This window comes from Hibiscus syriacus, unplaced genomic scaffold, assembly GCF_006381635.1.
Source record: "Hibiscus syriacus cultivar Baekdansim isolate YM2019G1 unplaced genomic scaffold, ASM638163v2 tig00110430_pilon, whole genome shotgun sequence".
Lineage (NCBI taxonomy): Eukaryota > Viridiplantae > Streptophyta > Magnoliopsida > Malvales > Malvaceae > Hibiscus > Hibiscus syriacus.
In genome coordinates, this window is record NW_024062734.1 from 1,249,281 (window position 1) to 1,310,101 (window position 60,821).

A 60,821-nucleotide genomic window follows, 5' to 3' on the forward strand; every position below is an offset into this window, starting at 1 on the left:
ATAAGGTGTTATTGAGTTCTGGAGAACTCTGTTTGCGGAGATTAGCGGATGGACAGGTATATAAGGCTTACTAGCATATCATGCATTTCATATGATGTTAAGCGACTGCTTACTATATTGGCATGCTCTGTGGTTACTTGTATGCACTTAGAAACCACATTAGGCTTTATAGATTATTCCTTGTTTTCTTCCTCTTTCATATTGACGTTGATGACTAGTTTCGGACTCGACATAAAATGGATATTTTCGTGCTTATTTTACATATGTTTTTAAGAAGTGTAACATATTTCTAATTTGTGGCTTTGTAATCGTTTTTATAGGACTTTGAACTATGTTTTGGATTTTATACTTTTATTTTTGAAAATAAACTTCTTCCTAAACTTTGTGACATTCTGGATTCGGTTGTAATGTCAGGTCTAGGGTGTTACAAAGGAAGTCACCGAGAGATCCCTACAGTTTTGTACGAGGGTTATTTTTATTAATTATATGAGAGATTTTATAAATATTGCAAGATACATTTAGTTCACAAAAAAGATCATTATCAAGAGAACGATCTTTTTCAAAATTGTACCTCAACATTTAGTTCACGAAAAATATCATTATCAAGTAATAATTTATTACCAACATTAGCATTTTTTGATTAAAAAAATGGAAATGTCATCCTGTAAATTCTTAGGTAGTACACAATTCTTATCATTTTAGACAAAAATATTCTTGAAATAATGAGTTTTTTTCTTCATATGAATCATTCTCAATTCTTTTACTTCGTGTTGTATTCAAAATTATAAACATAATAAAAAAAATAAAATGAGTTTGATTTAGTAAAATATTAATAAATTTGAGTAATTAAAATTATTTTATATTTTTTTATATTTAATATATTAATCATTTATAATCGAATTGAACAAAGTTTGATTAGTTTGGTCGATGACTGAATTAAACAAAATTTTTGAAAATATTTTTAGTTATATATTTTTTTTGAAGGAGTAGTTATATTAATTTGAATTTAATAGAGATATTTTTTATTTGAGTTAAAATTTGACTGGATCTTAAAAGTTTAATAGGTATAGTGTGACTAAAAAAAGAGTTGGACCTTCATTTTTAATTAGTTTAAACTTAAAGTATATATAATATATTAAATATTTAATAATTTTAATTAGTTCGTTTAATTAAATGATTTCAAATTGAATTAAACCGTTAACCAAACTTTGAAAATTTTCTTAACCGTTAATCGATCTAACATAAAATTAATCAAACTAAATTTTGATTCGATCGATTAATTTAATTAAAATCGAAAACCAAAAAGTGAGCAGCCCATATCTTTATTGATTTTAAAATTGAAAACAGGGCCGTGTTAGACAAATGGCTCTGGAGAAATGGAGTTGAGCAATCAAGCCCGAGGAGAGTATCAAATTTAATATCTCTATGCTAAAATAAGTTAAAAAAGAAATGAAGAATATAGAGTATAATAGTCAGAGCATATTATATTGACTGTATGGCTGTATTACATTGGCAGTGAGACTATCAAGAATCAGTATACTGATGAAGATGAATCTGTTCGAGGAGCTTACCTCTAAATTTATTAATGGCATTGAAGCAAAGGCATATATGCTCCTCAAGTTCTTTGAGCTGGTCAAAAATTTTGCCATGGTTATTGCGGAGATGTTTCACAACTTCATGTATGGGGTATATGTCCCTACCCCTCTCGAGTCCAAACCGTATAAGCTCCTTGTCTCGCTCGACCGAATCATGTAACCAGGCAACAAGGCAGACGATGGTGTCAAGGTCTTTGATATGGAAAAAAGACCCACTGGCGGCAGCGTCCAGTTGAGCAATGTGTTTCTTCTGGACACGACTCGGAACATAAATGGGACAAAGGGGGGTAGCAAAAAGGCCTACAATAGCAGCAAGTGCATGAGTGGAGATAACCACGGCTGTAACAGCGACCCCGAGGACAGTGCCGATGAGACAAATGGCAGATCGGGTCATTGCGCGGTCCAAGATACGACCTCTGGAACGGGATTTGTGGAGGCGCTGATCAAGCTGTTCCTTGAGCTGGGAGAAACTGCGGCGCATTTCGTTGAAGTTATGAGAATCAGGGGAAGGAAAAGGATTGTCGAGGCTATTGAATTTGAGGAAAATATCGAAAGCCCAGTCACACTGCGAGTGATTGATGGAACTTAGTTCATTGGGGAACACTTGAAGAAGCTCGGTAACGGGACCATAAAGGAAACGGGCATTAGATATGCATTTGTAGAGCTCGAGGCAGAGAGTGCTGATGCTTTCGCTGTGATCGAAATAGGTAGAAACCAAGCGAGTGAGAGTAGCCTTGGGGTCGGTGTGGCGAAGAGCTTGGTGGACGGATTCTCTGTTGGGGTGCAGTACCTGCGACAAACTCAGCTGATAGCTGTCTTCCATACCGTCGGTTTCGATCGAGTTCTCGACGTGCACTTGATCTTCAATTCTGGAGCGAATCTCATTGTAAGAATTGGTCTGCAACGCGCGAGTGTATTCGTCAGTGAGATTGAAGGAGGGTGATAGCTGAGTTGTGCTGGATCTGGGTGTTTCGTCAGTTGAATTCCCTGAAATAGATAAAGCAATTCTCATTGAGGCATTTACACAAACACTTCCCGTGTTATGTGAGTAAAACATCGAGTGAACCCGTAAAAGCGTTACCTTGCGAATTTGGTGGGGGGCAAGAATTTAGACCGTTCGGATGAGTTTGAGATTGATGTTGCGACTGAGGCGAGCTGGGAAATGATTGGGCCGATGAATTGAGATTGAAGGAGAGGCACTGCATCTTCTTCTCCAATGGCCGAAACCCCGCACATATATAAGAGAAAGGAAAAATGAAAACAGGAGGTTTGTTTCACTTTTAAGAAGATCGCTGTGATTACCTTTTTTTTCAGAATATTTTATTGAAAAATAAGAGGAGAAGAAGCAGAGAGAGAGAGAGAGAGAGAGAGAGAGAGAGAGGGGGGGGGGTTAAAATAAATATAAATTTATTTTCTATTTAATTAAATGGATAAAATATACAAAGGGTCCCCTACTATAGGTTGCTTATTTTTTGAGTCTCTTAACTATTAAAAATAACAAAATAGTCTCTCGACTATATCATGTTATTTTATTGAGTCATTGACTATTAAAAGTTACGATATGGTCACTTTCCAAACCCATCATTTTTCGTTAAAAAAATTATATTCATGTGAGCTGGACGTTAACCTATTAATTAAGATATAATAAAATAATATTTTTGATGATGTATATTGGCACCGTTGTTGCTTTTAAACACTACTTTGTCAAAATAATATTTCAAACACTATCTCGACGACATAATATAAACGAAGAATCTATCTATAAAATATAACTTAAGTGGTTATAGGATAAGATTTTATCATATCTCAATCAACAAATTAATGTTCAACTTAGATGACCATCATTTTTAACAAAAAAAATGATAATTTTGGAGCATGTGGATAGTTAAGTGATCATTTTATAACTCTTTAATAGTATGGGAACTCATCAAAATAACGCTCTATAGTTAAATAATTATTTTATAACTTTTACTTGTTAAGGGACTTAAAAAAGTAATATCGTATAGTCAAGGGACTATTTTTATATTTTACCCTAATTTAATTTTGTATAAGAATCACATTAGGCATCAGATTTCAAACATTGACAACTAAACAGATGTCTAAGAAAAGTCAATGACGGGATTTATTAGTACTTATTCGGCCTTGGTCATTTTTTTTTTTGAAAAACGGGTTGGTCACTTGGTTGTAGGTCTGTAATTTATTATATATTATTAAAATAAAAATATAATATCTTATATTATTATAATATAATTGATTATTTTATTATAATATTAAAAATATAATATTATATTATTAGAAATATTAATAAATATATTTTAAATATTTTAATAATTAATATTTTGATTAAAATGATATTAAAATATTTTATTAATATTAAATTCGTAAAATAAAATTATTTTGAGTATTTATTCTTTAAAGTGAAAAGTTCGGAAAATGGCTTACGGAAAATCAGATCGTAAGTTATTTTCCAGAAAACACAAAGGAAATTATGTTGATCAGGAAAATGTTTTACGTTGACCAACCAGTTTTCCTCCAACCAAACACTGGAAAATATTTTTCGAAAAACGAATTACGTGAAACAAACAAGGGAAAACATTTTCCGAAAAATGAATTACATAAAAAAAAGACGGGCAAACAAACAGACCCTAAATCTCATTTTTTTTAGTTTTTTTAATAAAAATGTAAATTGAATTAATGATTATCACGATTAAAAAATTAACTTTTAATTTTTTTATTAAATCATTGTCCTTTTTATAGTAGTTTTTGTCTTTATTAAATGATTTTTTATTGGATTCATATTCATCGAAAAAATATTCTAATGTCTACAAATCTCAATTAAAATTAAAATTTAAAATCTTTTGATTTTCAATGTTAATTATCGAATTAGATTGAAAATAGACTATATTAATATTCTGAACAAACGAATTCTTCTCATCATTGAGATTGATTCATGCTTGCTCCGTTTATAAAAAAAACCTTAACAGTAGTTGAAAATTCGAATCCTTAAAATTCTTTTTTGAAAGAAGGCTTCGTGCCACGTCAATATATTTTAATTGCGACAATAAGAGTGATTTAAAAGTTTAATGACTTTAATCCGAGATTTAAAAACTCAGTGATTAAAATGAAATCACCATAAAATTATAGTCACCATAAGTGTAGTTTATCCATTTGTTTATTATGCCATAAAATTATAAAATAAATTACTGTTCGGGCGAGGAAAGCCGCCCGCCCTACTTGATGTGGCCATTGGCGTCCCAATTCTTGCCGCTCAGAAGACAATCCAGGCCTTTCGAAATCCCTTTATTTGGTACGCGCCTTTCTTCTTTTATCATTTCGTTTTCTGTATTAATAAGGTCCCCCTTTTGTTTAAATTCGGAACGGAAAGTAAATTACATCTGGGTAGCCTTGTTTTGCATAATCATGTCCGCATAATCCACCCATAACTTATTTGATTTATTTTTCCCATCTGGAAACTATTGATTTTGATGTTAATTGCTCATTAAATACTACTTAACAGTTATATACTAACTATAAGAAAGTATTGCTGAAGATTGAAGGAGGAAACAAGATTATGAGCAATGGCTGCTTAACCATATTTAGTTAAAATATGAGTTGTTTAGTTGTTACCCTATTTCCCTTGTTGTTCTTATACTACTCATGATAAGAGAATTAAGGGTTTAAATGAAGTTTTATTCTTAGGTCAGAGCTAAAGGGGAATGTTAGCTCATCTACACTTTGTTTTCTCTTATCCAAGTGGATTCTGTTGCCTCTTTAATTCACCTTTGGCTATTGGCAATGATATCAAGCTGCTATTATATATCTTTGTTTGGTTTTTCATTTGATTGTCTTGTATAAATCAATTCTTTTATAATCAGATTTCGTGTGTAATTGCCATTTCAAAATGTCTTTGATCTCCCCCCCCCCTTTTTCCTGATGAAAACATTTCTTTGTTTTTTTAAGAATCCATATATCTGCTCTTCGAAAAACAGCTGACTGCATTCTTCTTTTACTTCAGACCTTGTTTCATGATTCATGGAGAATGGAAATGGGAATGATCCGTGCAAAAGTTCGGCCTTACAGGAAGATGTTTATCAAGGGATTGGTAACTATACACCACTTTTGACTTGTTAAATATTTTCCTGTTGATTCTCACTGTATATCTTGTTCCTTGGCTATCTTATTTTGCTTCATTTCTGCACCTTAAGAGGTCGTTCTGATTGTTGCCCTTTTTAATGTTTTTTGTTTCCAGTTATTGAAACTGAAAATATGTTTGGTTGTAATGTTTTCGTTGCAATAACATAAAAAGAAATAGCGCATAAGCGATTGGGACTGGAATTAGGATAATTGTAAGGTTCAGTTCTTTGTGCTTACAGTGTTGAATTACAAGAGTTGTAAGGATTTGATTCATTGTGCTTACCATTTTCATTTGGTTAGCATTTATTAGCAATTTTCTTACTATAGCCACCTTGGTACTGTTTGTTCTTGTGGTAACAGTACTGAAAATGATACCAAAATTTGAAAGAAAACAAGTTATGCTTACAACATTCAAAATTTTGACTTTTTTTTAAAGAAAACTTGGCCTCTGAACACAAAACACAAACACTGCAAAATGTGCCCGAAGCCATCCATTATTATTATTTTATCATGGTTCTTTGTTTTTCTTGTGTGTGTGTGTGTATTACCTGTTCCATTTTTTGTTCTGTTTGTGAACAATTAGTTTTGCATGTTGAGTGACCGTTTTCATTATAAGAATTAATTGGTTACATACCTTTCATGACACTTTGTTTTTCTTCCTTTTCTGGTTTGCATCTTGGAAACTTAAGCTCAAACTTACCTATTTACCACATTGAATTTTCCACCTATTTTGCAGATGATGGTGTTAAAGTGAACTCTAAAGATCAGAGAGATGCTCTGGTGGGAGAACCTAAATGTGTTATTTGCGGCCGGTATGGTGAATATATATGTGATGAGACAGATGATGATATTTGCAGCTTGGAATGTAAACAAGCTCGACTCTTCAGGATTTCTAACTCCTTGTTGCCAGTTTGCTCGTCATCTACTCAAAAATTACTTGCTACTGATGAATGCTTTTATGTTAGAGATTCTGTTGATAGATCAGGCCCTCCATCTTTAACTTGTGATCAAACTGAATTGCTTAGAAACAAACTTGAAATCAATGTAAAAGGAGATGCAGTTCCTGCTCCAGTATTGGCATTTTCTTCCTGTGGGCTTCCTGAGAAGCTCCTACAAAATATGGAAACTGCAGGGTATGTCATGCCAACACCGGTCCAGATGCAAGCGATCCCAGCTGCTTTAGATGGTCAAAGCCTACTTGTTTCAGCTGACACAGGATCTGGGAAAACTGCTTCCTTCCTTATTCCTATTATTTCTCTTTGTGCAAAATTTCGACAGAACTTCTCAAATCCCAGAAAGCCGTTAGCAGTGGTTCTAGCACCAACTAGGGAACTAGGTATCCAAGTTGAGGACCAAGCTAAGTTGCTTGGAAAAGGTTTGCCATTCAAAACTGCACTTGTGGTTGGTGGAGATCCCATTGCTAGACAACTATATCGTGTTCAGCAAGGAGTGGAACTAATTATTGGAACACCAGGCAGACTTATTGATCTTTTAATCAAGCAGGATATCAAACTAGATGACGTGAAGATATTTGGTCTGGATGAAGTGGACTGCATGCTTCAAAGGGGCTTCCGAGACCAGGTGATGCAGATTTTTACGGCTCTATCGCAACCCCAGTTGCTGATGTATTCTGCAACAATTTCACAAGATGTGGAGAAAATAGCAAGTTGTATGGCATCAGATATTATTACTGTTTCTATTGGCAAGCCTAACAGGCCAAGTAAGGCCGTGAAGCAACTAGCTATCTGGGTTGAGTCAAAACAAAAAAAGCAAAAGCTTTTCGATATATTAAGGAGCAAACATTTCATGCCTCCTGCTGTGGTCTATGTGGGTTCCAGAACAGGGGCAGATCTACTGTCTGATGCAATTACCATCACCACTGGAATTAAAGCTTTGTCAATACATGGTGCTAAGTCTATGAAGGAAAGGAGGAAAACGATGAGGTCGTTTTTAGTTGGCGAAGTTTCAGTAGTTGTGTCCACAGGAATTTTGGGTCGCGGAATGGACCTTTTAGGAGTGAGACAGGTAATAGTGTTTGATATGCCCAATTCCATTAAGGAGTACGTCCATCAGATTGGTAGGGCCTCTAGATTAGGCGAGGAGGGTATTGCAATTGTTTTTGTGAACGAGGAGGATAAGAAATTGATTCCCAACTTGGTTGATAGTTTAAAATCTTCTGGAGCAGTTATTCCTCGAGAACTCGGTAATTCACGGTATAATGTTGCTCCCATGCCATCAGGAAAGCACCCTAAGAAAAGAAAGTACGGTGGCTGAAGTCATGTGCCTCTTTATTTGTTGGCCTAATTTTCAGTGCATAGCATCGCAGTTGGTCGATGAAGCCAAAAATGCAAAAGCTTCTGTTCGCAACTGATTGTGTATCATCCCACAAACTCCGAATTAAGTAGGTTTGTTAGTTTGAAATAGTTTATAAAATACGCTCTTCAAGTGAGGACGTGTGCCTGACTGCATATTGTAAACAAGGATGAATGGTGTTTGATCTTGCACACTGCCCTTAAATTCAATTTCAATGATTGTATATATATATATATTTGTTGGTAGTTATGTTTTGTTCTATTTCAATGAAACAGCATATGCATATTCATTCAGGTAAGGGTAGGGGTGTGCAAAATCTCCTTGAACATGAATGAAAAAAGTAAGAATTTATTGCATAAACATGTTTGAGGATGTATGTACCTACATTACATTACAGCCTTGACAAAAGGAGAAATTTTAGATACCAAAAGAATAAATGAGGTGAGCCTGCAAAAATCAACCATCGGTCTATATAATAGCTTTGAAATCATTTCCAGTTATTGGCAACAATGTCGGCCAAATCGACAACCCTTTGGGAGTAGCCCCACTCGTTGTCGTGACAAGCAATCACCTTAACCATGTCATCTCCCATGACCATGGTGAGTGATGCATCAATGGTGGAGGACACATCAGAGCACCTGAAGTCGACTGAAACAAGGGGTTCCTCACATACTGAAAGAATACCCTTCAGCTCTTTCTCTGCACTCTCTTTGAAAGCAGCGTTCACCTCCTCAGCAAAGGTCTTCTTCAAAACCTGGACAACAAGGTCGACCACCAACACATTCGGTGTTGGTACACGCAATGTGATGCCATTGAGTTTGCCTTTGAGAGTAGGGAGTACGAGGGCTACAGCCTTTGCTGCACCAGTTGAAGTTGGGACGATGTTGAGAGCTGCAGCTCGTGCACGCCTGAGGTCACGGTGGCTAGCATCGAGCAGCCTCTGGTCACCGGTGTATGAGTTGTAGTCATGGTACCTTTGATGATACCTGTCATACATATTACTTTGTATTGCATGTCGAAAAACGTTAGTAGTTCTCGTAGTAGGCATATAGTAAAAGGAATTACCGAACTTTTGGCCCAGAACCTTGACGAAAGGAGCAAGACAGTTGGTGGTGCAAGAAGCATTGCTGACAATGGGCTCATCTGGGTTGTAGGTATCAGCATTAACTCCAACAACATATGTAGGAATGTCACCCTTGCCTGGCGCAGTGATCAGCACTTTATTGGCTCCTGCTTGAATGTGCTTACCTGCACCTTCTCTATCGACGAACACACCAGTTCCTTCGATCACGATGTCAATTCCCAATTCCCTACAATATCAACATGATCAGATCGAATGAAAGCAAACAATAGCTACTTTACATGAAAATACGAAAACAGAAGCTCTTACCCCCATGGGAGGTTGACAGGGTTACGGTCGGAAACAACCTTGATAACCTTGCCATCAACACTAACAGAGATGCCATCAGTGCCAACAGGCTGGACATCGGCATCGAAGATGCCAAGGGTGGAGTCATATTTGAGAAGATGAGAAGCCTGCTTAACACCACCAGTGTCATTGATGGCAATGACATCAATTGGGGAGTCCTTAGCCGTGCCAGCACCTCAAGAAGTTCCTTCCAATCCTACCGAACCCGTTTATCGCCACTTTTAGCTTCGCCTCTACCACCCCTTTCCTGTATCCGTTATTATTGTTTCCCAACTACAAAACGCATTTGAAATCAGAAAAATTAACCAGAGAGGCCTTAATTCATATACAGTTATGAACTCACGTGCATCATATATATATATATAAGTTGGAAAAGAGAGAAATGAACTCACAGCAGATGTCTGAAAAGCAACGAGTGAAACGAAATCATCGGAGTCTTTCCTGGCAAAGGGAAGGCTACCTGCGGAGTTGTGTAGGCCGGAGAATTCTGCAAAAGCAATACCCTTTCCTTTTTCCTGAAAGACACAAAGAAACTGTGGTTTAGGCAACATGCAAATGCATCAGTCGAGTAGTAAGTGCAATGATCCTGAACCTGAACAAGTGGTTTGGCTACAGAAACAGTAGCGGAAGCCATGGTGGTGAAGGAAGCTGCTTGTGGTGTGTAAGAAAGACAGAGAGACGATGACAGAGGCTTTAGTATGAACAAGTAGAAGAGACTAGAGAGAGAGTAATTGATGGTGGAGGGAACGAGAGGATGAGATTACGGATAGGATAGCGAAGGATAGCCTCTTCTTCAATGTATGGTTGTTTTGAGTGTTCTCATTTGTGTCTCTCCATGCTACATACATATCTTTCCGGAAGGATGCAACATGCAAGTAACATTTTTATGTTAGGAAAGAATAATTTTTAAAATTTTAGAAGAAATAAATTAATAAAATTTTAAAGATAAAAATAAATTATTAATAAAAAATATATTATAATTTGAAACTTTTAGAAGACAACTATTCCAACCCACAATCATGCTTTCAATCCATTATTATATTTTTCCATTCAGCCCATACCAGCCATCCATGATATTATATTACTCCCCCATTTATGGTTTGAGCTTCCTTTCGTGGTACAAAAAATCTGTTTTTTTTAATCGATATTCTTTATTCATTAAAAATATATCTATTGAAAATTAATTTTCATTTTTTCTCGAAAAGTTCATGTATGACAAGATTTGATCCATGGTTGGTGTAGGTTAAAGAAAACATTAATGAGAAAAAATCTACACTTTTTTCTTTTCTTTTCTTCTCTCTGTATTGTATATTTGCTATGACTCTGTCACTAAAGATCTTGTGTATCATAATTCATTAATGAACTTCCCAATTAAGCTTACGTCTTTCAATTTTTCTATGTAATGTTGGTAAGTCGAGATTACGTTCATTGATTTTAACTTTATATATTAATAAATCGCACCATGCTCTGTTCCAATTTTTCGATAATATGATCAAGAAGACTAATCCTAAATACCCTTCTATAGTATCATTATGATCAAATCTTCATAAGTGCTCTAACAGCAATTTAAATCACAAGGCTAATCCCGAGTACTTTTCAATATTAAACTAATCCATAATATTTATAATGACTATAACAATATTTATTATATCTATAATCACAATAAAATTAAGGGTAAACTACAGCGGTGACCACTCAACTATGGTCAAAAATAATTTTGACTACAGATATATTGATTTGATCAATCAGACCATCCAACTATTTTAAAAGCTTTAATCAAGTCACCTGTCGTTAACATTTAACGGACTAGGTGACGTGGCAGTTAAAATATTTTGGTATAATTATACAATTGATCTATGTTACTTATATATTCTTTCAATTTGGTTTTAATTGTAATAAATTAAAATAAATTTAATTCTCAAATCAGGAAGTGACATGTGTTATTGATGACACATGTCATGACATGTGTCATCATTCTATTGGAGGATTAAATTTAGTTTAATCTAACCTAGAACCTTTAGCTGAAATAAGAGGAGCCAAACCATTGAACCAAGACAACCATTTGGTATACTTTGGACAACAAATGATACACATATTGTATCTTTGTACGCGAATGTTTTGCTCAAAATTAATAATATTTTATATATCTTAATTTTTAAAATTATATTTTATTTTTTTAAATTATTTAATATATTTTATTTTAATGTAATATATTTTATCTTTATCACCACTTAAAAATATATTTTTTAAAACATCTTAATTTAAAATATATTTAGATATTTTATTATTAATATATATATATATATATATTATCTTCACTTAAAAATATATTTTATTCTTATTTCAAATTAAAATATATTTTATTATTATCTTAACTTTTAAAAATATATTTTGAAGTTAAGATATTTTAATATATTTTTAAAAGTTAAGATAATAATAAAATATATTTTTAATTTGAAATAAGAATAAAATATATTTTTAAGTGAAGATAATAGTCAAATATATATATTTATATTAAATTAATAATAAAATATTTAAATATATTTAAGTTAAGATATTTTTAAAAATATATTTTTAAGTGATGATAAAGATAAAATATATATTTTTGCATTAAAATAAAAAATATATTTAATAAATTAAAAAAATAAAAGATACTTTTTAAATTTAAGATATATAAAATATTATTAATTTTGAGCAAAATATTTATATACTAAGATACAATATACATATCATTTTTTGTTCAAAACATTCCAAATGGTTGTTTTGGCTCAATAGCTTGGCTTCTCTTATTTTACCAAATGTTTGATTTACCTTGCCCCTCTTATTGCTAAGATTTATTTTCTTTCAAATAGAGGGTGACACGTGTCACCTTCCGATTGGTGGAAAATAAATATATTGAATTAAAATAAATTAGAATAAATTTAGTATTCCAATTGAATGACGACATGTATAATGACAGGTGTCACCAATAACACATGGTACCTCTTGATTCAAAGATTAAATTTATTTTAATTTATTATAATTATGATCAAATTAAAAGATATACAAGTAACATAAACCAATTATAAAATTATATCAAAATATTTTAACTACCACGTCATCTACCTTGTTAAATGTTAACGACAGATGATTTGATTGAAGCTTTTAAATAGTTGAATAATCTAATTAATTAAATTAAAAATTGATAGTTAAAATAATTTTTACCATAATTGAGTAATCCTCCATGTAAGTTACCCTAAAATTAACTAAATAAAAATCGTTATCTAACAGCAATTTAAATCATGCCGTCTATTTAATTCAAAAAAGAATAAAAATCATGCCGTCTATTATTATAGCAAAGATTAGCGGCATTTTGAGGCAGAACAACACTTTGAAGTTTGACCACCCTCTTTTGTCTCCTTGTCGTAGACTGCAGTTTACTTCGTTCAGCTTGTTGCATTAGCTTCGTCTCCTATGCTTCTTCTCTGCATCGGCATTCATCATCAACCCGCCACTCCTAATTTCACCACATCGGGTCGAGCTGAGCATGTTCCGCTCTTTTTCTCGTGTCAACACGAAACACAAGTTTCTTTTTCAACCCAAACCCAGGCCTGGTGGCGCCGCCGCAACCATTTCCCTCTTATCTTCCGCCGTTGCTCGTGATCAAATCTCAGTCACTACCATTACCACTACACTCCTCCAAAAATGCAGCTCTCTTTCCCAAGCCAAACTCATCCATCAACAGCTCCTCGTCCAAGGCCTCTACCGAGATTTCACTACCCGCCTCGTTTGCGCTTACCTCAATCACGACGCCCCTTCTTATTCCACCTCCATTCTCGAACGCTTGCCCTCTTCTACCTCTGTTGTCTTCTTCTGGAACACTCTTATCCGACGCTCCCTTCACCTCGGGTTTTACTGTGACGTCCTTTCTCTCTTCCGTAGGATGCTGAGGCTCCGATTCGCTCCTGACCATTACACCTTCCCTTTTGTCCTCAAGGCCTGTGGCGTGCTTCCGTCCTTCCGAAGTGGATCATCTGTTCATGGGGTTATCTCTACCATTGGGTTGGATTCGAATGTCTTTGTGTGTAATGCGCTGGTTGCAATGTACGCTCGTTGTGGTGAGTTGGACGATGCGCGGCAGGTGTTCGAGGAAATGTGTGATAGAGGGATATGTGATATTGTCTCCTGGAATTCTATTGTGGCTGCTTATATGCAAAGCAGGGATGCGAAGAGTGCGGTGGAGTTGTTCCGAAGAATGACTTATGATTTGGAAATTCGCCCTGATGTCGTTAGCCTTGTCAATGCTCTACCTGCTTGTGGATCTTTGTGCACGTCTTTACATGGTATGCAACTGCATGGTTTTGCAGTGAGGAGAGGTTTATTCGAGGATGTTTTTGTTGGTAATGCTTTGATGGATATGTATGCAAAATGTGGGATGATTGATCAGGCAAATAAGGTTTTCGAAAGGATGAAGGTGAAGGATGTTGTTTCTTGGAATGCAATGGTTACTGGGTATTCTCAGGCTGGCAGGTTTGAGGAGGCTCTGGGTTTGTTTGAGAAGATGAGAGAGGAGAAAATTGAGTTGGATGTTGTGACTTGGAGTGCTGTGATTGCTGGCTATGCTCAAAAGGATCACGGTTATGAAGCATTGAGTGTATTCAGGGAAATGCAACTTTGTGGTTCCAAACCTAACGTTGTCACACTTGTGTCCGTTCTTTCAGGCTGTTCTTCTATTGCAGCATTAATTCAGGGGAAGGAAATTCACAGTTATGCCATCAAAAGTGTTTTTAACTATGATTGGAATGATCCAGGAGAAGACCTCATGGTGATTAATGGTCTAATTGACATGTACGCCAAGTGCAAAAGTACAAATGTCGCTCGTTTCATGTTTGATTCGGTTGCAACAAGTAATAGAAATGTCGTTACTTGGACTGTCATGATCGGTGGATATGCACAGCATGGAGAAGAGAATGATGCACTGAAGCTTTTCTCTGAAATGCTCCGAGATGGTAAGTCTATGAAGCCAAATACTTTTACCATATGTTGTGCCCTGATGGCTTGTGCACATTTGGCTGCCTTAAGGTTTGGTAAACAGATCCATGCTTACATATTACGCAATCGAAACGAATCTGTAATGTTGTTTATGGAAAATTGTCTCATAGACATGTATTCCAAATCTGGTGACATACATGCTGCTAGAGTTGTGTTTGACAATATGCAGCACAGAAATTCAGTTTCTTGGACGTCATTACTAACTGGTTATGGCATGCATGGCTATGGGGAAGAAGCTATCAAGGTTTTGGATGATATGAGAGCAGCAGGTTTTGTTCCTGATGGTATTACCTTTCTTGTTTTACTCTATGTCTGCAGCCATTCAGGAATGGTTGATCAGGGAATCAGATTCTTTGAAAGCATGCATAGTGAGTACGATGTTATCCCTGGATTGGAACATTATGCTTGTATGGTTGATCTCTTAGGCCGTGCTGGTCGGTTTGATCAAGCTCTGAAACTTATACATAACATGCCCATGGAGCCAACCACAATTATATGGATTGCATTACTTAGTGGTTGTAGGATCCATGGAAATGTGGAACTTGGGGAATATGCTGCAGCTAAGCTTAGTGAACTTGGTTCAGAGAATGATGGGTCATATACATTGCTTTCAAACATATATGCTAATGCTAGGCGTTGGAGAGATGTAGCCAGGGTGCGATATTTGATGAAATATTCAGGGGTTAAAAAGAGACCGGGTTGCAGCTGGGTTCAAGGAAAGAAAGTCACTGCTACATTCTATGTGGGTGACAGGACACATCCACAATTTGAACAAATATATGAGCTTCTTGTGGACTTAATTCAACGCATTAAGGCAATTGGGTATGTTCCTGAGACTAACTGTGCACTTCATGACGTGGACGAAGAAGAGAAAGGTGATCTTCTTTCTGAACATAGTGAGAAGTTAGCTCTAGCTTATGGCATTTTAGTCTCTACTCCTGGGGCGCCTATCCATATCACCAAGAACTTGCGTGTCTGTGGCGATTGCCATAATGCCATTACGTACATATCCATGATCATTGATAATGAAATTATATTAAGGGACTCAAGTCGCTTCCATCATTTCAAGAATGGATCCTGCTCATGCAGAGGCTACTGGTGATACAAAATTACCGATGGTGAAGCGAGTTATGCAATTTTGGCACTTGAAGAGGTACATCTGATAGGATGGTCGCCCGATGATGGAGTAAATCTGCTCTTGATATCGAGTGCAAAGGGTAGCCTATTATGTTTAGATTCAACTAACATAACATTAACACATATAAGGCCTCTGATGTAGAACTTGTTCTCAAATGGCTTCGACGAAGAAATACATGGAAACGATATTTGTATAGCAACACAAGCTTGACCGGCTAAGAGGTACAATTCGTTTTGTGTAGAGAAATACAGGAAAAAACAATCTCTGATTCGTTCTATATCGAAAAGAATGAGTTAATTCATTCAATAACAAAAAGAATGAGTTAGTAGAGTCATGGGATTGACCATTGGAATGGTATTAGGAACAGTTTCTTTTCAATAAGCTGCTAGCTATTTTATGTATGCTTCCCGTTCTCCATGTTTGAGGCCAGCTTAACAAATCCAATTGATAATGTATCATACTCTTGTAGATGCGGATTTGGATGATTGCGGATATTCGATTTATTTTTTATATATAATCAGATATTACAGATTTAGCTAATATTTAGATTATATGCTATTATTTTCTGCAATGGATTTGGAATATGTGTGGATATTAAATTTTCAAATATCAATCATCCGAATTCATTTTACTTTTTTGGATGACAGGATTACATGAGAGTAAAGCTTCTCTCACTTTAGAGACCAGCATTAATTCATTGTAATGCATGTAAAATGTACAACCATCTTGCAGGTACGAAAGATTTTGAAGAGAAAAAACCGAACCATGTAACAAAAATGTTGCCATATTAGCAGTCAAGGATTGTCTGAGTTAGCTATACAACAATCTCTGATGTTGGATTATTCAAAACATTATTCCAGTACCATGCCTTAAACCTACTACAAAACAATATCATAATAGGATGGCTGCCTGATTTCGCAACCCTCATCTCATGGCATTACAAGAACCCCCCTAGTTCCACCTCTTTCCCTCCTCAAACCGTGTAGTGCTGTCGGATGGTGTCGATATCCAGTCCTTTGAGCTTAACTTCGGATTCGACATGTCCTTTGAGTGTATGAAGTTCCCTCAACTTGGTAAGACACACGAGGTTTTGGATAAGATCATTGGTTTCTGATGTCAAAGGATTTTATGTATCACCTTGCAACTTCGGCACGCTTTCTGGCTTGTTCTGCAATCTCTGATAGTTCTTTGTGGTTGTTCTCCTTGTTTGTGATGTCGGGCGGTGTCGAGCCATGAAGGGTGCGTTGAGCTAAAGCCCACTGTGCTTCCCTCTCTCCTTTTCCATAATCATTCTTTGTTGTGAAGGCAGTCTATGAATTGAATGTACAAACAACACTCGCACATCAATGTCATTTGGTGGCATTGCGTTTATCGCAATTACTTACGTAACAAATTAATACCGAAAGAAGTGATTATATACCTTATTTTCAAGCAAAATGTTCCAAATTGTTCCAAGCCTTTCCAAAATAGCGAATTCCGAACTTGAGTACATCGAGTGGGAAGTAGAAGACTAGACTGTAGAGCCATAAAACGCCAGCCCAACCCCAGCCAATGCCTTTGATTCTTGCAAATCCCTAGTTTGCGTAAACAGCAAGTAGTGTATCTACCTAAAATTTTGAATCCAAAAAAGAAAACTTTATAACAACTCGAGAACAATACATTATACTCTAGCCAACTGAAGCTAATTTTTTTTATATTTTAACTTACGAGTTGTGCCAAAACGAAGGCAACCACGAGCAGGAGACCTGGACGTTCAATGAAAGACCAACTCCGAGAACGAGTGAGAAAAATGAGTGCTTGACTCACTGTACTGACTTGAAGGTATACAGCAGCAGTAAGTTCATCTTGATTGTGCCTAATGGTTCTTACCCCAAACTTATCCTGCAATTAGTACCAACCTTTAGAAGTCTCATATGTTATGGTTTTAAGAACATAAAAAGTGTTTAATATTTTTCTTACTGAAAAGAAGTTGGTATCGTTGGCAGCCCAGAAGAAAATGACAGTCATGACAGCAAGATAGGTACCAAGGACATGCCGGTGGCAAAAATCTCCTTGAGCTTCCATGAGTCAGGCAACCATGAAAGGAGAGAAATTGAACTTCCAAATAAGTGCGAGCAGCATGAAACCTAACACGATTCTGGTCGTAATGGAGACAGCATAGATGGTATAGTCTTTCATTCTCTGAAAAATGGCTCTACTTGTTAGAACAGCACTCACAATGACACTCAGTCCTGGTTCTGTAGTACTATATTTGATGCACTTCGAGCAGCATCAGTCGCATCGTCCACTGCAAAGCCGATGTCTGCCTTCTTAAGCGCTGGTGCATCATTCACACCATCTCCGGTCATGCCGCAAATATGTTTCCTTGCTTGTAGCCTCTTAACAATCTCATATTTGTGCTCTGAATTAGGAAAATAGTGACCCATATTCAAAGAGCGTCAAACTATACCAAATAATATTGCTAATGAGATTACCAGGGAAAACGCCTGCAAAGCCATCAGCCTTCTCAATAAGGTCATCAGCGCCAATTGTATTGATCGTGTCGCCCTTATTTTGACCAAGGATAGCAGATGATGGATACATGTTGGTTCCCATGCCGTGCCTGCGACCGGTTTCTTTTCCGATGGCTAGTTGATCACCAGTGATCATCTTGACATTGACACCAAGATTCAGAGCCCGACGAATTGTCTCTGCACTATCATGCCTTGGAGGATCAAACAGTGGCAATATACCCACAAATTCCGAAGGTTCTCCCGGGGCATCCTTGCTTTTCTCTTTCAAAGTCTACAATATCAAAACATTCATCTTATAATAACCTTCCGTTTATTCAAATTATGTTCCGGAGAAAGTGTAACCCCCTAGACCCGGCCTATGCGTTTCGACTAAGTCTAGTGGATCACATTATGATTATTAAAGACATTTTTCGAAACCGTTATTCCATCAATATAAAATCACATTATAAATAACATGAAATTATAAACAAATTATACTATCAAAATCCAACTCGTAAATATAGTACCAATAAATAATAATTTAATTTAAAACACGTCTTCAAATTCAATATCACAATAAACCGAGCAGTATTAGCAAAAGAGTTATCATTATAAAATCTGATATTTTAAAATAAGGTCCATGTCACCAAAATAAAGTCAACTTGCCAGATAAAAATATTACAATTTGATTTACTTCAAGAGATATGTTGATCCTTCAAGTGCTCGAACCAAGGTATCTAACCAACAGTATCTGAAAGGGGAAAACATTTTCAAAAGGTGAGCTAGGCTCAGTGTGTCCCAACATTTCCATAAAATCACAATAGGTACAAATCATAGTCCAGTAATCTCACAAATTCGTAAAAGAGTTTAACTTTTTGAAAATCATAGTTTAAACCCTTTTCTGGTACACCATCAGTAGTTCCCAAAATTATTTTCCATATAGCTTACTTTATGCACATAGCAAAAAGAAAGCCGACTTAAGGATAGGCTCTGAAGCTTGTATCCTTAAGCCCAAGTCAATAAGTCCATATAGCTTACCCTAAGCACACAGCAAAGGAAAGCCGACCTAATGAAACATCTTGGGGCCCTCAAGAGTCACATTAGGCCCAGTTAGCTTGATCAGAGCTATTCCATCGTATTTCAATTCCAAAATTCAATTGCACCGTGACATAAATTCCATAAATCCAAAAACATGGTAATCATATACCATTTCAAAACAAAAATTAGATAGCAGCCATATTCCATAAATTGTCACATTAAATTGGTGCATCCATAAAACAATAGCCAATGAATTCGGTGTACCACATATTAAAACCAATAAAACAGTTCAATAATAAGTAGGGAACACACCTCGACAATAGGTTCAAATAGCAAATTTACTGATTGCTGGTTTCACCACGCTCTACTACAATTTTCGAACGGGTGAATACTGGCACACGTGGTTTAACTGATCTAGAAGAGCTGGGTCGAGCTGTCGAACGATCCGGAGAGTCTCTTGTACCTTCAAACAATAATAATCCCAAATCCTATTTAATTGGTCAAAGCTAGTCTTCTTAAGTATATAAGCATTTTTCGAGTTTGACTATCAATTTGGGGTATTTCGAGTCTGAATTTGGCTAAACGGATTGCGGAAACGGAATCAGGACGTCGAAAAATATAAAGTATGACTTTTCGGAAATTCAGATTCTTGGTCAAAGTTAAAGTCAACCACTTTGACCGTCGATTTGGAGACCTTCGGGTTTGAATTTGGCAAAACCGACTGCGGAAATGGATTTGGCACGTCGAAAACTATCAGGATAGGTATACTCGGAAAAGATTTACGGTCGTTTAAGGGTCGGTCAAAGCCATTTTAAGTTTTAGTCAAAGAAAGTCAACGGTCAACGGTCACGGTCACGGTCAACGGTAGGGTCGGGTCAACAGTCGGGTCGGGTCAACCCGGTTCAGACCGGTCAAACCGGTTCAGACCGGTCAAACCGGTTCGAACCGGTCAAACTGGTTCAAAACTGGTCAAACCGGTTTTCCAGCAGCTCACTCTCCCTGCGGCGGCGCGTGCGGCGCGTGAACAGTGCCACGGTGTCGGAAAATTCCCGGAAAAATTTCTAAAAATTATTTTGAGTGATTTCGAGATACTTACAACGATCGGTTCAAATATTTGAACGGCGGAGAGCTCGTATTTCAACTCGGCCGAATCTTTGACTGCTCCACCTCCTCACGCGCCGCCGTCGACGGCGAACAAGGTTGTCACCGGCGGACTCGCAACGACACAAGGAACACGATGGTGCAGGAGGTGTCGTAAACGGAACAACGATCGGCGGTGAATTTAAGTTTTTCCCGGCGATAGAGCTAAAAAAAACGACGATGCTTTGACTGAAAATTCCCGACGTTTGGTAGCGTTTCACTTCAATTAATTTGAAGGGTTTGTTCCTCGCTTGATGATGAACACAACGGTGGTTTCAATTTTACGATTGGACGTCGAACGGCGTCGGAATCGGGCTTGGAAGTAAGGGTATGAGAGAAGGAAAATTGAGCAAATTCTCAATTGTGTTTTCTGATTTACAATCAGAAACCATGCTTAAATTATAAGCCTGTCGACACTCCTTGGAGGAATTCAGGGCTTGGTCCCTGAATTTCCTTCAACTTATAAAATGGCCTATAACTTTTCATAAATTTTAGTTCAGTCATTAAATTTCACCAATTTTCACAATTAACGTCCAATTTCAATTAAATATTATTTTGTAAATATTCGGGTTGTTACAATTCTCCCACTCTACAAGAAATTTCGTCCTCGAAATTTACCTTATGAGAATAGTTGAGGAAACTGAGCCTCCATTGACTCCAATGTCTCCCAAGTAGCTTCTGAGGGGCCTCGATTACTCCACTGAACTTTGACCATTGGAATTCGCCTATTCCGAAGAACTCTTTCATCTCTTTCTAAAATCTGAATGGGCTCCTCCTCATATGACAAATCCGGTCTCAGCTCTACTTCTTCAACCTGAATAATTTGACCTGGATCTGGACGGTATCGCCTTAACATAGACACATGAAAAACATCATGAATACGACTGAGGTGGGAAGGCAACTAAAGCTGATAAGCAACATGTCCAACTTTCTTCAGAATACGATACAGCCCAATAAATCGTGGACTCAATTTACCCTTACGCCCGAATCTCAATACTTTCTTCCACGGTGAAACTTTTAAGAAGACCTGATCACCAACCTCAAATTGTATATCTTTCCTTCTCTGATCTGCATAAGACTTCTGCCTATCAAATGCCTCTTTCAAACGGTCACGTATCAATCTGACTGTGTCCTCCGTCTCTCGCACTAACTCAGGTCCCAACGTTTTCCTATCACGCAACTCAGTCCAACAGATCGGAGTGCGACATTTACGCCCATAGAGTGCTTCATAGGGTGCCATACGAATGCTGGTCTGATACTGCTATTGTAAGCAAATTCAGCCAAAGTAAAAAATTTCTCCCAGCTACCATGAAAATCGATTACGCAACCCCGCAACATATCCTCAAGTATCTGAATCACTCTCTCAGATTGACCATCAGTTTGTGGGTGAAAGGATGTGCTATAATCCAATCTTGTTCCCAAAGCCGTATGTAGCGCCTTCCAAAATCTCGAAGTAAATCTCGGATCTCGATCAGAAATAATAGACAATGGAACACCATGCAATCTAACAATCTCTGAAATATACAATCTTGCCAGCTTGTCCAAAGTATAATTTACTCGCACAGGAATGAAGTGAGCTGACTTTGTAAGTCTGTCAACAATCACCCAAACTGAATCTTTTTTCGAAGGAGTCATAGGCAAGCTAGTAACAAAATCCATAGTAATACGCTCCCATTTCCATTCAGGAATCTTAATAGGCTGTAACAAACCTGATGGATGTTGATGTTCTGCCTTAACTTGTTGACAAGTCAAACACCTCGCTACAAAATTTGAGATGTCCTTCTTCATGCCGATCCAATGATACCTCTCTCTCAAATTCCGATACATCTTATCTCCACCGGGATGCATAGCATATGGACTACTATGAGCCTCAGTAAGGATAGTCTGTCTCAACTCAGCATCATCAGGCACACAATACCGACCTTTGAAGCATAGAACTTCATCCCGGTCAAGGGCGTAATCTGAGCTTGTCCCCTGCTCTACTTGCTCAAAGATGGGAATCAAGGAGCTATCAAAGGGCTGCTTCGCCTTGATCTCATCAACCAAGGTCGGCTTAACTTGCAATTCTGCTAACAAAGTGCCATCATCATATAAATTCATCCTGGCCATTGAAGATCTAAACTCCGATACCGTCTTTCGACTCAAAGCATCCGCTACAATGTTAGCTTTACCAGGGTGATAATCAATCACACAATCATAATCCTTCAGAAGCTCTAGCCAGCGCCGTTGTCTCAAATTAAGCTCCTTCTGGGTCAGGAGATACTTTAAGCTCTTATGATCCGTGAAAATATAACACTTCTCTCCATAAAGATAGTGTCTCCAAATCTTCAAGGCAAAAATCACTGCTGCTAACTCCAAATCGTGAGTAGGATAATTACACTCATGAAGTCGCAGCTGACGGGATGCATAAGCCACCACTTTACCTTCCTGCATTAAAACACAGCCAAGTCCTGAGTGTGAAGCATCACTATACACTGTAAAATCCTTCCCGGACTCTGGTTGAATCAACACCGGTGCTTGAGTCAAAACCGCCTTGAATTTCTCAAAGCTCTCCTGTTGTGCCACGCCCCAGTCAAACGGCACATTCTTCCTTAACAACTTTGTCAAAGGAGAAGCAATGATCGAGAAGCCCTCAACAAAACGTCGATAATAACCAGCCAAGCCCAAGAAACTGCGGATCTCAGATACGTTCTTAGGTCGTTTCCAATTCATAATAGCCTCTATCTTGCTGGGATCGACCTGAACACCTCGCGCATAAATAATATGCCCCAGAAACGACACTTCTTGAAGCCAAAATTCACACTTGCTTAGTTTGGCATATAGACGATGCTCTCTCAAAGTCCGCAGAACGATCTTCAAATGCTCGTCATGCTCTGCCTCAGTACGAGAATAGATCAGAATATCGTCAATGAAGACCACCACAAATTGATCCAAATATGGTCGGAACACCCGATTCATCAAATCCATGAAAGCTGCAGGAGCGTTCGTCAAACCAAAAGGCATCACTAAGAATTCATAATGACCATATCTAGTGCGAATAGTCATTTTTGCAATATCTGATCCTTTAACTTTCAATTGATATTACCCCGAACGAAGATCAATCTTAGAGAATACAGTAGCTCCTCGCAATTGATCAAATAAATCATCAATCCTGGGTAGTGGGTATTTATTCTTGACCGTCATCTTGTTCAATTTCCGATAGTCAATACATAATCTTAGCGACACATCCTTCTTTTTCACGAACAGAACTGGAGCTCCCCATGGTGAAGTACTATGTCGGATAAATCCTCGATCGAATAATTCTTGCAATTGGACTTTCAACTCTTTAAGTTCCCTTGGAGCCATACGATAAGGTGCCATAGAAATAAGTGGCGATCCCGGATAAGTCTCAATCTCGAACTCTACCTCTCTATCAGGAGGTAACCCAGGCAACTCCTCCGGAAAAACATCAGGAAACTCGCTAACTGTACGAATCTCCTCGATCGTGGACAATGCACCCTTGGTGTTCAAAATACAAGCAATGAAGGTCTCATATCCCTTCCGGATCATACGATCAATTTCCATCGCTGAAACTATATTGGAGAGATAACCACGCCGTTCACCAATTAACACAACAGTCCGACCATCTGAAGTCTTCAGAGTAGCCCGCTTGTATTCGCAATCCAGCTTTACCTTGTGTTTATTCAACCAATCCATTCCAAGAATTAGATCGAACTCCTCTAAAGGAAGCTCCATAAGATCAGCGAGAAAAATTTCTCCTTGAACCTCGAGAGGACAACGCCGGAATACTTTATTCACTAATACCGCTTGTCCTACTGGACTTGTAACTGTAACAGTATTTTCAGTGTTCTCGATCGGAATCTGAAGGTTTCGAGATACGGAGCTCGATACATAGGAGTGAGTGGAACCATTGTCCAATAATGCAAAGTATGGGGTAGAATAAATAGTAAATGTACCTGCAATAACCTCAGGCTCATCTCTGTCATCACGACGTCTAGTTGCATAAACCAAAGCTGGCTGTCTAGCCTCAGAAGCTGTTGGCCCTCTATTTTGCTGAGGTCGGGCTCTACTGTCTGTCCTGGACGTTGATCCTCGAGTCTTTCCTTGACTACGATCTCTAATTGGGGTCTGTACTGTAGTCTGCGAACGCACAGGAGTTTGGGTAGTGGTATGCTCAAACGAAACTAACTGAGGACAATCCCTCCGATAATGACCACTAGATCCACACTGATAGCAAAGACCCATCTTCTTACGACACTCTCCTGAGTGCTGTTTACCACAATACTCACAAAGGGGCCCATTATAATACGACGAGGAACCGCCTCGACTGACAGCTAAAGGTGAGGATGCTGCAGGCCTGAAACGTGTATTGCTTCTCTGAGGGGCTGAAGTACGAGTCCTCTTTCCAGACTGTGCTGATGACTCCATCGGGCCTGAAAATTTCTTAGATCGATCTTGATCAACACGCTCTCTACCAGAAGCTAAAACCTCCACCTCTTCCGCATCTTTGGCTCTGCCCACCAGCACATCAAATATCTCATCCTGATGGGTTACAACTTGCCTACGCAGCTTGTATATATTTGTAACGTCCCTTTGAGGGTCATATCTCAATACTCATATCCATACATCCTATCACACAAGAGTACAAAAGTAAAAATTAAGAACAAAACTGCAAGTACCTGCTGGAAGTGTCCTAAGTTGTTGGTGCTGTCAACGAGGTGAGCAGCTTTTCCGAAGAAGGTGTGGACGCCGGTGGCAATAACAACAGCCTTGATCTCACCTTGCTTGACAGTAGAAACCGAGAATACCTCGTCCCCTGCATTCTTGTTTATAGGCAAAGACTCGCCAGTAAGGGCCGATTGTTCATCTTGAGTGAATCGCCTTCAAGGAAACGTGCATCTACTGGGAAATATCTCCCAACTTAATGCTGATGATGTCTCCCGGCACCAAAATTGAAGCTTATTGCTCGCTCCACTTCCCGTCACTTAGGACCTTCAATCATTCAAACATGCACAAAGGGTTAGAGACATCGATCACCGACATTAAAAAAATTCGAAACAAGTCATGTCTGGTTAAATCTAAAACACCTTGGTCTTAGGGGCAAGACCAGCCATAAGAGCTGCAGCAGCATTGCCGGCATTGTTTTCTTCGATGAAGCTAATCGTCGAGTTGATAAACAGCAACGCCACGATACCGATGAAGTCTAGCCAGTCTGGGGGCTTGCCCTGAATTTTATTCATGGAATTAGAGATTCCATATTGAATCCAAGTCTATAAATTCAAGCACATGAGAGAAAAAGAAAGAGAGATTAACATACTCCTCCATTAGCCAAAGCAATGGCCATAATTGCTGCAATCTCCATCACCCATGACAGAGGATTCCACATAAATCCCAATAACTTCAAAACCTTGCTTTCCTGCTTCTCTTCAAGCTTGTTTGGACCAAAGATGAGGAGCCTCTTTTGGCCTTCCTCGCTCGATAGCCCATCTTTGGTGCATTTCAACTTTTGAAACACTTCTTCAACAGGAATCCGCTCCTGCAATCCAACCCACATATCAAAATACACACACACACACACACACACACACACACACACACATATATATATATTATCAGAAACAAAGAAGAAAAATACTTACAAGGTCTACGGTCTCATTCTTGATTTCTTCCAAGCCGATGATCGTTTCCGCCATCTTTCTCTCTTCTTCAAACTACTTTCCCAGAAAGAAAAAAATATTGTTTCTTGTGTGTGTGTGTGTGTTTAAATAAATACAGTCTCTTTGTTTTTCTCTGCATGCAAAGCACAAAGTACGTCGTAAAGCTTGGATCTTTGTTAGTATTCAAGGAAAATGAGATGAAGAACCAGCTGAATTTTGGGTGAGTAATTTGTAAAGAAGTTAATAAGTTAGGTTGGTATAGTACAAAATGTAGATGAAGAAGATGAAATATTGATTGTAAGTGTTGGGGATGTAATATTTTTAATATCAGAATTGTGGGAATGTTGACCGTAAATGAGAGAAGGAGCGGCACTCTCTTGGTCCACGCTGCCCAGGTCCTTCGCCTATCACTTTGTCTTTTACCCACGTTTTTCTTAAGCCATAATCAAGGGGTCAATTATAAATCTTTTAGTAATAAATCATTGATAGAAAACAATGAAAATTTGATTAGAATTTTCATATTTTGAGTGAGATTAAAGGTTTAATTGAAAAGGATAATACAAAATTATAAAATATTATATTTTTTAAAAATTATGAACAAAGGATTGAAAATGAACTTTTAGATGTAGTAGAAGGATTAAAATATTGTTTTTATAATAAAAAGACTAAAATAAAATTTTAATTATAATATAGATTTTTAAATTTAAATATACTTTAATCTTTTATTGAATTTAACTATTCCAAGGGTAAAATAAAAGTATTGATATCCTTTAGAGGCTAAAAAACAGTGTAAATCGAGAAAACAAAAGGTATAATGATGAAATTAGCTCCAATGTTTATACAAAAGTTAATTTTGCTTCTTATTTTTTAAAGTATTTTAATTTTTAGTCAAAATAGTCCCTACTTAATAGAAAATATTAATTGATTAGCAGTCAACACATGTTACAACATAACATTTTCATGTGTGTTTAATTGATGATGTGGCATATATCACGTCATCTATTAAGCATATATGAAAATATTACGTCAACAACATATGTTGATTGTTAGTCAACAAACTGTTTCCATCTAAACAGGGGTTATTTTAATCAAAAATTAAAATACCGTAGGTTAAAATACTCCATAAAAAGAATAAGATTAAAAAATAATCATTTATGCAAAGGTTGAGGGTTAACTTTATCATTAGATCAAAACAAAAAATAGTCATAGTGACAATTTGTGAATTAAACCAATAAATAAAAAGATAAACTATTTACTGGGTCATCCACCTATTTCTTAGTTTTTGTTTTGATCACCTAACTATTATGTTTTTTCAAAATCATACATATAATTACATTTTGGTTCTGTTTTGATTACCAGCCGTTAATAAATTAACAGTGATGCTAACATGATATTTTTAATTAATTTTTAATACTGATATGACATTATTTTATAGTAACACATTATCATTATCGTTAATTTTTTAATAAAAAATGATCAAAATAAAACCAAAACATAACACGATGTATCATTTAAAAAATATAATAGTTGGATGACAAAAACATTAAGTGGACGATCAAATAAATAATTTATCCTATAAAAAATTCGCTGACCCGATCCAATCTAACCGAAGCAGGCCATTGTCACTTTGGTTTGACAATGGAAGCAGAATTCGGAAACCCGAAACCCTGAGCCTCCACTCCTTCACTGTCTAGATTCTTAAAACACCAAAACTTTTCCCTCCCATTCCTCTCTCTCTTCAATCTCCTTCTACTTATCTTTCTCTTCATTTCCTTCACTAGCTTCTCCTTTAGGTGATTGAACTCCCAAGGATCCATTACTGCTGCTGAACCCAAAACCCCTCAATAAACCCTCACTCTGCAGTTATGGCTTCCGCTTCAGGTGATTCCCTCTCCTTTTCTTTTCTTTTCAGAATTTGGGATTAGTCCAAATAAAATTCCTGCACTTTAGATGAAAATACTTTGATTTCATTTGGTTTTTAGAGTCAAAGTTTTTTTTGGTGTTCTTGAGTTTTCGATGAGCTATTTAGTTTCTAGGTCTTGTCTGTTTGATACCCAGTTTTTGTTGGTTTATAAGTTTTATGTAGAGTAGGGTATTAATCATAGATCTGCAAAGTTTGATGATTTTGAGTTTTCTTTTGGAGAAATTGGAGAGCTGAAAAGGTGTGTTATCGGCGTGTGCTTGTGTTTGTGTTTATTCTACGGGGATTAGTAATTTTAGAATGGTTTTATGGCATTTGTTTGCCTTTTTTTTAGTATCTTTTAGCTAATTAGAGATGCAAGTTAGTTTATGTGAATTTACTCAATATCTTAGTTGTCGTTGCAGGGACCCTGTGTGAAGCTCGTGGTACTGCAAGTGAAATTTCTAGGTGTGAGAGAGATCTTGACACAGAAAATTGTGATTTACAGGTTACATCGCTGTACAAAAAGAGAAGGGTATCTTCAATTTCTGATTTATTGCCATATGTTTTGAGAAGGATAGAAGAATCCTTACCTAGTTTACATTCCCCTGATTATTATATAGAACCTTGCTTGAAAGATATGATGAGAATGGAACTCTTGGATCCTGGTTATTGCAGCCGAGTTCTGGATTTTGTGGTTGGAAGATTTGGTTACGGGTATGTAAAATTCTTTGGGGAAACTGATGTGAGAGGGTTGGATTTGGATCAAATTGTGAAATTCCATAGGCATGAGGTGATTGTATATGAAGATGAAAGCAACAAGCCCATGGTTGGTCAAGGACTTAACAAGGCTGCTGAGGTAACTTTGAGACTTCAAATTGAAAATTTAGACTTGAATAAGAAGGAAGTAGATGGTATTGTTAAGAAATTAAGACTGAGCATGAAAAGCCAAGGAGCACGATTTATTGCATTTGACCCTACAAATGGTGAATGGAAATTCTTGGTTGACCATTTCAGTAGATTTGGGTTGAGTGAAGATGACGAGGAAGATCTTATTATGGATGATGCAACAGGAGCTGTACAAGATCCTGGGGTAATGGCTGATGGTGGGAATCCTGAGATTGATGAAGATATGCAATTGGATAGTAATGGATCTTTGCTTTCTCATTCTCTTCCTGCACATCTCGGGCTGGACCCTGTGAAGATGAAAGAAATGAGAATGTTGATGTTTCCTGCAGAGGAAGAAGAGGAGCTTGAGGATTTTAGAGGGACAGGTTCTAATCAGAAACAAGGTCTTGCGAAAGAATATATAAAGTCCTCTTTGAATAACTCTAACCTGAGGATGACCAATAGGTCTAGCCCACCTGTTGTGCGGAAAACCCCTGTTGCTTTACTTGAGTATAACTCTGGTACTTTCGATTCAAGCTCATCTAGAACCATTCTGATGACACGAGAAAATAAGGGTTTGCCACTAAAGACCACCAAAAGGGAAGGTTTCAAGCTGGACATCAAACAAGAGACACCGGTCACTGGAAGCCATTCTCACAATATAGTTGATGCAGCATTGTTCATGGGTAGGTCATTTCGTGTGGGTTGGGGCCCAGGTGGCATTCTTGTTCACTCTGGTGCACCTGTAGGTAGTAATGATGCCCAGAGAGTATTATCTTCTGTAATCAATGTAGAAAAAGTGTCGATTGATAAAGTAGTCAGAGATGAAAATAGTAAAGTGAAGAAAGAACTTGTTGACTTTGCATTTGATGCTCCATTGAATCTTCACAAAGCCCTAAATTATGAAGAAAAAGCAGTGGAAGTTGGATCTTTTCAATTGAAACTTCTGAAGGTTGTTTCTAATCGCTTAGAGCTTTCTGACATTTGTAGGAGCTATATAGACATTATTGAGAGGCAGTTGGATGTTCCTGGTTTATCTTCTTCTGCTCGCTTGGTTTTGATGCATCAAGTGATGGTCTGGGAATTGATAAAAGTTCTTTTTTCAGAAAGGGAAAATACTGGTCAACTGAAACCCATGGCTTCTGATATTGAGGAAGATATGATGCAGGATATAAAGGAAGGTCCTCCAGAAGTCGACTTGGAAGCACTTTCTCTTATTAGGAGGGCTCAGTTTAGTTGTTGGCTGCAAGAAAGCGTATGTCATCGTATACAAGAAGAAGTAAGCTCAGTGAATGACTCAGGTTACTTGGAACACTTATTCTTTCTCTTGACTGGGCGAAAACTTGATGCAGCTGTGGAGCTGGCAGCTTCTAAAGGAGATGTTAGACTGGCTTGTTTACTGAGCCAGGCTGGTGGATCAACAGTTAATCGTTCTGATGTTGCCAGACAGCTAGATATATGGAGACGTAATGGTCTGGACTTCGATTTCATTGAGAAGGAAAGGATTCGGCTTTATGAGTTGCTTGCTGGTGATATTCATGGTGCTTTGCGTGGTATTAACATTGACTGGAAGAGATTCTTAGGATTGTTAATGTGGTATCACCTACCTTCAGATACTGCATTGCCTGTTGTTTTTCGAACTTATCATCACCTTCTTGATGATGGAAAAGCTCCATTTCCCGTTCCAATTTATATTGATGAAGGATCAGTTGAAGAGAAAGCAAATTTCAGCAGAGTGGAAAGATTTGATCTTTCATACTATCTCATGCTTCTGCATGCCAGTGAAGAGAGTCAATTATGCTCTCTGAAAACGATGTTTAGCACCTTATCTTCTACACATGATCCACTTGACTACCATATGATATGGCATCAGCGTGCTATCCTGGAAGCTGTTGGTGCTTTCAATTCTAATGACCTTCAAGCTCTTGACATGGGACTTATATCCCAGTTACTATGTCAGGAGCAGTGTCATTGGGCTATCTATGTAGCCCTTCACATGCCCTACCGTGATGATTTTCCTTACCTTCAAGCAATTCTTATCAGGGAAATTTTGTTCCAATATTGTGAATCATGGAGTTCACAGGAATCACAGCGCCAATTTATCGAGGACTTGGGTATTCCATTGCAATGGTTGCATGAAGCTATGGTATGTTATTGGTTTTCTAGATGATTTGTTCTAATTTTGTTCATCTGAAGCCTTTACATTTTACTTCCTGTCGGTCTAGCCCGAGTTGTTTTCTATGCTAACTTTTGGAGCTTTGCTGGTAGATTAGGTGCTCTATTTGGGTTAGATCCATCATTAATTTAGATTCTTTGCTTAGTGGCAGATTGTCAGCATCCTGGTTGGGTGGGATCTTTGAATCTCATCCTTTCTTTTCTTTCTTCTTCCTTTCTTTTTCTTTTTTTCTTTTTTGAAGATGAACTCCTTTTAGACTTGCTAGCCATCTCGATTGTCCTGTTGTATGCTTGTATCTGTATCTGTGTCTGTGTGTGGATGCATGATGGGGGAGAGAGAGTGGGAGGAGGTTATTTAGAGATCTGAAATGTTGGGTTTATTATTTAAATATCATGTTTTTCTTTGATTAACTCCTTTTAAATAACTAGCAATTTGGATTTTCCTGCTGCATGCTTGTCTCTGTATCTGTGTCTAGATGTGGATGTATGATATGAGAGAGAGTGAGCTCTGAAAGGTTCTTTGGAACTCGAGTGTTGTTTTACAATTGAGAAAAATTTCCTATGATGCAGGCAGTTTATTTCAATTACCATGGGGATTTGCCAAGGGCTCTTGAGCACTTTCTGGAATGTGAAAATTGGCAAAAGGCTCATTCTATTTTCATGACTTCAGTTGCTCATGCATTGTTCTTATCTGGTATGATCTTATTGCAAATTAAGTTTTTCAGATATGCCTTGTTAGCTTTGTTTTCCTGTTATCGTTTTTCGTTTCTAATGCCTTGTGGATATGACTTGAAATCAAAATCAAGGTCTCCCCCTTTCCTTTTCCCCAGTAAAAAACATAAAAAAGTATGATGTAAAATTATACCCCATCGGAAAATTTAACGGTGATGTGATCTACCGAATTTATTTGATTTAGAACTCAAAGGAATTTTATGTACATTACGGATATGGTGACACACAATATTACATAGCTGGACAGAATCACCTAGCTTTTTTTCTTCTTCTCTATATACAAGTCACCTCTTTCCCACCTAAAAATTTCCATTTAGTGTTGTAAAACATTTAATAAAAGAAAGTTTAGATACTACTAGTAAAAAGATGTTTGAAGGGGAAAATAGCTTATTCTTGACAAAATTGAGAATTCGGATTAAGTTATAGAATCAAGGGGGTTTAGTAATTCATTCTATGAATTTTCTGTTCATATTAATATTATCAGAGCACAAAATCCCATGTCCATGCATGGATGTGTCTTATCACGTGGGAGGTGGGTGACAACCTATACTCTTACTATTTTGAGACTCAGTCATGTAGATTATACATGTTAATTACTACTAACTCTTAGGGTCAATTTTCGTTTCTTTTCCTTCTTTTGGTGGTGGGGGGGGGGGGATACCAATGCTGGATTGAAGAATGTAATGCACAATGTTGGGTCACTGAAGAATTGATGAGTCAAATGCCGTTGATATAGTTAATCCCCGTCTTATGTTTTTTCTTCAATTCAGCCAATGACTCAGAGGTATGGAGGATTGCAACATCCATGGAGAACAACAAGGCAGAAATCGAAAATTGGGATTTGGGAGCTGGAATATATATTTCATTCTATGTGCTAAGAAGCTCATTACAGGAGGATAACAATACAATGGCTGAATTGGTAAGAAACTCATGGAATTTATTATGGCCATAGAATCTGAATTTGAATATAAACTATGTAGCTTGTTGGATGCTTCATTTATTAGTGAACCAAATTTTTCCTGTTATTGTGAACACTGTTTCCTGCTCATGGGGTTGTGCTGAATGCTATCCTACCTTAGCTTGTCATGTTTTTCTTACTAAACTTTGGGTTCATCTTAATGGGGTGGCCACTTTAAGCAAAGTGTAGCATGTCTAATATGCATGACTCATTGACTCTGCTTTCCAGTTTATCCCTTAATAACAAGAAGGGATCTGCCTAGTTAAAGCATTGTTCCCAGAGGCATTACCTTCTTTTGCCTGAATGGACTGGTGTTGGTAGTACTGCATGGTGCCTTTTGTGGGAGATGAGTCAAGATTAATGGCTGCAGCTCATTATGGTCTTTTACCTTTAATGCTTTTGGAAGAATTTGCTTGAAAGCTGCATTGCTGTTGAACTAAGTTGCATGCGAGATATTAATTCTATTAACATAAATGATGGTGGAAAAGTTTAAAGCTTGTCAGGTGAGAAAATATTGCTAATCATTTTGTCTGTGTGATTAAATCATAAGTTTTTTTCAACATTTGGAACCGGCTGGGATACAAAGTTGCCATTCTTCTTGTGAATGTTTCTCTTCTTCTTTTTAGTGTTTTTTTTCCTGCATCTTCCTATTAGATTCGTAATAGATTAAGCAATTGCACCCTTAAGCTGTTGAACCAAATTTGTGAAATATCAGCACACTTGATTTTTGTATTTCCTTTACAAGTGAATGTTGGTGAATTTTTCAGGATTCCCTTGACAGCAAAAATGCAGCTTGTAGGGACTTTCTTGGCCGTTTGAATGAGTCTTCAGCAGTTTGGGGTGGCAAGTTACATGTTGATGCGAGGTATTTATGTTGCTCTCTCTCCTTATGAATGTGAATATATCGAATTACTAGCTTAGTTAAAACCCCAATTCCCTGTTGAATCAACTGCTTAGTTGGATCATTTTCCATTGATTGTTCTATGTGCCTGCTTATCAACGACTAGCTTGGTTTCTGCCCACCTTGGTGTTAGTCATTTTTAATGTCGAAATCCCAATTCCCTGTTCTTTTCTTTTTTTCTTTCAAAATCCAAATTTTCCTCGATTTTATTCCAAACCTCAAAGCAGTGAATAGTTCTCCCCCCCCCCTTCATTTTCATGCCTATGAATATCATGTTCCAGAGAATCATCTTTTGTATCATCACAGAACAGTTCTGTATCCTCCTTTTCTTATGGTCTACTCTATCCGTACATTTTTATACTCTGGGGTCTTGATCTGTAGTGATTGGATGCAAGTTTATGTGAAACTATGGTGCAGGGTGGTTTATTCAAAGATGGCGGAAGAGATATGCAATTTTCTGCTTTCCGATACTAGTAGAAGTCAAACACGTGAAGACCAGTTAAGCTGTTATGATACCGTCTTCAGTGCTCCCATCCCGGAAGACCTTCGTTCAACTCATTTACAGGATGCTGTTGCAGTTTTCACTTGCAGTCTTTCAGAAGTTTTAAGTTAGTTTGTCTACGTAACCCTGTTCCTATTGATGCTTGGATGGTGATTTTGGCTTGGGGTTAGGAGCTTGATGTTGTAAAACTTGAACCTTAATTTCGTACCAAACTTCAAAATTCATAATTGTCAAGTTAATAGATATAATCACACAACCAAACAGTCTATATATATATATATTTACACATTTATATATTATATTTTTTTCATTTTACTTTTCGTCGATTTAAATAGATAGGAAAGTGGAAACTTGGTGTAAAGGCAGAGCTCGAACTCGAGCTTCATATTGCTTCGGTGAATCTAGTGTAAAAGACAATTACAACACAGAATCATATGCTTTTAGAACAGAAAACCAACCTACTTTGATATGCATTTCATGCAAGATTTCCATTTGTCTCTCTTATTCAACAGAACCTGACATTTTGATCAAAAAGAGAAAAATTCAACAGAACCAGACATGATACCAGAAACATAAAAAAAAACAAGATTCAGAAACAACACTGCAGGACAAATACCAAATTCAGACAACAATCTTATGTTTTTCAACTTAGAAATGAACAATAGTGGGCTTGTAGTCCAATACAATGACTTTGTCCAAGGTGGGCAGGAACAAGTTTGCAAATTCCACATGAGCAGGATGAGCTATGTATTTAGCAACCCCTTCAGTACTCTCAAATGTAGATTCAAACACATGAGTGAAACCTTGATGCATGTTCTCAACACTAACATCCTTGCCCCTGTTTCCATGAAAATGATTATTTTAGCACCACACCGACCATTATTTTATTGTTTGTAAAATCAGCACATGAAGATTCAAGCCTTTGGATCGTATCAATTGGAATTAGAAAAATGGCTAAAAGTAGAGAAGTTTTGGCAAGGGGTTTCAAGCAGGGACGTATCAAAGGGGCAGGGCAGGTAGGGCAGTCGTCCCCTAAAATTTCAAATTCTAGTATTATTCTAGATATTTTCTTTATATATTTTTACTCCATTAAAATTTTATAAGTTCATGCCCTAGCATACAATCTGAGTTTCTCATATCAAGGGACTAAGATCCAAAGTAAAACCACATAACCATCATCACCCCAGACAACATTTCTGGTTGTAGTGGATCTGAAGTTTATCTATAACAAGCCCAGATTTAAAATTAAAAATAAAAGATTTGATGAGGCATCAATGAAAAAAAAAAACACCAGTGAGAGAAAAGGGATAGCATGGCATACCAGTGGAAAGCTTTCATGGGTTCAATGAGGTTAACAAGATTGGCATAGCCTTTGATGAGTTGTTCAATCTGATCAGGCGTGGTGTCATCTTTGAACTTTGCCAACAATATGTGCTTCACAACTCCTTTTGCTTCCTCCATTGTTTGTTTCTGGTGTCAGTTGACACTTTGTTTTTCTAATCAGTTTATGGTTCAGGTTTCAGTGTTTCACGTCTCCCAACGCGACAGATGGGGGGAGATGTGCAGATCAACTATTTGTCACATCATTCGTTTCATAGGTCAAACAAAAACTTTCAGGACTAAAAAAAATACTTTTAAGCCCATTTTTGTTATAAAAACATGTTGGGTTTATAAGATGATTGTAATAAATTGGGTTTTTTTCCCATTTTAATACTGGTCTCCGTAAATGAAGTCTTGGTTGATTTTGATCTTAGTTCATTAATTTGAAAGTGTTTTTTATTACTAAATAAAAAATTAAAAATTAGGGTAAAGTAAAAAATGATCCCCCAACTATAGGATGATATTTTATTGAGTCCCCTAACTATTAAAATTTATAAAATGATCCCCAATTATAAGACGATATTTTGTTGAGTATCTATACTATTAAAAATTACAAAATAGTTACGTGACTATTCATATATTCCAAAATCTTCATTTTCTATTAAAAAATTAGTATTTGTCTGAGCTCGATGTTAATTTACTAAGACATGATAAAATCGTATGTTAATGATGTCTGTTGACATCATCGTTGCTTTCAAGTACTAGCTTACCAGCATAATGTTTCAAACACAAGTTTGACGATATAATGTAAATGGAGATTCAAACAACAAAATACAACTAAAATGATTTTGAAATCAGATTTTATCATATTTCAATCAACAAGTTAACGTCCATCTCAAACGGTTGCTAAATTTTTAGAGAAAATGGACGAGTTAAGAACATATGATTAGTCGGTGACTATTTTGTAACTTTTAATAGTAAGAAGACTAAACAAAATAACATCATATAATCGGAGATCATTTTGTAACTTTTAATAGTCAAAGAACTCAACAAAACAACATCCTATAATCGGAAGAGAATTTGTGTACTTTACCCTAAAAGTTTAAATATAGATCAAATACATGAGTTAAATATAAATACAGAAAAGCTTGGTTAGTTAGATTTCTTTTCTTTTTGCAAATCAGATTTTCTTTCACAAGAAATAATAAAATCATGACAAATGTCATTGTAAATTTTTAAAAAGTAAAAGAAAATAGCTGAAATATTTATCATTTTAATCTCACTTGTGAAGAAAAAATATTTTAGCGAAGAAAAATAATAAATACATTATTATTAATTATATGGTTTTATATTTGCATTGAAATAATGACTTCAAATTCTGAGATCTAAATTTTTCATTATCCAACATCTTAACCAATGCCGACTAGATGGCTAAGGTATCGAAAGTACGTGGTCCGGAGTAGCCGCAACTAGGCCAAGCATAGGATATGTAGTTCAGTTGGGCTTTAAAACTTAAATAAACTAGCAAATCAAATACCATCCTTCAAAATACCCATTGGTAAACAGCTGCAGCAGCCATTGATGCAGTACGAGGTAGCCCCGGATTCGGAATTAAAGCCGAGTGTAATAATAAACAGTGTTGAACAAGCAGTACTCCTTACAATAAAGCAACACACTGCCCTTTCATTCTTACAAAACTTGGGCAGGCAATTCCGGAGCTGTTAAATGATGTCTAATCAGCTACCTACTTTGCTTTCTTCGGCTTCTTACCATTTTGGCTGCTCGCTGCTTGCTTGGATGCCTTTGCAACATTTACTTGTTTGTTACTTGTTCTATTTTTTACCTTCCTAGCTTTCTCTTTCGGAGCTTCATCATCCTTTTCACTGCTAGCATCATCTTTACCACCACAATTGTCATCATCATCATCATTCTCTGTGGTTTTTCTTTTGATGGGAGGTTTTTTACCATTACCTTTAGGGTTTCCCCCCTTTCTAGATTTGGTGATTTTAGTGGTTTCCTCTTCCTCAGTCGTAGGTTCATCACCAGTGCCTTCTTCATCTTCATCATTATCCTTGGCCTTACCTCCTTTTCTCTTTGAAGTCTGCTTTCTAGGTTTACCTGCTGCTTTTGAAGCTGATGTTCCACTCAACTTCTGCAACTCCGGTACATATGCTGATGTCTATACCAGAAACATGGAACAGTTAAACAAGCACTTGATGGACTGACGAATTCTAATTTGGAATGACCTACCCTGCCACCAGCATTGATAAAATCAATTTTCTTCCCTGTCATTAGAAGGTAGTTCATATTATTTTCTACGAAAAGAATTATTAAAATAAAAAGCTAATAAAGATGAATGGAAATGTAAATAAATTGATATCAATCAGAAAACAGCCACACTGTTTAACAGGTGAAAATAAAATGAAGAAATAGAACAGTAATACATGCATGTTGTGCACGCTTAAAAGCTGACACGTTCATTTAGAAGGAAGTTGTCAATTTATCCAATGAAAGGAGATAATAGATAATGCTAGACCATACATATAAGTTCAAGAGCCAGACCATCAACAGAAGCCTTGCCAGGCTTCTTTTCGTGAGAATGAAATATCCAATTACTAGGGAACTGACTACTATCTGCCCCAACTTCAACTGCTGTTTCAATAACCTGTAAAATCAATTTTTTTGGCAAGATTGAGAGGCATCTTACCGTTAATTTTTCCAGACTTTTTACCCCACCGAAAATGAAATAACCAATCATTAGGAAAACGGCTGCTGTCATCATCAACTTCGACAGCATACTGAATGACCTACAGATATTTATTAACTTTATATTTTCCATGAAGAATGCACAATTATAACATAACATTTTTACCAACTACAAAATGGGTCGAAGGTTACCTCCTTGATGCACTTGTGTAAAGTTGCACAGTTTTCTTTGGACAGGCTGGAAGAAACCTGCAGAGGATGAATCCTTGCCTGCCACATGGTAAATTAAATGATAAACTTGGAGCAGCTTATAAATACTTTGAGTCCAAATATCAGCCCATTCAATAAATATATTTCCTATTTCTCATAAAAGTAAAATCAAATTTCACGCTTCAGAGGACTGATTCTGGAAGGCTAGTACCTTACCATACAGCCATACTCGACTCATCTTGTGAAACTATATAGAAAGCCCTTCACATGAATAAAGTTACTAATTGTGAAAGGAGAAGATATCCCCCAACCCAAAAGAATAAATCTTTAAACCCAAAATCAGAACTCCTGAACTGTTAGTTCCATTAATCGTATGCTATCTGGTTGGTTGCCCAAATACATGAGCAATCATCTTCTTCAATATACTTGGTACAGTAAGGGGACTGAAAACAAGAAAAGAGTGCAATGTATAGCAAACTTGAAATCTATTTTTGAACTCCCAACATTCTAAAACTTATGCTCAGTCATCAAGATGCACACGAAGATGTTGTGTAGTCAAAACTTATGGGGTTTTTTCAACGACCATGTGAAGGGATTTTTACGTTGTATAAATGAACACAGCTACTCATCAACATTAAGAGGAAAATGTCTCATAATATCAAAACAATTACTTACACATATGACATTGTAGCATATCAATATTCTATAACCAATGAATCTAAATTCAATATTTTCTATTTCTCTACAACTTTTCAAACTAAATAAGAGATTGAACAAGCTATCTTGAAGTGGAACTTTAAGATTATTACTTGTATTCCCTCAAACCATGTTATGGACAAAGCCATGAAAAGTATATCTATGGTAACTACAATCGCAAGTGGAAGCTCTAGTTTTTCAGTGCAAACATCGTAGAATTTTCCTTTGGATTATAATGTCAAAACTATGCATCAGAAATGTTCTGTATATACATTACATAAGAGCCTATATCATGGGGTTATCATGAACAAAATCTTAAATATGCAGTAAATCAGTAATCAATATTGTATGTAAAGATCTTATAAAAAACAAATATATATATATATATATATATATATATATATATATATATGTATGTAAAGAGTGCACTAACTTGGTATAGCACTTCATCTGCAATCCAGTTGCCAATTCCTGATATATAACTCTGCAAATGTTAAGACAATTAAAAAAAGTTTGTCGGAAAAATAGAGAGCTAGAAACAATAGTAGCACATCGAAGTAGATACTTTATCTAGGGTAATTGGAATTTTTTTCATTTACTTTTCTAAAAGAAGCTAAGTTACAGAACCAAAGAGGTCTAAGCCTATCAGTATACCACATGGACTTGTCTAGAGTCTTACATAATTCTCTTTTTCCTTTTCTCTTCTTTCTTTATTATTTTTTTATAGGAATCTTCTCTTTCTTTATCAAAGTGGGTCGTGATCTTTATTCAAAACCAATGGAAGAAGGTGCAAAGCAGGTTGCCATGTGAGAAACAATTGGCTCATACTAAAGCCGGTTTCAAGCTCAACCCTCTAACTTCCTACTCACCTCTAAACAATTTAGAGACAGAATATCTTCCCAGATCAATAACTTCCTCAATTCCTCTTATACATCATTTTCTGACAAAATATGGATTGAGTTGTGCTAATTTGATGTTCATATAACCCAGCAATAAGCCATTGTCTCTGATAATCACTTTCTTCATTGTCAAGACAGAATTCCTATCACCATATCAGACGCATATTCAGCACCCAAATCCATGTTGGGTTGTGTCAATAAGGGTTCTCGGATCTAATATCTGAGTCTATGTAATACTGATCTTTAATGGTTTAGGGGGCACCTAACAAATTTAATTACCTAAAAATTTAAAGAGCAAGGAGGCCAGAAGGATACAAAAGTGGTTTCACAACCTTAAAATGCAATCCATAACTGTAACAGAATGAGCTTGAAAACTAAACTAGTAAAGTTCATTCATAAAGGTGGGTGGATGAAAGGAAAGGGGCACTTTCGCCCTTTTGAGGTAGCTCAGCCATCAACAAAATATCTAGGGAGAGCTTTGGCCATTTACTTTTTCCCGATGGAAAATGCCATACCTACAGAATACCTTGGTTTTAAAAAGCGTAAAGCGCCCTAAAGCGCCTAGGGTCCTAGACGCCGAAGCGCTAAGCGTTAAGCGAAAGCGCTCGTTTTATGCACAAGAAGCGCCAGAAAGATCGAAATTCACAAAAAAAATACAAAATATTTATAAATTATCTTATAAATACTTAAATATCAAAGTGTCAATACATATATTCAAAACTTATAAGTAAACACCAAAATATAATTCTCAATTTACTTATAACTTATAAGTTATAAACACTTAAATACTTATATACGATTAACCATACGACTATACGAGCATACTAATATCAAAAGATGGTCTACACTAAAAGTAGTCTAAAGTGAGATCAATAAAAGTATTTTTCTAAACCCTCAATTCCTTATAACTAAAAATCCTCTAAATCGTCATCGTCATCAACTCGGACAACACCATCTCCTTCATCACTAGACACTCCAATATCTTCTTCCATCTCATCTTCATCAAGTAAGCATCTACGAGATGGTCTACTAGAGATAGGATTATGAGAAGGAGATTTTCCTTTATCATTTCTCGATGGTCCGGCTCCATCATTCACTACTTTTGATGCTCTAGTTAGATAACTAGGCTCATATGCACCGGAAGCGTTAGCAACATCACTCTATGTCAAATCCTCACCAACAAACACCGCCTCATCATCATCTTCATCTTCTTCCATTCTTCCCATTAACCACTCATTGCTCTCATCAATATCTTGCAAAAGAATGGGATCGGTCTCCTTACTTTTAGCTCGGCGCTCCAAGGCATGATTGAATTTCACAAACACCATGTCATTCAATCTAGATTGTGCCAATCTATTTCGTTTCTTAGTGTGAAGCTACAAGAAAGAAAAAAACCAAAACTGATAATTTAATAGCCCGCTAAACCCTAAATAAGCCCAAAAATCGTATCTGCTAAAGCCCAGAATCGTATCTTCTAAACTCGCGATTAAGCGCCGATTAGCGCTTTGCTAAAAGCGCTGCAAAAGCGCCGATTACTACCGCTTAATGAATTCGTAGTGCTTTTGCTATGCTGAAGCGCCAGGGGCCTCGCTCGCGTCGCTTAGCGCTTTAATCGCGCTTAAGCGGCGCTTTTTTAAACTAAGCAGAATACTTCAGTGATACAGTAAGAATGATTCATTCAACAGGATGGAAGTCCCAATCAGTGCCAAGTTATGAACACATCATAACAGGAAAACAAGAAATCAACTGAATGAAGGAAACAATAAAAAAACAAGCAAATTCATATATCTTTGCTCGCTACACGAAACAAAAAAAAAAGGCTTCAGTCATTCAATAAAGGATATGAGTCAGAGATGCACTGCAGAAAAGCAACTTAAGTACACTGCAATCACCTAAACAGCATCTAATACCGTAATTGTTAAAGCCAATTGTTTCATGTCCCCAGTCTACCCTTACAATACATTGGTCTCCAAGAACAAGCTTTGAAAATTACCATGATCAAGTCATGAAGACAGTATTCCAGCTCAAGTCATGAACCGGAAAAAGAAACTGGGAATGTTATATGCACATGATTTTCATATGCATGCATCAACCTGATTTCCGTCTTACAAAGGAAGTATTGAAAAATCACAAACATATTGGGCAATGCTGCTAGATACACCAGAGCCCATATGGAAACAGCCTTTAAAATAATTTCAAATACATTTAGGAAACTTGCTACTACCAAAAAAAAAAACTAGAGAGCAGAAAAAACACAAAAGCAACCATTTTACATAAACTGCTAACAGCATAACCAAAAAGAAAATCGTCTAGATATAAATACGAGGCTAAGAGATAGGAAAAAAAACAATAAAAGAATTTAAGGTTAATAAGAGGCTACAGACATAAAATCATTAAATATATATATATATATAGAGAGAGAGAGAGAGAGAGAGAAAGAAACATGACCACAACTGTTCTAACCTGATCGAGCAATAGAGCTTTAATGCCAATCTTCTTCTTGCTTAAGGATACCGTAAATTCATCAACTGCCATAGGCTCAAACAGTGCATCAGGGCCAAGCTCAGATATTGGGGGCACAGATGTCGGCTGCACCAACCAAATTACTTCAAGAAATAAACCAAACAAAGAGACAAAGTGTGTGAAGTTAAAACAAACTAAAACATTTAATAAGAAATTGAAATACATCTTTGAGCAAGCGGACTTTAGCAAATCGCCTCTTATCTGTGAAAGATAGCTCCAAACCATCATCTAGCTGCAAAAGAGCATTCAGATCAGTGTTACCATTGGCACAAGGTACTACAGCCCTGATATTGCCTCAGGTATACGACACAAGAAAAAGCTTTATAAATATCTTGAAAAGCTATTTGAAATTCAAAAATAAGAATAAAGAAAGAACCTGGTATGCCTCTTGTGAACATCATAAAGAAAATTGAAATAGGAGAGCATTAAAAGGAATAGAAACCAATACATTTGTCACTTAAGATATATATGTAGAAAAGCTTCAACTTTTAACAAAGGCATAGGATTCAAAAATTATATCCTATGTCAAATAAAGGGACAAGGTTAATGGAAAGAAGATTTGATATGAAAACAAAGTACTAAAAAAATATTAAAATTGTACAGATTGACAGGTTAGAAAGGTTGAATGAAAACATTCAAGGATATCTTAGAGAAAATCCACAGAACACATTGGATCATCGAATGAAAGCAATAGTTCTTACTTCAACAAAGAACTTTGAATATTTTGAAGGCCATTCATCATTGTCTTTTACTGCAGACCTATACATAAAGCTGTATGTATTAGCAACTACATTTTATTGAAGATAATAAGATTACTGGCATAATGCTCCTAACCAAATAAAAATCTAACAATGCGTGCAAAGATTCCTTTCAACTCATCAAATTAAAAGTCTCTGAAAACTAACTTCCAATAGCTCATTAAATCCTCTAAATTGATGTAGACTCCATATAGTTGTCACTATTGGTACTTCCAATTAATTATTGAAGGAAGGGGGGAGAGAGAGAAACAAAAAGATAAATTGTAACAAATATTACAAAAAATAAAAATAAAAAAAATCAAGGAAAGGTAAAATCATGCATTTCATCGTTCAAAATAGAAATCCCCAAACTTTAACGATTTAAAATATCTTTCACTTTTGAAACAAAGTTCTTACATTTTGCTTCCAAGACAACCAAAACATAATAAAAGTAAAAATACATAATTCTAGTGAAAATTGATATCCAATAAAATCAGAAAAGTAAATCACCTCTTATACTTTGCAACAGCAACACCTTTTATATAAATAGCACCAGCCATCCCTGAAATTCATTCAACCAACACCTATTATTTTAATAAAATGACCAGAAAACATATAATAAAAGAAATGCATTTTCTAGGGCGTTGAATTGAAGCGTACCGAACTGGAAAGTAGGAAAAGGAGGGGAATCAAGCTGGAGCCAAAGGTTCTTGCCCTTCCGGTGAGCTGAGACGATGGTCTTGCCAACGACAGCGGACTCGAACTCCGAAGAGGAGACTCCTTCGATGACTTTAGAGTCATTGGCTATAATCGCTCTCTTGATCTTCTTCCCCAAGCAATTCTCTTCTACAGCTCTTCTGGCTGCCTCTACCTCTGTAATCTCCGGCATTGCTTCGTTAGGTTTTTCCGCCCCTTTTAGAGCGCTTTTTCTCCTGGCGCGAGACCTTTGACAGAGGAAGTGTGACTCTGAGAGTGAGTCAAACTCAAATGATTCGACATTTTTTTCTCTTCCATTTCATGCATTAATTTTTATTGGGAAAACTACATTTCGGATCCCTTATATTTTCAGTATATCTTGTTTAAATCACCGGTTTTAAAAAGTTACATTCTGATTACTCTTGTTTTCGATAGTTTTATTCTGATCATTGGGCCGTTTATTGATTTTCTGATGTGGCACATTAGTGAAAATAATTAAATTTTAATTTGACCCTTAATTTTAGATAAAATACTAATTTGATCTTAAATTTTAGAAATCTAATCAAAATCCAACTCATTATTGTTATCGGTCATTGATGGTTGCCGTCGTCGATCATTGCCAATCGTTATTGGACCCCATAATTTTATGTTCACTCATTTTTTGACCTTTTGAACATTAATTCAATATTTGTTTCACCAAATATATATATATATATATATATATATATATATATATATATATATATTGAGCTCCACAAAATTTATATATAATCCTTAAAATTCATTTTAAATATATTGTAATAATAAATTTATCATTATATATATATTTTAAAAACAACGACATCAAAAATCTAAATCTATAGCATAATACATTCATATTATAATGATAATAATTATATAAATTTTGAATTCTTTTCGGTCTATTCTTTTAGGGTTTCCCTCCCCCCTTCCTTTTGAGTTCTTTTGACGATTTTGAAGTCTCTTCAATGGATGCAATAGGGAAGGATAGAGGGACTTGAATGTGTCACGAATATCATTAAGTTTCAAATTGCTAAGCCTGTTGTATTTCTTGCTCAAGAAGATGGGGAGGAGAGACTAGATATCTCATCCATCAACTTTTGTTGCCGTAAAAAATTCTAGAGTCAGGGTATTTGCATTTCCAAATCAAAATCATATGAACTAAAAGTCGTCTTCAAGCACATGATAGATGCAACGTTAGTGAGATGAGGTTCATTATTGTTATCCCACAAGCCTCTATTTTTCGAAGAGGAATAGACAATCAAAGTGTCAAATGAGACATGGGTGGCGTTAAAGCAATAGACAATGATCCTCGGGATTAACAGTAGTTGTTAGGTCAGTGGTTAACGAGCCACATCAGCTTTCCGTCACCCACGATAATGGTTGTTAACGTTGAGTGATAGATTTGTTATAAATCGACAACGTTAATAATCAAATTGTTAGTTTTGAAACTTCAATAGGAAAAAGAGAAACTCACTCAAAACTTGAGTGACTATTTGTGTAGTTTACCCTTTATTCTTCATTCTTAGATACCACATGTCTAGTTTGGTCCTCCGTGTTTAACTCTCATGGTTAAAGAAGTAATATATTTTTTAAAGTCGTGATAAACTTATAAAAGATCGCGTGTTTAATTTTTAGAATCTAAAATATATTACTTTTTTTAACTAATAAAGTTAACGACGCATTAACAAGATCGGTAAAATGAAATGTTATGGATAGTTAGAGGAATAATTTAGAATGAAGTTATATTTTGGAGCTGATATAAAACATTTTAAAGTTTAGGAGTCGATTTAAAATAAATATCAAATTTAGAGACTTCATATGCAATTGAATCTTTAAATTATAAAACCAGTTTGGTATATTAACAATTTTACTGTAAAAGCGATAGAGTGGAATACGCGAGGACCAGAACGGACCAGACACGTGGTATCTAAGAATGAAGAACAAATTGATTAAAGAACAATACTCGAATGTCTCAAAAGTCTCGGGAATGGTTCGGTTGAATAAAAAAAATGGTTGACCTGTTCGAAATCAGGATTATAGAGTATAGACCGATGTGAATCTTTAATTCGTTTTGCCTAAATACTTAATTGCATCAAGAAAACATTGGATGCCACATTGCACATAAATACTAAATTTCGATACCAAAATTTTATTTACCTCGTTTTCAAACAATAATATTTGGTCAATTTCCGAAAAAGATCCTTGTACTATGCATTTGTTGCTAACTTAGTCCATTTACTATAATTAGAGCATTTAAAGTCTATTATTCGAAATTTGTATTTTCACTTTTCAAGTCAAGTTTTTCATTAACTCCGTCAATAATTCAATACGATTTTTTTGCTAACTTAGTCCATTTACTATAATTATTTGAAATGGGAAAAGGCATAATATTCGTCCAATTATAAAAGATATTGATGTTTACGTGTCACATTATTACAGAGTTTTAAAAAATGGCATAACAATAACTGTAGGGTTAAATGATAAAAAAATTAATATCTCTTAAGTGAGATTTTTAATTTTGAATAACATTAAAAGAATAATATTAAATTTAACTCGAGTTCAAAATTTGTATATAATCAAGATTACATGACTACTAGACACTAAAGATATTGGATACAAAAAGGTTCCATACAGATTTATGATGGAAAAAAGGGTAAAATTAACTCTTTAGAATTGAAAATATAATTTTAGAAAAATATTTTTTTTATTAGTTTAAGGTGATTATAAGATAATATTTATTCGAAAAACTCTTAATCATTTGATAATTAACTCTCAAACACCAATACAAACATCATATTCAAACTTGAGACCTCTAGAGATAACAATAATCCCTTTAACCACTAAATTCGTTTGGTTCGTGCAATTTTAGAAAAGTGGAAATACAAGAAATGGTCGAATTATAACAAGGACTAAATCCAAAACGTGACGTAGTATAAGGATGTTTTATAGAATTAAACCAAGATAGATAAGGATGTTACTATGTTTGGAGTTGGGAATATCCGAGCTAGCTCAGTGTTAGCTTAGCATTCAATCTGAGTCCACCTTTTCACTCCAAAAAGGCAATAAAGCACTGAAAAAGAAACCAAAATCAGCAACTCCCTACTTACTACAACTGTTCCATTTTAATCAATCACAATCTTCCTCTCATCTCAATCAGATCTGTCGGTGCTGCCACTGCCATTGTAATATCTGTGAAAAACGTTCATCAAGACGAGCATGTACGGTAGAGATCCGTGGGGAGGTCCGCTGGAGATTAACTCGGCGGATTCCGCTACCGACGATGACAGGAGCAGGAGTCTGCACGACGTGGACAGGGCTGCGCTGTCTCGTCCCTTGGACGAGACGCAACAGAGCTGGCTGCTTGGACCCAGCGAACAAAAGAAGAAGAAGAGGTACGTCGATCTCGGATGCATCATCGTCAGCCGCAAGATCTTTGTTTGGACGGTTGGTACCTTGCTCGTCTCTGGCTTTCTCGCCGGATTCATCACCTTAATCGTGAAAACGGTTCCGCGTCATCACCATGGCAAGCCTCCCCCCCCCCCGATAACTACACTCTCGCACTTCACAAGGCGCTCATGTTCTTCAATGCTCAGCGTTGTAAGTTTATTTTCCTTTAGTTTTAGCTCGGAGGTAAGATTTTATTCTAGGTCGGCGAATTTAAAAGCTTATATCGGAACTTTAGGTCTTGTGAAATTAAAAAATGCTAAGAGTTGCGAAATTAAAAAAAAATAAGGAAAATGCCTAAATTTTATAGAATGGTTGGTTATTAGTTAGATCTGATTAAATCCATGTTTTTTAGAGTTTAATATTGTAATAGTGTTAAATACATTATAATTATCGTGATGATCTACTTTATAAATTGCACTGCAGCGGGGAAACATCCCAAGCGTAATAATGTATCGTGGAGAGGAAATTCTTGCCTCCAAGATGGAAAATCCGATGCCTCCTCTACAATTAAGGATCTGGTCGGCGGTTACTACGATGCGGGAGATGCTATCAAGTTCAACTTCCTGCATCTTTTGCCATGACGATGCTGAGCTGGAGTGTCATTGAGTACAGTGCGAAATACGAGGCTGCCGGGGAACTCAATCATGTTAAGGATGTTATCAAATGGGGTACTGATTATCTGCTCAGGACCTTCAACAATTCAGCTGATAAAATAGATAAGATTGCAGCGCAGGTGTGGTTATACTTGTAATATTCTCTATTTCACTGTTATTTGTCCATTCTCTATGCTAATCGCTATGTTATAAATTCGTAGGTTGGGGCAGGAGATACATCTGGAGGCAGTATGACACCAAATGATCATTACTGCTGGATGCGCCCCGAGGACATTGATTACCCGCGTACTGTCTACGAATGTCACAGCTGCTCTGATCTTGCTGCCGAAATGGCTGCTGCTTTGGCTTCTGCTTCCATTGTTTTCAAAGATAACAGGGCATACTCTCAAAAGCTTGTTCATGGTGCACGGACCCTCTTTGAGTTTTCCAAGGATCAAAGAGGCAGGTATAGTGCTGGTGGTTCTGACCCTGCCCTCTTTATAACTCTTCCAGTTACTGGGACTAGTTTGTTTGGGGCGGAGCCTGGTTATACTATGCTACTGGAAATATTACGTACCTGAAGTTGGCTACTTACCCTAAACTTGCCAAGCATGCTGGTGCTTTCTGGGGAGGCCCGGATTATGGCGTTCTTAGCTGGGATAACAAGCTTGCTGGTGCTCAGGTAACTTTATGCTGCTTGTCTGCTAGTTTTGCACCTTTTGTCACTGTTTTTTTTTGGATGAATTGAATTTTTATTATCCAAAGGAGCAATTCATGCTACAAAAAACATCCCAAATGGGAGTATACCAGTTATATACAACAAAAAATATTTAGTCTATACTCCAATAGCTACAGAGAGTAGAATTAACGTCATCGAGTCTATTAATGTTCCTACCAATTAACTGATTTCGGACAAGCTCCTTGATGATCTTCAAAAGTTGTTCCACGTCTCTATTTCTATTTTGAAAGATTCTTCTATTTCTTTCTTCCCAAATCAAATAGATGTAAGCATTCCATGCAATCTTCAAAACAGTGGAGATGAGAGATTTACCTTTCCATTCTTTACAAGACCAATCAAGCCTTGCTTCCCAAGACATGTGGGGTTTGCGCAAATGAGTGAGCTGCAATATTGAGTTCCACAGGGTTTTAGCAAAGCTGCAGTCAGCAAACAAGTGGTTTCTTGTTTCAATTTCCTCTTTGCAGAAAACACATAATCCATCAGTTTGAATTCCCATCCGAGAGAGTCTAGCACGAGTTGGAAGTCTATCAAGAATAGCCATCCAAGTAATCACACTTGTTTTTGGAATATGGAGGGGAAACCAAACCACATTGTGCCATGGAACCCTGTTATGCTTTTCTCTAATTTCTTCCCATATATCCTTAGTCTTCGAAACACCTGCATTAAGAATGGGAAGGGCCTCAGTCCTTAGCTTTAACAGTTTATTTATGCCCCAGCTGTTGGTAGGACTTTCACTCAAGTCTCTAAAATCTTTGTTCTTGCTCACATAAAATTTTATCCATGCGACCCAAAGTGAACCTTCTTCAGCAAGAATGTTCCGTATAAGCTGAATCATGCAAGCCTTGTTCCATGTTTGTGTTATTTGATGTAAGGCTTTTTTGGTGAAAGTTTGCTCTGAATTTATATGTTAGGCTTGGTTTGTGTTGTTTTCAGCACTGTGATATTCAAATGCAATAGAGATTAATTTTCCTGATAGAATCAATTAGATTTCTTTCTACCATCTGTAAAATTTTCTTCCACTTTTCTGTCCTATTCATAGTAGTAAATGTACATCCTAGTTCTTCTTTCTTTGTCATTGTTTGTCTTCTATATCAAGTAGTCTCGACTGTAGTTAATCATTGATTATATATTCAGCTAGCTTCAAGGATGTTAAAGTTGCTAATTATGCTTATTATATGGATAAAATTTAATTAGTGTGCTTAATTGTGTCCCTTTGTTTGCGGTAACAAGTTATACATTTATTACCTGTCACAATCTGCTCATATAGGGTTTAATCACTTTTGTCATTGTTTAGAGAGTCTTTTGAAAGTATCTTTTATATTCACTAATATAAACTATGTTTTGTGTTTTAGGTGCTTTTGAGCCGGTTGAGATTGTTTTTAAGTCCTGGATATCCATATGAGGAAATATTGAGAACGTTTCACAATCAAACCAGCATAGTTATGTGCTCATACCTTCCAGTTTTTACTAGCTTTAACCGAACTAAAGGTAAAGTCTCAGTTTTTATTAACCATGTCATGCTTAAATGTGTTGGCCATGTATTTTTCTTTTGAACTTTGTAACTTTGGACATTCCCATAGGAGGTTTGATTCAGTTAAACCATGGTGGGCCTCAGCCTCTGCAGTATGTTGTCAATGCAGCCTTCTTAGCCACATTATTCAGTGATTATCTTGATGCAGCCGATACTCCTGGTTGGTATTGTGGTCCAAATTTCTATTCAACCTACGCCTTGCGCGAATTTGCGAAAACCCAGGTATGTTGTTGTCCCTTCTTTTTTTCCGAAAGATAGTCCAGGGGAAATGGTTCAGGCCACTTAATCCTGAATCATACCGAGGTTGGTGGTTGATAATTTTCTTTCTTCGGTTGTTACTTTGCAGATTGATTACATCCTCGGCAAAAATCCTCGGAAAATGAGCTATGTTGTGGGTTTTGGTAACCATTTTCCAAAACATGTTCGCCATAGAGGTGCATCTATCCCCAAGAATAAAATCAGATATAGCTGTAAGGGGGGATGGAAATGGAGGGATTCAAAAAAACCAAACCCGAACACAATCTTGGGAGCCATGGTTGCTGGACCCGACAAGCATGATGGATTTCACGACGTTCGAACCAACTACAACTACACAGAACCGACTCTCGCAGGCAACACTGGTTTGGTTGCGGCATTCGTGGCATTGTCTGGTGACAAGTCTACCGGGATTGACAAGAATACCATGTTTTCTGCAGTTCCACCAATGTTCCCCACACCGCCACCACCTCCGGCACCTTGGAAGCCATAAATATGGTTTTTGATCCTTTATCTGCTTCCAGTTTGAGTGACTAACGTTCGAATGATTCTGGAAGTATTTTTTTTGGCACCTCATTGACCATTAATAGTTGAAAGGGCAAGAATGGAGACGAGCAATGGAACAACCTGATGTAGTAAAAGTTTGGTGGTTTGATTATTATTAGACTGGAGAATAGGGCTAGCATTCAGGATGTGATCCTTTGAATACGAAATCCATTTGGATTTCATGCTATACACAGTATATATGCCTGATATCGATACTGTATTCTTTGAAACACTTTTAGATATCAATAAATTCTTTTCTAATATCTAATTGTTGCAGTTTTCAGAAACGGTTAATCTATACATTAAAAAGACATTTTGATCTAAAAATACCCGAATCTCATCCTCGTCAGAGTTTAATTAACATGAGAATTTGATGAGATTGAGTGGAAGCGACGAGAAAACATATATCTCGACCTTAGGTTGATGGAAGAGTCATCGAAGAAGATGGAAAATAGAGAAGCTAGAAAGTTTTGAAAGGATTCGTGGACTTGGAAAAATAAGCAGACAAGGGATAGGGGAAGAGCAGTGCCGAGCAGCATCATTTTCTGCCAAAAAGAAAGCCCGATGACGACAGTCGTTCGTGAAATATTTGTACGTTTTGGAGCAGGTCGACATACGTATTTTCGGTCATTCGTTTCTCCCTGTTGTTGCAAGTAGATTTAGCTGCTTGAGTAACATGAATGTGATTCAGATGAAATTAATAATTGTCGAGTTAAACCCAGTCTATGATTTCAAAGTCCATTACTTGTTTTTACAAACACTGATAAATTCTGTATTGGCCTCCCAATATACAAGAGTCAAGCTCTGTTACTAGGGGTCACACAAGTTGATGTTCTTTTTCACGTTGGTGAAACCTTTGTTATGGTCTTTTATTGTAAGACAAACCTTGGCCTTTGTTGTTGTTGTTGTGTGTGTGTGTGTTTTTGTTTTATTACTATTATTATTATTATTATTATTATTATTATTGTTGTTGTTTACATGGATAAACAACAATGAAAGATGGGTTGCAAATTAATGAGAATAAACCCTAGTACGGAGCTGTTGCCACTGTTGGAGGTAGCTATCCATCTTACGCTGACATGAGAGAGACCGTGTTCCACGATCTCGCAAGGGGTGAATAGGGTGAAGAAATAAGTGTAAGGCAAGAATGGCGGCGACTGCTCGGAGCCACTTAGCCCTAATTGTAACATCCTCCATGTCGGGTGAGTGATTAATTTGCAAAGTTTCAACATTTGGTGATTAAAGTAGAATAATTATATAGTTTAAAAAGTATGGTTAGTAAATATGAGATGGAGGTAAGGACCAAATGGTCATTTGTAAGGAAATTTTAATTAAAATAAAATGTTATGGGGTTATATGAGAACCCACGTGTGACATTAGGTTCCAAAACCCTCCCATTTCTTCTTCCTTCTTCCTTATTTTCTTCTCTTCCTTCTCTCAACGTGGAGCTTGCAAGTAAAGGTAAGAATCTGAACCTTAGTAGTTTCTTTGATTTTTAAGATTGGAAATGAAAGCTTGGATGTTATATAAGCTAAAGGAAAGCTTATATGACATTAAAACAACAAGATAAGTGTTTTAGAGAATGATTTGGAAAATGAATTTTTAGATGAAATTTTGATAGGAATGAGTTTTTGAAGTTTGAATAAGATTTTTGACTTGTCAAGAAGCTAACTAAGAAGTATGAGGTGTTAGAATTCAAATTAGAACATATTGGAATTTGGGTTGGATTCTTAAATTCTAAATGGAGAATTAGATTTCTAGGTTTTAGAGGTATTTAATGGATAATAATTAGTTTAAGTAAGTGTATGAGAGCTAAAAGTATTAAAGGGATTGAAATATGTATGTTTGAGTTGAAATGAGATGATTTCCGGGCTCAAAATAGAATTTCTGGGTTAGGGGAATCGGTACCCATTCAAGGGGAACCGATACCTCCTCAACGAAATGAATTTCCAGAATGCTAGAGGGGAATCGGTACCCCCAGGGGGGAACCGATACCCCCTCATCGTATATGAAATTCCAGAATGCTTGAGGGGAATCGATACCCCCAGGGGGGGAACCGATTCCCCCATGAGAAAAAAAGAAGAAAGAAAAGAAAGAAAGACTAAGCTATAAATTTCTTAAATTAGTAAGCTATTAAAGCTTAATTTCAAGACATAGACATCTGATGATCATCTTAAAAATTATGTTTATGTAGATACCGAGCCTACTCGAGTTCGGGAACAATCTACAAGTAGGATCGATCGAGGAAAAGGCAAAGAAGTATAGGTGAGTGCATATGCATAGCATGAATATATTATTATATTCAGTTCTAGACTTGTGATAAGTCTAGATTCCATATTTTGACATATGATCACATTCCATATTATGATACATGACATGAATTTATATTAAATGTATTACATGACATGAATTCATATTATATGTATTGCATGATATGAATATGCAGAAAAAGTTATATGAGCTATGTGATAAAGGTATGTAAATGATATGCCTATGTGATAAAGGTATGGAAATAATATGACTACGCGATATGAACTACGGGAAATGTATAAGCCCATGTTATGTAGATGAGAACTATAGGTATAGTTGGCATGCCAAGAGTAGAGGGTCTACGCGGTTCTTTAGGACATATGTATATCCTTTGGAACCTGTGTGAAGTCTTGAAAGACACATACTTGATCCATAGTATATGTATATGATTCTTAAGGAATTCTATGTGGTCCTTATGGACATTATTATGGCACTACGTGCAATTCTACGGGGCACTTCGGTGCATTTATATGAGCTGTGGTGACAGCATAGTGCACAACCTCACATTACTCCAATACCTTAGGTTCTCAATATGCTATCATGGGCCAATAAACTTATTAATACAGATTCATGAATGTTACAGTCATACGCTTACAGGTATGGATATTGATGAAGTATACTACATTGATTAAGTACATGTTTGCATCTCATCTCATATGATCATGATATTTTCATTACATTACATTGCCTTGTTATTATTATTGCCTCACTAAGTCGATGACTTAGCGTGTGAGTGTTTCACACGTAGGATCCGAGGAATTAGACGAGACAGGTGAAGCAGCTTGACAGTATTACTCCTGCAACCACCAGATCAGAAGCAACTTAATCAGTAGGTCATTTTGTTATGTAAATAGCAGTTGGCATGTAATTAAAGGGTTAAGTTGTGTATGCTCTGAATATCTTTGTAAACTTATATTACAGTATGTATATTAATGTATTTTCTTAATATAAGTTCAAATATTTTACTATTATTTATTAAGAGTTATGTTTTAAAGTCAATGTAGTATCTCTTACTCATATCCGGGTCGGGTATGGGTTGGGGGTGTTACATTTAATGGTATCAGAGCTATGGTTTAGCCGATTCTAGGCATAAACCAGAGTCTATGGAGTCTTTAAATAGAATACATGCCAACAAATAGTGAGAACTTCTGATCTGGTATAGTATGAGTATGCTGTTTTTGCTAATAGAACAATGTGTTTATTCTTATTAGATGTCCGAACATAATAGCTCCCAAAGTGAAGCGGGAGAAGATAGGCATGCTGAAAGCAGTAATTCACCTGCCCTGGCCAGGCAGAGTGAAGAACGGGCATCTCAAGGAGTGCCTGTGCAAGATCAAGATACGTTCTTCAGAACGTTAGACGCTATTCTGACGCGTCTTCAACCTCCTGCTCCACTAACTCCAAGAATTAATGTAGCAAAAGAGTTGAGAAGTTTAGGAGCTCCCGAATTTAAGGGAGAAGCTGAGGAAGGTCCAGTGTCAGCGGATCTTTGGTTGAATGATTTGAAAATCATGTTAGATGGTCTCCACTGTTCCGAAGTGGAGAAATTAGATGGAGCTGTGTCTTTATTGAGGGGTCAGGCGAGGATATGGTGGACGAACGTCACCATGAGGATGTCCACCGACCAGTTGACTTGGTCTTTGTTTTTTAGAAGAATTTAAAAGCAAGTATATTGGAGATCAGTTTATCCGACAAATGAAGCAGGAGTTTATGAATTTGAAGCAGATGAGCCGCTCTGTATATGAGTACGAATGTGAGTTTAATAAGCTGAGCAGGTTTGCAGCTGAGCTTGTGTCTACTGAGAAAGATGCTTGTGAATGGTTCGTGGAGGGCTTGCGCCCTAGACTTAAAGAAATGTTGATAGTATTAAACTTGTCCTCGTTCCAGGAGGTGATCAATCGTGCAAAAGCTCTTGAAAGGGCTCAGAATGAACGATTTGGGGACTCAAGAGTTCAGACATCAAAGAGGACGACTACTTCTTCTAGCTCAGCACCAACAAAAAGGGGAAGAGACTCGGGATTTCGATCACAAACTAGATCAGAATCAGTTGCATCGTCTGCTAGGGGAGCAAGTCAGGCAAGACCTAGACAGACGCAGTCAGTGGAATCTGGTGCTGGGAGATCTACTCCGGGTCAAGGGAGACAGTGTCAGCATTGTGGGAAAAACCATTATGGAACTTGTCGTATGGCAGCTGTGACTTGTTTTCGATGTGGAGATGCCGAACATTTTGTCCGGGACTGTCCATTGATTGTTGGTGAGCCGACACCATCTGGAAGAGCTGGTTCTTCCTCACAAAGAGGACGAGGAAGAGGCAGAGGAAGGAACCCGTCTGAATTCTCTGCTCAACCTGAAGTTCGATCTACTGCTCGAGTATACAACCTAAAGACAAGTGAAGACCGTGATGACCCTGATATTATAGCAGGTACTTTTCAGTTGTATGATAAATTAGTATTGGTACTGATTGATCCGGGTTCTAATTATTCTTATATTACAAGTAAGTTAGTAAAGGAGTTGGGGATTCCCTTAGAAGCTACGAGTAATGAGATTATAGTAACAACTCCGTTAGGCCATAGTGCTCGGGTGAATAAAGTTTGTAAGGGGTGTCCCATAAAGATTCAGGGAATTGAATTCCCTGCTAATCAGATGGAATTACCCTTTGACGAGTTTGAAGTGATTCTGGGAATGGATTGGTTGTTCCGGTATTATGGAGATGTTAGTTGCAGATTGAAAAAGGTAACTCTGAAAAGTCCAGAAGGAACAGAGATAAGTGTGAGCAGTGAAAAGTTTAATCCGTTAGCGAATGTAATATCAGTGATGTCTGCCAAGAAATTATTGCTACAAGGATGTCAGGGTTTTCTTGCAAATGTGATTGATTCAAGAGCTCAAGAGAAAAGGTTAGAGGAAATTCCAATAGTTCGAGAGTTCCCTGATGTTTTTCCTGCTGAATTGCCATGATTACCTCCGGATAGAGAGGTAGAATTCCAAATTGAAATAATGCCGGGAACAGCTCCGATTGCAATGGCACCTTATCGAATGGCTCCGAAAGAATTGCAAGAGTTAAAGAATCAATTACAAGAGTTGCTAGAGAAGGGATTTATCCGACCAAGTGTATCGCCTTGGGGAGCTCCGGTGTTATTTGTTAAAAAGAAGGATGGATCAATGCGTCTTTGCATTGACTATCGACAGCTCAATAAGGTGACCATCAAGAACAAGTATCCCCTTCCGCGCATTGATGACTTGTTTGATCAACTAAAAGGAGCTTCGGTATTTTCAAAGATTGATCTACGTTCGGGTTATCATCAATTGAAGATCCAGGAGAAAGATATTCCGAAGACAGCTTTCAGAACGAGATATGGTCATTATGAATTCATAGTAATGCCATTCGGAGTAACGAATGCACCTGCTGCTTTCATGGATCTTATGAACAGGATTTTTCAGCCCTATCTGGACCAGTTTGTTGTTGTCTTTATTGATGACATACTGGTGTACTCGAAATCCCATGAAGAGCATAGCACACATCTGAGGATCGTCTTGCAAATTTTAAGAGATAAAAAGTTGTATGCCAAATTGTCCAAATGTGAGTTCTGGTTAAAGGAAGTAATTTTCCTGGGGCATGTGATCTCGGCAGTTGGGATTAGAGTAGACCCTCAGAAAGTTAAAGCTATAATGGATTGGGAAGTTCCTAAGAATGTGTCTGAAGTTCGGAGTTTTCTTGGACTTGCCGGTTACTATCGAAGATTCGTTAAGAATTTTTCTATGATTGTGCTGCCTCTAACAAAGCTAATGAGAAAGAACGTACCATTTGTTTGGACTTCTGAATGTCAAGAAAGCTTCGAAGCTTTAAAGAGAATTCTGACGGAAACTCCGATATTGGTTCAACCGGAATCTGGCAAGAATTTTGTAGTATACAGTGACGCATCCCATAACGGGTTGGGGTGTGTATTAATGCAAGAAGGAAAAGTGGTAGCGTACGCATCGAGACAGTTGAAACCACATGAAAGGAATTACCCCACTCATGATTTAGAAATGGCTGCTGTAGTATTCGCTCTCAGGATTTGGCGTCATTATCTTTATGGGGAGCGTTGTTACTTATATACGGATCATAAGAGCCTGAAGTACCTGATGACTCAAAAAGAATTGAATTTGAGGCAACGTATATGGGTAGAGTTCTTAAAGGATTATGATGTGATAATTGACTATCATCCCGGAAAGGCTAATGTGGTAGCAGATGCTCTGAGTAGAAAGACGTTTGCAGCTTTACGAGCTATGGATGCAAGATTATCTTTAACGGGAGACGGTGGTATTTGTGCGGAATTAACCCTTAAACCAGCATGGTTGGAACGAATAGGAGAATTGCAAGGTAAAGATGAATTGTGTTTGAAAAGAATTGAACAAGTAAAGAACAAAGAGATTAAAGACTTTGAGATTAAGTCAGATGGAAATCTATATTGTAAAGGAAGAATTGTAATACCTAACAATGACGACTTGAAGAAAGAAATATTAACAGAGGCTCATTGCAGTCCGTTAACGATGCACCCGGGTGGAACCAAGATGTATATGGATTTGAAGGATCGATTTTGGTGGTCAGGGATGAAGCGAAGCATCACCGAATTTGTGTCTAAGTGTTTGATATGTCAACAAATCAAAGCCGAGCATCAAGTTCCATCAGGATTATTGCAATCGCTTTTCATTCCTCAATGGAAATGGGAAAATGTTACGATGGATTTTGTTTCGGGGTTACCCTTGACTCCGAACAAAAGAGAATCAATCTGGGTAATTGTTGATCGATTAACTAAGTCAGCGCATTTCCTCCCTGTTAGAACGGATTTCTCTATGGAGAAGTATGCAGAGCTGTATATTAGAGAAGTTATTAGATTGCATGGAGTACCTGTTTCCATACTCTGATCGAGACCCTCGATTCACTTCTAGATTCTGGAAATCTTTGCATGGAGCGTTGGGGACTCGTTTAAACTTTAGTACGGCTTTTCATCCTCAGACTGATGGGCAATCGGAGAGAACTATTCAGATATTGGAAGATATGCTGAGAGCATGCGTAATGGAATTTAAAGGATCATGGGAAAAGTATTTACCGCTGGCAGAGTTCGCTTACAACAATAGTTATCAGTCGAGTATCAAGATGGCTCCCTATGAAGCTCTTTATGGAAGGAAATGTTGTACTCCTTTGAACTGGTACGAGCTTAAAGATAAAGAAGTGCTTGGTCCTGAGTTGATTCAGGAAGTAGAAGAAAAGGTCCAGATAATTCAGAGTAATCTCAAAGCTGCAGCAGACAGGCAGAAATCATATGCAGATCTAAAAAGGAAAGAAATTGAATTTCAAGTTGGAGATAAAGTGTTTTTAAAAGTGTCTCCATGGAAGAAGGTGTTGAGATTTGGTCGAAAAGGAAAATTGAGTCCTCGGTTTATTGGACCATATGAGATTGTAAAGAGAGTAGGACCGGTAGCATATCAGCTAGCTTTACCACCTGAGATGGAAAAGATACATGATGTCTTTCACGTTTCAATGCTTCGAAGATATCGATCGGATCCCTCCCATATTTTAAATCCAGAAGAGATCGAGGTACAACCGGATATGACTTATGAGGAAGAACCGATTCAAATTTTAGCCCATGAAGTTAAGCAATTGAGGAACAAGATTATTCCTTTGGTCAAAGTGTTGTGGAGAAATCACAAAGTAGAAGAAGCAACATGGGAGCGTGAAGAAGATATGCGACATATATACCCTCATTTGTTCGTGCAATGAAAATTCGAGGACGAATTTTCTTAATGGGGAGAGATTTGTAACATCCTCCATGTCGGGTGAGTGATTAATTTGCAAAGTTTCAACATTTGGTGATTAAAGTAGAATAATTATATAGTTTAAAAAGTATGGTTAGTAAATATGAGATGGAGGTAAAGACCAAATGGTCATTTGTAAGGAAATTTTAATTAAAATAAAATGTTATGGGGTTATATGAGAACCCACGTGTGACATTAGGTTCCAGAACCCTCCCATTTCTTCTTCCTTCTTCCTTATTTTCTTCTCTTCCTTCTCTCAACGTGGAGCTTGCAAGTAAAGGTAAGAATCTTAACCTTAGTAGTTTCTTTGATTTTTAAGATTGGAAATGAAAGCTTGGATGTTATATAAGCTAAAGGAAAACTTATATGACATTAAAATAACAAGATAAGTGTTTTAGAGAATGATTTGGAAAATGAATTTTTAGATGAAATTTTGATAGGAATGAGTTTTTGAAGTTTGAATAAGATTTTTGACTTGTCAAGAAGCTAACTAAGAAGTATGAGGTGTTAGAATTCAAATTAGAACATATTGGAATTTGGGTTGGATTCTTAAATTCTAAATGGAGAATTAGATTTCTAGGTTTTAGAGGTATTTAATGGATAATAATTAGTTTAAGTAAGTGTATGAGAGCTAAGAGTATTAAAGGGATTGAAATATGTATGTTTGAGTTGAAATGAGATGATTTCCGGGCTCAAAATAGAATTTCTGGGTTAGGGGAATCGGTACCCATTCAAGGGGAACCGATACCTCCTCAACGAAATGAATTTCCAGAATGCTAGAGGGGAATCGGTACCCCCAGGGGGAACCGATACCCCTCATCGTATATGAAATTCCAGAATGCTTGAGGGGAATCGATACCCCCAGGGGGGGAACCGATTCCCCCATGAGAAAAAAAGAAGAAAGAAAAGAAATAAAGACTAAGCTATAAATTTCTTAAATTAGTAAGCTATTAAAGCTTAATTTCAAGACATAGACATCTGATGATCATCTTAAAAATTATGTTTATGTAGATACCGAGCCTACTCGAGTTCGGGAACAATCTACAAGTAGGATCGATCGAGGAAAAGGCAAAGAAGTATAGGTGAGTGCATATGCATAGCATGAATATAGTATTATATTCAGTTCTAGACTTGTGATAAGTCTAGATTCCATATTTTGACATATGATCACATTCCATATTATGATACATGACATGAATTTATATTAAATGTATTACATGACATGAATTCATATTATGTATGCATGACATGAATATGCAGAAAATGTTATATGAGCTATGTGATAAAGGTATGTAAATGATATGCCTATGTGATAAAGGTATGGAAATAATATGACTACGCGATATGAACTACGGGAAATGTATAAGCCCATGTTATGTAGATGAGAACTATAGGTATAGTTGGCATGTCAAGGGTAGAGGGTCTACGCGGTTCTTTAGGACATATGTATATCCTTTGGAACCTGTGTGAAGTCTTGAAAGACACATACTTGATCCATAGTATATGTATATGATTCTTAAGGAATTCTATGTGGTCCTTATGGACATTATTATATGGCACTACGGTGCAATTCTACGGGGCACTTCGGTGCATTTATACGAGCTGTGGTGACAGCATAGTGCACAACCTCACATTACTCCAATACCTTAGGTTCTCAATATGCTATCATGGGCCAATAAACTTATTAATACAGATTCATGAATGTTACAGTCATACGCTTACAGGTATGGATATTGATGAAGTATACTACATTGATTAAGTACATGTTTGCAT

The 60,821-nt window shown here is 36.8% G+C and overlaps 7 protein-coding genes, 1 long non-coding RNA gene and 2 pseudogenes across 9 annotated transcripts; 4 read left to right on the forward strand and 6 right to left on the reverse strand.

Moving 5' to 3' along the window:
* Positions 1 to 1,501: 1,501 nt before the first annotated feature.
* Positions 1,502 to 2,941, reverse strand: LOC120125429 (UPF0496 protein At3g19330-like). Its single transcript, XM_039143855.1, has 2 exons — positions 2,677 to 2,941; positions 1,502 to 2,582 (listed from the first exon to the last, which is right to left on the reverse strand). Exons 1-2 carry the CDS (start codon positions 2,798 to 2,800, stop codon positions 1,525 to 1,527), a joined length of 1,182 nt encoding a protein of 393 aa, XP_038999786.1. The 5' UTR covers positions 2,801 to 2,941; the 3' UTR covers positions 1,502 to 1,524.
* A 1,876-nt stretch (positions 2,942 to 4,817) lies between these two features.
* Positions 4,818 to 8,287, forward strand: LOC120125426 (DEAD-box ATP-dependent RNA helicase 41-like). The gene is made up of 4 exons (XM_039143854.1): positions 4,818 to 4,902; positions 5,611 to 5,697; positions 6,466 to 8,019; positions 8,050 to 8,287. Exons 2-3 carry the CDS (start codon positions 5,628 to 5,630, stop codon positions 8,001 to 8,003), a joined length of 1,608 nt encoding a protein of 535 aa, XP_038999785.1. The 5' UTR covers positions 4,818 to 4,902; positions 5,611 to 5,627; the 3' UTR covers positions 8,004 to 8,019; positions 8,050 to 8,287.
* Positions 8,288 to 8,514: 227 nt separating this feature from the next.
* On the reverse strand, positions 8,515 to 10,240 carry LOC120125427 (annotated as a pseudogene).
* A 2,677-nt stretch (positions 10,241 to 12,917) lies between these two features.
* LOC120125232 (pentatricopeptide repeat-containing protein At5g16860-like) lies at positions 12,918 to 15,905 on the forward strand. Its single transcript, XM_039143715.1, has 2 exons — positions 12,918 to 15,615; positions 15,682 to 15,905. Exon 1 carries the CDS (start codon positions 12,998 to 13,000, stop codon positions 15,602 to 15,604), a length of 2,607 nt encoding a protein of 868 aa, XP_038999646.1. The 5' UTR covers positions 12,918 to 12,997; the 3' UTR covers positions 15,605 to 15,615; positions 15,682 to 15,905.
* Positions 15,906 to 16,380: 475 nt separating this feature from the next.
* Positions 16,381 to 18,452, reverse strand: LOC120125284. Its single transcript, XR_005516357.1, has 5 exons — positions 18,115 to 18,452; positions 17,600 to 18,041; positions 17,348 to 17,521; positions 17,061 to 17,247; positions 16,381 to 16,950 (listed from the first exon to the last, which is right to left on the reverse strand). It is a non-coding gene; the product is annotated as an uncharacterized LOC120125284 (long non-coding RNA).
* A 6,541-nt stretch (positions 18,453 to 24,993) lies between these two features.
* Positions 24,994 to 26,149, reverse strand: LOC120125283 (plasma membrane ATPase 4-like). Its single transcript, XM_039143756.1, has 4 exons — positions 25,950 to 26,149; positions 25,628 to 25,846; positions 25,398 to 25,535; positions 24,994 to 25,302 (listed from the first exon to the last, which is right to left on the reverse strand). The coding sequence occupies exons 1-4, from the start codon at positions 26,001 to 26,003 to the stop codon at positions 25,270 to 25,272; spliced, it is 444 nt and encodes a 147-aa protein (XP_038999687.1). The 5' UTR covers positions 26,004 to 26,149; the 3' UTR covers positions 24,994 to 25,269.
* Positions 26,150 to 27,592: 1,443 nt separating this feature from the next.
* LOC120125430 (nuclear pore complex protein NUP96-like) lies at positions 27,593 to 34,272 on the forward strand. The gene is made up of 6 exons (XM_039143856.1): positions 27,593 to 27,848; positions 28,293 to 30,901; positions 31,501 to 31,624; positions 32,433 to 32,581; positions 33,388 to 33,485; positions 33,939 to 34,272. Exons 1-6 carry the CDS (start codon positions 27,833 to 27,835, stop codon positions 34,132 to 34,134), a joined length of 3,192 nt encoding a protein of 1,063 aa, XP_038999787.1. The 5' UTR covers positions 27,593 to 27,832; the 3' UTR covers positions 34,135 to 34,272.
* A 189-nt stretch (positions 34,273 to 34,461) lies between these two features.
* LOC120125432 (stress-response A/B barrel domain-containing protein HS1-like) lies at positions 34,462 to 37,447 on the reverse strand. Its single transcript, XM_039143860.1, has 4 exons — positions 37,426 to 37,447; positions 35,345 to 35,493; positions 34,577 to 34,861; positions 34,462 to 34,538 (listed from the first exon to the last, which is right to left on the reverse strand). Exons 2-3 carry the CDS (start codon positions 35,482 to 35,484, stop codon positions 34,672 to 34,674), a joined length of 330 nt encoding a protein of 109 aa, XP_038999791.1. The 5' UTR covers positions 35,485 to 35,493; positions 37,426 to 37,447; the 3' UTR covers positions 34,462 to 34,538; positions 34,577 to 34,671.
* On the reverse strand, positions 36,897 to 44,080 carry LOC120125431 (formamidopyrimidine-DNA glycosylase-like). 2 transcript variants are annotated; one of them, XM_039143858.1, is made up of 10 exons: positions 43,775 to 44,080; positions 43,625 to 43,676; positions 43,079 to 43,136; positions 42,541 to 42,609; positions 42,318 to 42,443; positions 39,389 to 39,439; positions 38,242 to 38,319; positions 38,051 to 38,150; positions 37,594 to 37,628; positions 36,897 to 37,522 (listed from the first exon to the last, which is right to left on the reverse strand). In XM_039143858.1, exons 1-10 carry the CDS (start codon positions 44,001 to 44,003, stop codon positions 37,088 to 37,090), a joined length of 1,233 nt encoding a protein of 410 aa, XP_038999789.1. In that variant the 5' UTR covers positions 44,004 to 44,080; the 3' UTR covers positions 36,897 to 37,087. The 2 variants fall into 2 exon arrangements, with proteins under 2 accessions (XP_038999789.1, XP_038999788.1); XM_039143857.1 differs by lacking the exon at positions 38,051 to 38,150 and adding an exon at positions 37,906 to 38,008 and having other exon boundaries at positions 36,899 to 37,522; positions 43,775 to 44,077.
* Positions 44,081 to 47,032: 2,952 nt separating this feature from the next.
* LOC120125234 lies at positions 47,033 to 51,042 on the forward strand (annotated as a pseudogene).
* Positions 51,043 to 60,821: the final 9,779 nt, after the last annotated feature.

What these genes read in the sequence shown, in the direction of transcription:
- LOC120125429 (XM_039143855.1), bottom strand. Translation starts at nt 2,800, where the DNA reads ATGCAGTGCCTCTCCTTCAATCTCAATTCATCGGCCCAATCATTTCCC. An exon ending in CCCCCCACCAAATTCGCAAG is followed by an intron (nt 2,583 to 2,676) that starts GTAACGCTTTTA and finishes TATCTATTTCAG; the next exon opens with GGAATTCAACTGACGAAACA.
- LOC120125426 (XM_039143854.1), top strand. Translation starts at nt 5,628, where the DNA reads ATGGAGAATGGAAATGGGAATGATCCGTGCAAAAGTTCGGCCTTACAG. An exon ending in AGATGTTTATCAAGGGATTG is followed by an intron (nt 5,698 to 6,465) that starts GTAACTATACAC and finishes CCTATTTTGCAG; the next exon opens with ATGATGGTGTTAAAGTGAAC.
- LOC120125232 (XM_039143715.1), top strand. Translation starts at nt 12,998, where the DNA reads ATGTTCCGCTCTTTTTCTCGTGTCAACACGAAACACAAGTTTCTTTTT.
- LOC120125283 (XM_039143756.1), bottom strand. Translation starts at nt 26,003, where the DNA reads ATGGCGGAAACGATCATCGGCTTGGAAGAAATCAAGAATGAGACCGTA. An exon ending in AGAATGAGACCGTAGACCTT is followed by an intron (nt 25,847 to 25,949) that starts GTAAGTATTTTT and finishes GTTGGATTGCAG; the next exon opens with GAGCGGATTCCTGTTGAAGA. An exon ending in GTCTTGCCCCTAAGACCAAG is followed by an intron (nt 25,303 to 25,397) that starts GTGTTTTAGATT and finishes GAATGATTGAAG; the next exon opens with GTCCTAAGTGACGGGAAGTG.
- LOC120125430 (XM_039143856.1), top strand. An exon ending in TCATGCATTGTTCTTATCTG is followed by an intron (nt 31,625 to 32,432) that starts GTATGATCTTAT and finishes TCTTCAATTCAG; the next exon opens with CCAATGACTCAGAGGTATGG. An exon ending in AAGTTACATGTTGATGCGAG is followed by an intron (nt 33,486 to 33,938) that starts GTATTTATGTTG and finishes ACTATGGTGCAG; the next exon opens with GGTGGTTTATTCAAAGATGG.
- LOC120125432 (XM_039143860.1), bottom strand. Translation starts at nt 35,484, where the DNA reads ATGGAGGAAGCAAAAGGAGTTGTGAAGCACATATTGTTGGCAAAGTTC. An exon ending in CCCATGAAAGCTTTCCACTG is followed by an intron (nt 34,862 to 35,344) that starts GTATGCCATGCT and finishes TCATGGAAACAG; the next exon opens with GGGCAAGGATGTTAGTGTTG.
- LOC120125431 (XM_039143857.1), bottom strand. Translation starts at nt 44,003, where the DNA reads ATGCCGGAGATTACAGAGGTAGAGGCAGCCAGAAGAGCTGTAGAAGAG. An exon ending in ATTCAAAGTTCTTTGTTGAA is followed by an intron (nt 42,610 to 43,078) that starts GTAAGAACTATT and finishes GCTCTTTTGCAG; the next exon opens with CTAGATGATGGTTTGGAGCT. An exon ending in TTATCAATGCTGGTGGCAGG is followed by an intron (nt 37,523 to 37,593) that starts GTAGGTCATTCC and finishes TTTCTGGTATAG; the next exon opens with ACATCAGCATATGTACCGGA.